At 40.7% G+C, this 72,089-nt stretch overlaps 1 protein-coding gene across 2 annotated transcripts; it reads left to right on the top strand.

The window, feature by feature from the left end:
* Positions 1–23,062: 23,062 nt before the first annotated feature.
* On the top strand, positions 23,063–52,371 carry LOC133648679 (E3 ubiquitin-protein ligase pellino homolog 2). Of its 2 annotated transcripts, XM_062045005.1 has the most exons (8): positions 23,063–23,221; positions 23,326–23,434; positions 36,437–36,566; positions 42,051–42,152; positions 42,248–42,445; positions 42,523–42,708; positions 45,154–45,359; positions 46,987–52,371. In XM_062045005.1, exons 2-8 carry the CDS (start codon positions 23,355–23,357, stop codon positions 47,369–47,371), a joined length of 1,287 nt encoding a protein of 428 aa, XP_061900989.1. In that variant the 5' UTR covers positions 23,063–23,221; positions 23,326–23,354; the 3' UTR covers positions 47,372–52,371. The 2 variants fall into 2 exon arrangements, with proteins under 2 accessions (XP_061900989.1, XP_061900988.1); XM_062045004.1 differs by having other exon boundaries at positions 23,063–23,434.
* Positions 52,372–72,089: the final 19,718 nt, after the last annotated feature.

The following is a 72,089-nucleotide window of genomic DNA, read 5'->3' as shown; positions in this document are numbered from 1 at the left end:
GTTGCTGTGGCAGGAATCCCAAGAAAATGCAGCAGTAAGCGACGACATGGACAAGGGTTATTTTGTGAGTGCTGCTGCGTGGACTAGTGGCCTGAGTGGTGTAAAAGTCAAGCTCCCTGCGGCAATTTGCGGAGACGACGAGAAGCCCTTTGCTACATAGGTTAAGCAGTTGGAAGCTGCCGTCCACGCACAAGCCAGATGCGGAAATTACGCCGCTAATTTGGCAGGTCTCCTACCGGCAAGACTGGATGGCGCAGCTTTTTTGCTATGGAACAGTTTGTCACCAGATTTCCAGGGTGATTATGAGCAAGTGAAGGAGAAGTTGAAGGATGATTTTGGACAATGCCAGTTTTTTCTGTATTTTCAAACGTGCATCTCGGCGCGGCCCCGCCGGCCCGGCGAAAGTTTGGATGTCTATGCGGCCGACGTCTCTAGGCCCATGGCAGAGGCTTTTCTGGAATATGACAAAACGGCTAGAGATAGTGGGACTTTGGGGCACTTTCTGGCTGGCCTCCACCCAGCTCTCCAGGCTAAGTGTCATAAGCAGGCCGTTGTGAATGTGCCAGGCAGTCTCTCAGGGCCAGCACACCCCTAGTGTCCTACTGCATCTCGTATCCTCAGGTGGTGGTGACCCTTAATTTGCCGTTGCAACGTGTTGTGGATTATAATGCAAATGTTACAGAAAAGCTTGTGTATGCCTTGGAACGCTACAGAAATGGCCGATTTACAGACAGAAGTGAAGGATCTCAAAGCAGGTGAAGCTGAGTGCAGCAGTCGTCGCTCCTATTTTCCTGGGGCGCATCAGCACAGCTCGGGGCAGCACAGGGAGCATTGTCCCTCCTGCAGCTGCGATTGTGGCAAGAACGGCTGCAGGTGCAATGCCAGGAACTTCGGTCTGGACATGAGCACGAGCGGCTGGTCTAGTAGGCGCCAAGATGAATATGACCGCAAGGATTGGTCTCCAAGGAGACCGGAGACCCGAGACACCACTGCTGGCATCTCACCGCGTCGGTCAGACTACAAGGGCCCGAGGGTGCCATCCTATAAGGAGGAACAGCAACCGAGATAGGGTGTGAGGTTTATTTCGCCCTCCAGACATTCACCATCCCCATCTTTGTAGGGACAGAGGCAGGGAAACAGCCAGTAGATGGTATCGAGATTAAGATGCCAGTGCTCTCGCCACAGGGTCTCAGCGAGGACACCAGATGCAGTGCCAGACCTCACAACAGACTCTTGTTCAGTTGGTGAGTCCAAGTCCAAACCCTATGTGAGAGAGCGTGTCGACAGTATTGACATGACTGTATTAATTGATGATTTTATGCAGCAGACTCATGCAATTATGGATGTGGGCCAGGGGCTCATTAACATTGGGATAACAGCATTCATTTGCTATATGCGACAGTCTTTATGTTGTGACATCTCAATGCATACGGACATTACTGTTCCACCATTCAGTGAGATGATTGTCCCTGTCCAGGTAGAGGCCCCGCGCTTGGCTGGACCAACTGTGAGACCTTTCCTGGGCTATTTAGAACCTAAGGGAAGTGACAAAATGGGTTAAGTGATTGCATGCTCAGTGGCACCTGTGAAGAACGAGTGCACTGCAGCACGGTTAATCAACCCCACCGACCAAGAATATAAATTGTACCCTGGCTCACCTCTAGGTGTGTTTTATTATACTGATGAGTGTGATGTATTTCCCCCTGCAGAATGTTTAGGTGGACGGGTGGATGCCCCACTGCTGGATGTCTCTGACTGTCAGTTGTCAGGGGATCAGAGGCAACCATTGTAGGCCCTTCTGGTGAAGCAACAAGAGGTGTTCAGCCCTGCATGGGGTAGTAGGAGCATCTCCAAACTGTTGGAACATCATATTTACCCCGGTAACCACCCTCCAATAAAGCAATGGGTGTACCGCACCTCACCCTATAAGCGGCGTGTTGAAGGGGTTGCCATGGCATGTCTGCATGGTGTATCTTGATGATATACTCATAATTAGTAAGTCATTCGATGACCACCTCAGTGCTCTAGGAGAGGTCTTCTCCCGGTTGGAGGTTTAAGGGGATGGCGTGGCACGGTTGGGAGAGTGGTTGGTTCAATCCCCAGCTTCTACCAACCAAGTCACGTCCATTGTGTCCTTGAGCAAGACACTTCACCCTTGCTCCTGATGGGTCGTGGTTAGCGTCTTGCATGGCAGCTCCCGCCATCAGTGTGTGAATGTGTGTGTGAAGGTGTGTGTGAATGGGTGAATGTGGAAATAGTGTCAAAGCGCTTTGAGTACCTTGAAGGTAGAAAAGCGCTATACAAGTATAACCCATTTACCATTTATCATTTAGCTGGGCCCAGGCTCAACGTCAGAAAGTGCTATCTTGCTCGGGGCCATGTGGTCTTCCTCTGGCATGTTGTCTCTGCTGAGGGCCTTTGCCCTGGTCCCAAGATCTCTGAGAAGGTGAAGTCCTTGCTTATGCCGTGTGCCGCTACTAATGCTTGTGCCTTTTTGGGGCTTTGTTGTTATTATTGGAGATTTATGAGAGGTTTTGCCCAACGTTCTGCCTCTCTCAGTCACCTGACAGGTAAGGCCGTCAAATTTCGGTGGACCCAAGATTGTCAAAAAGCATTTGTGTTCCAGCGGGACACTCTGTGCTGAACCAATTATGAGATATCCAGACTTTAACCATTGTTTCCTTCTTTATACAGACGCTTTACCGGTGGCTGTCAGTGCCATGTTGGCGCAAGATGCTGATGGTCTATAGCGAGTCGTGGTGTATTCTAGTTGTTCCCTCGCGGCAGTCAAACGTTGGTGGTCTACATACAACAGGGAGTTGTGGGCTGTTTGTAATTTCTGACACGACCTGGGTCTTCGTCCCTTTAATATTGTCACCAATCCTCGGCCATTGATGGGGCTTCGACGCCTTCCCATGGATAATAATAGGACGGGGCGTCTAGAACTTGACCCATATGACTGGGTAATTGTGCACAAAATTGGGGTTTGACATACTAATGTGGATGCTCTTTCACGCAGGCCCGTCCCCAATGCAGAGTTGGTGGATGGGGATGCCCATGATGCAAGCACCACTTTCATACACACGGGGGCTGTGACAGTCGTGGATGACGATGTGCGCATTGGAGACCCCCACCACGGTCCCTGCAGTAGACTCTTTTTCCAGCCTCTGACCCCCAAGCTGGTGTGGACAGGACTTTGATGGTTAACATGTCTCGCAAGGGTTCCGACGCCCAAGAGCTCCAACATAGCGATTCTGACATCCATCAGGCTTTGGCTTGGTTGGAGGAGGGCCGCCGACAACACCCAAAATGAAGGTTGAAGAATGCAATTCAGGGTTTGAAGAGACTGTGGCGTGAGTTCCAATTGCTTTCTGTTGTCGTTGGACCTGTTGTGTAGTGTTTTGTGGCTGTCTGAGGTAGGGCAAACGGCACAGGTCGTCATCTCTGCTGTAATGGTGCCCGAGATCCTGGCACACTTGCATGGTACTCCTTTGATGACTCACCTTGCCTACGACCAAATTTTGGCACATGCCTAAATGACTTGTTAATGACCCACTATGCATAGTGACATTAGAAACTGGTGTGACCAATGTTATGCCTGTAAGAGGAGGATTTCCCCAGTTCTTCAGCATCATGCTTGGATGCCATTAGTGTTAGTATACAAAATGTGGATTGTTACGTTCATGCCTTGATTGTCAAAGATGTTGTTGGTAATGTAACCTGTGACATTTCTACCCCAAAAAATGCTTTTGACAATCTTTTTTTCCCCCGAATAGATCATGCCACTTTTGTCATTTTCTGGAATTTGGCAGCCCTACAGATGCAAGTTTGATGTTAATGTTTTTCTTCAGCAAATATGCTAGTCTAGCATGATATTGCTGTTTAAATATAATGTTAGCAAGTATCTACCAAAGCTATACTGACAACATTTGCACCCTCCTGTCCCAATCCTTAACGAGACACACAAACACAGCTCCTTAGAATTAGAGCTACAGACAAACAAGTGTATACTAAAAGCGCGTTTACATTTTCTAAATTCCAGCATCAAAGCTAACACATTTTTAATACACTATCGTGCACCTCTGACCCATATTTGCAAGAGAATAAAACTAAGAGAGAGATAACGAGAGTTTTGTTTGCATAAGTAATTCGGGGCTAAGTGTAATGCCTGTTATAATTTTAGTACAAATGATAGCTGGAAGGTACTGTTCACCCTTTTTAAAAAAGAATAACATCAACCTGCACTTTTTTTCGTGCATATAATGAGCAGCTGTTGAGTCTTGCTATCGCTCAGTAAATGATATGTCTAGTTAAACTAAAGGTCACTGTAATTACTTAGGAAGGCATGTTGTGCCACAATAAACCACTTCTCTGGTTCATAAATGTATCATTGTGGTTACAGTTTGCAGAAATGGCAGCACTTTGTATGCCGAGATACTTAGGTCACCTAATTCAGCGATTAATACTTTTTGCTTTAATACTGTGAGATTGTGACAGTTTACTATAATGTTGCAATGATGAAATAATCAACAAGTGCCACTGTAGTGTCTTCAAGTGGTTGTAAATCAGGCCAAATGCTGCCACATTGCATGTACTTTGTGTTAATAATCAATAGCCTTGGATGTGTGTGGTGCACAGGGTGCCAATTAGAGTAAATGTTTCTCTGGTATCTCCCACAGCAGTTACCGCAACAGAATTAGTCAGTGTTACAACTTTCATCCCTGAATTAGACACAAAACGAGCCAAAAATAAACAGTCAGGTCACAATGAGCCATCTGTGGTGTGTGTTGAAGTTTGTACGTGTGTGTTTGCTGCGACAGGTGCAGCAGAAAGCACAGACATGAGCAAAAAGTGGACCACATGTTAAGGACATAACGGCGTTGCAGTCATTATCTCATTTCCTGCCCTCCTCCAGTGTTTCCTGTTACTCTGCATTCTCTTTAATGACAGTTTTTTTTACTTGGAAGTAGGGTTGTACGGTATACCAGTATTAGTATAGTACCGTCATACTAATGAATCATATTCGGTACTATACCGCCTCTAAAAAAGTACCCGTCCGGTTGCCCCCGAACGCCTCCCTGGGGAGGTGTTTGGGGCACGTACGACAGGTAGGAGGCCACGTGGAAGACCCAGGACACGTTGGGGGGACTATGTCTCCCAGCTGGCCTGGAAAACGCCTTGGGATCCCAGGAGGAGCTGGACAAAGTGGCTGGGGAGAGGAAAGTCTGGACTTCTCTGCTTGGACTGGAACTTCGGATAAGCAGAAGAAGATGGAAGGATGTCTGCATTGTTTCATAAATCTAATTAAAAAAAAGACAAACACAAAGTAAAGGCTCCTATTTTTATGATTTAGTTGTTGTTTGTTAGTGTTTTTGTTGTTTTTCATGTTTCTATAGTTGCTGTTAATTGAAATATGTTTAAAAAATAATTAGATAAATATTTCAAATAATAGTCACCATACAAATTCTAAAATAATGATATATAAAAATGAATTACACACATTTTTTACTTCTCTTCAGAGCTATTATTGTTGTTTTAGTCGTCTATTCATTATACTGTATCAAATTGTAATTATTGACACTGTATTTGCACTAATTTTAATTTCATTTTATTTCTGTTCATCACATTTGTTTACTGGGGTAATTTTAAATGTGCTATAATAAATACAATTTGAATTAAATTGTATATACAATTAATGATAACAATTATAGAAATACAATTTTATCATAGATTGATAGAAAATTACTACTCTTTAAATACAACAAGATCACTGTGAATTTAAACATGTATCATGTATTACATTTTCATGTATTGTTTTATATGGGCCTAGTAAATAAAACAATAAATGAATATATAGTATTAAAATACCAAAAAAATTAATAAAATATTTATTTGCAACACAAATAATAACAGCAGTACAATGACAACTGCTCATTATTATTGTAAGAATAGAACTGCATAGTAGCAAATGTTGTATACACTAGCTTAGAATAGACTGCTGTAAAAAATACATGATTATGAGGGTCATGTGACAAGAAGAGTTTGTCCTTATTTCTGGCCACCATTCAGCTGACAAATCATTTGCCTATCTTCTCCCACTCACATGATGTCATCATATTTCCTCCTGATGTGCTCCAGTGCCCCCCCCACCCCATCCCACACTCACATTTCCTTAAATAAGTGTGTGTGTCAGTGAGTACTATAACCCGTTTTTCTACTTAATTGAGTAATTCATGTAATAGAATATAATAGAATAGAAAGTACTTCATTGATCCCTGGGGGAAATTTCAATTAGTTTTTCCGAGTTAGAAGCCCATACTTACCAGAGAGGCCTGTTGTGTTGAGAAATTTGCTGAGCCATGTCAACAACTACTATTATTATTTATTATTGTTAACATTGTTGGCAAGTAAACACATTCCAAGGCCTCCCATGCATATTATAGATTTTTATATTGTGTGTGTGTGTGTGTGTGTGTGTGTGTGTGTGTGTGTGTGTGTGTGTGTGTGTGTGTGTGTGTGTGTGTGTGTGTGTGTGTGTGTGTGTGTATATGTGTGTGTGTGTGTGTGTGTGTGTGTGTGTATACATATTCAGCTTTTTCAGACTTCGGATGGAAGTGTGTCAACCAGGCCTTGTTAACAAAAGTACACATGGTTTAACTTCATTGCGTTAGCATATTCCTGCAATTACATATGGTTTCTGCATGCTTGGTGCAGACTGCAGATACATTTCAGTCTTTTCTTTGCCGGCAATTTTTGTTGTCATAAAACCTTTGCTAACCGTACAGAAGAGCGTTTTGAATCACATATTAACACATACTTGCCAACCTTGAGACCTCCAATATCGGGAGGTGGGGGTAGGGGGTGGGGGGGTGGGGGGTGGGGGGGGCTTGGTCGGGAGTTGGGGGGCGTGGTTGGGGGCGTGGTTATTTACAGCTAGAATTAACCAACTCGAGTATTTCATATTTCATATATATATATATATATATATATATATATATATATATATATATATATATATATATATATATATATATATATATATATATATATATATATATATATATATATATATATATAGCTAGAATTCACTGAAAGTCAAGTATTTCATACATATATATATATATATATATATATATATATATATATATATATATATATATATATATATATATATATATATATAGCTAGAATATATATATATATATATATATATATATATATATATATATATATATAGCTAGAATTCACTACTTGACTTTCAGTGAATTCTAACCATTAGATGGCAGTATTGTCCTGTTTAACTTCTCCGTTCATGAATGAGTATATAATTTCGGCCAGCCACCGTGTTCAATGGAGAAGTCTGTTCTACATATTTACAGGCAACATACACCTTCCCCTTCGAACTGTCCTGGATGAACTGAAATTCTTGTTTCCATTCGTTTGAATTCGTTAGGCAAGCTGTTTATATTGCGTGAGAACAGGCTGTCACCACTCAGTCTCAGGTCCGCATTGAGCTGGAGGGGGCATGGCCTCCAGCTCCGGCTGAATACCGGGAGTTTGTCGGGAGAAAATCTCTGCCGGGAGGTTGTCGGGAGAGGCGCTGAATACCGGGATTCTCCCGCTAAAAACGGGAGGGTTGGCAAGTATGTATTAACATTGCTCGCTGTAATGCAAGTGCAAAAAGAAGTTAACCGCCATTTAGGAAAGGTGACAACATTTCAAAATTAAGTATTCATTCTAAAAGTGCGTAGCATTTAAAGAAGTGGAAAGCATTGTAAACGCCACTTCATGTGTCTGCATGTCTAACTGTCATAAAAGTCTAAAACGAAATTAACCACATTCTGAGAAATCTAAATTTCTCATTTAAGTATGGTGGTATGCACCACTTTTGCACCCCACGCAGTTTTAGTAGACCACCCACACCACGGCCACTAATAGTATGGAATTGTATTGTTTGCACACATTATTTAGCACGTGTTATTTAGAACTTAATAAATCAGGCATACTTTGATCTTAGTAGGTCAGGTCTATTATTTCATTTCTGACAGTTCTGACGCACACAAAAGATTGTCTCTCTTTGTCGTCATTGCCACAGTGACAGCAACGGAGACGTTTGTGTGTAACTGTGCCAGTTTGCACGTACCTTCCAAACGTGCTAAATATGGAACAGTTTCAGGCTTGATTAATCACATTGCAAACAATAAATACTTATATTTGCATCTCTTCCCAGTGTAACATACGCAAAAAATTATTTTAAATAAGGTGGTCTGCTCCAGTTCTCAATTGCACACGCCGTGTTAGTAGATCACACACAACATGCCCACTAACAGTACACACAAATCTGTTGTTTGCACATGCTGTTTAGCATATGGTATTTGGATCATAGTAAAACAGGGTCTGAGTGTACAATTGATAACAGGAACAAAAGTGGTAATGAACATACCGCTTCATTTAAATTAGCTTTTTGCTTGGACTACCGGCTGTCACCATGGAGACACTCATTAACTGTACATCTATGAACGCCAACCTGTGGTGTTTTGCTGTTGCAGAATCAAATCAAATCAAATCAACTTTATTTATAAAGCACATTTAAAGGCCTACTGAAACCCACTACTACCGACCACGCAGTCTGATAGTTTATATATCAATGATGAAATCTTAACATTGCAACACATGCCAATACGGCCGGGTTAACTTATAAAGTGCAATTTTAAATGTCCCGGGGAACTTCCGGTTCAAAACGCCTCTGAGGATGACGTATGCGCGTGACGTAGCCAGTAGAACACAGGTATGGCTTCCACATTGAAGCCAATACGAAATAGCTGTTTTCATCTCATTCTGGATGTATTCTGGACATCTGTGTTGGTGAATCTGTTGCAATTTGTTCATTGCATTATGGAGAAAGAAGCTGAGCAAGCAAAGAAGAAAGTCGGTGCGAAGCGGAGTATTTTGCGAGGGAAGTCAGCAACACAACACAGTCGGTGTTTCATTGTTTACATTCCCGAAAGATGCAGTCAAGATCGAAGAACTCGGACAACAGAGACTCTTACCAGGAGGACTTTGACTTCGTTAACAGACGCAGACGCGATACCGTGAGTACGCTTCCAAACATTTGACCGCTTGCTATAACTAGCTCGAGCTAGTAGCTAGGAGCTAGGAGCTAGCATAACAAACACCTAGGTGTTTGTTAAGCGGGATTAATTTGTGGCATATTAAATATAAGCCTGGTTGTGTTGTGGCTAATAGAGTATATATATGTCTTGTGTTTATTTACTGTTGTAGTCATTACCAGCTGAATACAGCCCTTTGAGACACTTGTGATTTAGGGCTATATAAATAAACATTGACTGATTGATTGATTGATTGAATATCAGGTCCCACCCGCGCGCTTCCAAACATTTGATTGCTTGCCCGTACGTGCGTGTCATGTACGTAATTTTGGTTAAATATATAAGCTTTATGAACCTTAGGTTAGGTGAACGGTTCTTTGGGCTGAGTGAGTGTGTGTGTTGTGCAGGTGTTTGAATTGTATTGGCTCGTTATATATACGGGATCCCGTCCATATTACCCGCTCGAGCTATAACTAGCTCGAGCTAGTAGCTAGTAGCTAGGAGCTAGCATAACAAACACCTAGGTGTTTTTATGCGGGATTAATTTGTGGCATATTAAATATAAGCCCGGTTGTGTTGTGGCTAATAGAGTATATAAATGTATTGTGTTTATTTACTGTTTTAGTCATTTCCAGCTGAATATCAGGTCACCCCCGGCTCTCACAGCATCTTCCCTATCTGAATCGCTTCCACTCCCCACTAGTCCTTCACTTGCACTTTACTCATCCACAAATCTTTCTGCATCCTCGCTCAAATTAATGGGGAAATTGTCGCTTTCTCGGTCCGAATTTCTCTCACTTCATGCGGCCATCATTGTAAACAATAGGGAACTTTGCGTATATGTTCAATTGACTACGTCACGCTACTTCCGGTAGGGGCAAGCTTTTTTTTATCAGATACCAAAAGTTGCGATCTTTATCGTCGTTGTTCTCTACTAAATCCTTTCAGCAAAAATATGGCAATATCGCGAAATGATCAAGTATGACACAGAATAGATCTGCTATCCCCGTTTAAATAAAAAAAATTCATTTCAGTAGGCCTTTAAAGGCCTACTGAAACCCACTACTACCGACCACGCAGTCTGATAGTTTATATATCAATGATGAAATCTTAACATTGCAACACTTATAACTTATAAAGTGCAATTTTAAATTTCCCGCTAAACTTCCGGTTGAAAACGTCTATGTATGATGACGTATGCGCGTGACGTCAATAGTTAAACGGAAGTATTTGGACACCATTAAATCCAATACAAAAAAGCTCTGTTTTCATCTCAAAATTCCACAGTATTCTGGACATCTGTGTTGGTGAATCTTTTGTAATTTGTTTAATGAACAATGAAGACTGCAAAGAAGAAAGTAGTAGGTGGGATCGGTGTATTAGCGGCTGGCTGTAGCAACACAACCAGGAGGACTTTGACTTGGATAGCAGACGCGCTATCCGACGCTAGCCGCCGACCGCACGGATGATCGGGTGAAGTCCTTTGTCCTTCCGTCGATCGCTGGAACGCAGGTGAGCACGGGTGTTGATGAGCAGATGAGGGCTGGCTGGCGTAGGTGGAGCGCTAATGTTTTTATCATAGCTCTGTGAGGTCCCGTTGCAAAGTTAGCTTCAAAGGTGTCGTTAGCAACATCATTGTTAAGCTTCGCCAAGCTGGAAAGCATTAACCGTGTATTTACAGGTCCATGGTTTAATAGTATTGTTGATTTTCTGTCTATCCTTCCAGTCAGGGGTTTATTTCTTTTGTTTCTATCTGCAATTAAGCACGATGCTATCACGTTAGCTCCGTTGCTAAAGTGCTTCGCCGATGTATTGTCGTGGGGATAAAAGTCACTGTGAATGTCCATTTCGCGTTCTCGACTCTCATTTTCAAGAGGATATAGTATCCGAGGTGGTTTAAAATACAAATCCGTGATCCACAATAGAAAAATTAGAAAGTTTGGAATCCAATGAACCCTTGTAGATAAGTTACAGTCAGAACGAAAAAAGATATGTCCTGCACTGCACTCTAGTCCTTCACTCTTACGTTCCTCATCCACAAATCTTTCATCCTCGCTCAAATTAATGGGGTAATCGTCGCTTTCTTGTTCCGAATCACTCTCGCTGCGTTGTAAACAATGGGGAAATGTGAGAAGCCCTTCAGCCTGCGACGTCACGCTACTTCCGGTACAGGCAAGGCTTTTTTTATCAGCGATCAAAAGTTGCGAACTTTATCGTCAATGTTCTCTACTAAATCCTTTCAGCAAAAATATGGCAATATCGCGAAATGATCAAGTATGACACATAGAATGGATCTGCTATCCCCGTTTAAATTTAAAAAAATCATTTCAGTAGGCCTTTAAAATGTACCACAGGGGTATCCAAAGTGCTGTACAATGGGCAGGTTAAAAGATAATACGAGTACCGAGAAAACACAACACAACACAAACAGAACACGATAAAAGAACACAACTATAATATGCACAACCTTTTCTGAGCAGTATTGAAGCGCAATCCAAGCAACAGAAGCTATTTTTTAGCACACCAGAGGCGCACTCTTGCCATGGTTCATGCTCTGGAATGTTTAAGATGCAAGAAAATGCATGTTGTTAAAAGATTTTTTTTTTTTTCATAATTTGCAGCTGAGATAGGCTCCAGCACCCCCCCGCGACCCCAAAAGGGACAAGCGATACAAAAGGGATGGATGGATGGCATATAATATATTGCCTATGAAAAAACAAACACCATTAAAGAATAACCAGCAGACACCAAAACACACCAATTGAATACATTTTGGTGTCTGCTCGCTCCTTGCTGGGCAGACAATATGTCTAATATTTGATGAAGTATTCTTTCTCCATTGCCTCCATTGCAGCAGAGCACAAGGCACCAACGCCACCTGTTTCTGTGCCACAACAGCTTCAAAACACATACACCATATTTATTTTTAATTTTTTTTTATTTTTTTATTTAATTTTTTTAAAATAATTTGTATTATTTACTTACTTTATTTTATTTAATTATTTGTATTTGTTATTTTTAATTTAATTTAATTTGTATTTCATTTTATTATTGTTTTTTTTGTTTTTTAATTATTATTATTTTTGTTTAATCTTATTATTTATTTGTGTGTGGCGTCGCACGGGTCTCGCTTCCTGTTGGGTGGGGTCCGTGCCCGTGTGGCCCGACCTTGCGCTGTGGGGTCTCTGTTGGCGACTTGATGTGGTGGCGGCGCGGCGCCCGTGTCTGGTCTGGATACTGTGTCTCGGTTGTTTGGGCGGTGGTGTGTTTGTGCGGGTTTGGGTTGGGGTGGTGGGGTCTTTTGGTGGTGGGGGGGGGGGGTGTTGGTGTCTCTTGTTTGCGTGTTGGCGTTTGGGCTTGCTGGCGGGCTGGTCTCTGTGATCCTGTTGGCGTGTGGTTGCCGGTCGCGGTTTTTTTTTGATCGCTTTGATTTGATTGGGTGGTGCTGGCTGTCTGGGGGTGTTGTGGCTGCTGTTTCTGCTGCCGTTTGTTTGTGGTGTGGGCGCCCGTGGCTGCTGGGTCTGGTGCAGGGGGGTGGCTGATGTTGTGACTGGTGGCAGCGCGCGCGCGTGGTGGTTGTCGGGGCTGACAAACTGTGTATATGTATGTGTATGTGTGTGTGTGTATGTATGTTTGTATGTATGTATGTATGTATGTATGTATGTATATATATGTGTATGTGTATGCATGTGTATGTGTGTGTATGTGTACATGTGTATGTTTATGTGTATGTATATATATATGTATGTATATTTCTGGGGGTACGTTCTGGGCCTGCCTGTCGGGTGGGGGTCGGCGCCTCAGGCTACTGTATCCGGACTGCGTGTCTGGAGCTCCTGGGTCCCACCGTTCATCCCTTCCGGGTGCCCGTCTTGGTTGGGGCCTGCTGGGTCTGGTCCCTGCGTCTACTGTGGTAGCTTGGTGCTGCAGGGTATTCCGAGGTGCTGCGAGTCGGCCAGTTGTTGGGGTAGCGACCTTGTGTGTCAGCATGTCTGTGATCTTCTTTTAATTCTTTTTTTAAATTTTTTTTTTATAAATAGATTTAATTATTTATTTATTCTTATTTTTTAATATATTTTATTAATATTATTATTATTATGTATTTATTTATTCAATTTATTTATTCCCCTACCTCAGGGGGGGGACTCGGCGGGGCGGTTGCTGGTTGTTCCATCTCCATCGTTGGGGTCCCTGCGGGTGGGGTGGGTGGTTCCTGTGGCCCCGTGCTGGGTGGTCCTGTGGCGGCCGGCTTGGGTGGGGTGGCTGTGGGCTGGCCTCGCCGCGCTCTCCGGGGGTTGGGGGGGGGGCTCGTGGGGGCCCGATTGCCGGTGGGGCGGGGGCGGTCTTCCGGTCCGGTTGCGGGGGGTCTCCGGGCCCCTCGGGCGGGGCGTCCCGCCTTTCCGTCCGTGTGGGGTGTGGTCTCTCGCTGGCTTGGAGTCTGGCTTCCCCCTGCTTTTCTCGTGCCTTGTCCTCTGCCGGGTGCGTCTGTCTGCGGCCTGCTGCTGGCCCTTGTGGGCGGCGCGGTGGGCCAGGCTCTGGGGTTCCTGTCGCTGTCCGGCTTGGCTGCGTGGGGGCGGTGGCCCCTGGTTCCCTGGGCACCACACCTACTGTTTGTGGGATGGGCTCTCGGGGAGGCTGGGGCCGTACTCTGGCAGTACACTGTGAGTCAAATGTATTGTACATGCAAATTCACATATACTCACACACATACATACAGACATACATAGGTACCTACGCTCCCACATACATATACAAATAAATACAGTACATATTTACACACTCAAAGTTCGTACATCCACACGCACATTCATTATACAAACATACTGTATACACATACTGTACATATACATTCACTGTAAAAACATACATATACACATACTGTACATATACACTCACTGTACAGACACATACATACACATACTACACATATACATTCACTGTACAAACACACACATACATATACTGTACATATACATTAACTGTACAAACACACATATACACATACTGTACATATACATTCACTGTTCAAACACACGTACTGTATACACATACTGTACATATACATTCGCTGTACACACATATACACATACTGTACATATACATTCACTGTACAAGCACACATTTACACATACTGTACATGTACAGGTACATATGCACACATACATTCATGCACATAATCACGTTTCATCAAACATATATTAACGTTGTTGCCCTAGGGTAAACTGGGTATAACACATGGCACACTGACAAAGCTTAACCTATTGTTACTATAACAATCTACAAGGTTAATGTAGGTTGCTTCTCTTTCTTCCCCTCCATTTTTCTGCATTCTTTCGTATCTCAAGTTATCATTACGTATATGTATTGTTGCATTTGAACAATTGTATTGTTGATAATAAAGGTAAAGTATTGGTATTGTTTATTATCAATAGCACTATTTCTATTGGTATTCATATTGCTCCATTTTTAGTGTAATAATGCTCATTGTCATTTCTGTATTATTTTTTTATTTTCGCTAACTGCTTATTTGCTATTACTTTTACCATCATATTTGTACATGTCGTATTTGCTGATGTTTCTCTGTTGTTGTTGTTGTTGTTGTTGTGTTTGCTGTTGTTGTTTTTGTCTCTCTGTCTAATCCCCCTCTTGTCCCCACAATTCCCCCCTCTGTCTTCCTTTTTCTCTCTTTCTATCCCCTCCTGCTCCGGCCCGGCTGCACCAAATGATTATATAAATACATTTAATAAAGTCAAAATACAAGTAAGGCAACAAGAGAAGTATCCTACACTTCTCTTTTGTAAAGTAAATCTGAACAGCCGATATGGGCATCTACATCTGCTATATGATTTGCCCGAGAAGCTGGGCAGGACATTAAAAAAAAAAAAAAAAAAAAAAAAAAAAACACATACACCAAACAGGAATAGTGATAAAACAAGAGCACCAGGACAGGAAATAATTCTAAACACAGGAAAATGCCAAACATAATCCAAACTGTCATGTGTGACAATGAAACCAGAGTGTTTATGCCAGGACGTCATCCATGCAATTGGTTCTTGTGGGTTTGGGGTAACTTTAAAGACCGTTTTTTTGGTCAAATTGTCAGACTTATGTTGTGTTAAGATTGTAGCTGAGATAGGCTCCAGCAACCGCCGCAACCCCATACGGGACAAGCGGTAGAAAATGGATGGATGGATGTTGTGTTAAGATGTCCACATAGCATAGTGCGGTACAAGCAGTGAAAACATGTGTAAGGTGACACGTTTGCAGGGGCGACAAAGAGAACAAAGCATCTGTTGATGATTTGTGTCTTTGGTGTCGTTATTTGATTCGGGCAATTCTGCCTCTCCTTGGACCTCAGTGAGGATAAGACAAATTCCCCTTCAGTGACATAATTGTTAGTAACGTTGAGTCACTAGCTCTGCGACAGAGACTTTCAAAGTGCTCTTATTGTGTGCATCAATAATGTACTCTGGCTGATGCATTCGATGTCGTCTTTGCATTCAGGTTGTGAACAAGGCCAGCAGAAATGAATCCAAAGTACAGCATAGTTGTAGTAGTGAGGAGTAGGAAAAAAAAGTGAGGGAATGGGGTATGGCCTTAATCCGAGAGTGGGAAAAGACACATCTGGTTCATCCAGCTTCTACCAACACCATGATTTCACAATTAAAGCATGCAGAGTATAAAAACTCCAATGAAACTCAGCCGGGTGGATTATTGATACAGAATAGGGGGTGTGTCTGTTACAGTGTGTTAGTCATCAAGCAGTGTCACCCTATAAAGCCTCAGTTTAAGTCTCTTTAGGAGGCTTTTACTTGTCCAATTTTCATTCTGCATTCGTACATTTGCAAATTGAAGCTCCTCAAATGTTCTTGTGTAAATGCAAACATAGCTTGTATACATGTGGCAATACTATTTCGTTTTTGTGTGAAAAGACGAGGACACCCTGAAGCGCTGCAAGAAATATGTGTCAAAACATGTATACCTACTGTGTTGCTTGTGCAATTATTTACAGCAAATACACCACATGGTGGCGCTGTTATCAAACCTCATCAATTGGATTGGTCTGAAATTTGTCAAACATTTCCATGCTCTATACAAAACACCCACTGTAACTTTAGGGTATTTAGTTTGGTACATAGTGACACTTATACTGACAAGCACATGTGTGTGTAAACTTCGAGCAAGATTAGTGGAAAAACATCAAGCAAACTATCTGCAGGGACATGGGCGGAATTCAGCTAACCAAGTTGATTATTAGTTAACTCAGTTAACTAATTGTTCATAAGTCATTGAGAATTTGTCTAATTCTTTTTTATAAAACTTTGAATGTAGCAGTATTTCATGTTTCCTTGGACATATCCTAACTCATCCATGCGGACTGGACACTGGCCAAGAGATGGTGGGCAGCCGAGGGTGGTTGCTTTGTTGGGTCTGCTCCTGTCTCTGGCCATGCTTCCCCCACCCCAGCAGACGATGGCGTGGAACACTGCAGAGGCCACCACAGTGTATATGTTTTTTTTGTGTTTTTGTTGTTGTTTTACTTTTGTGGCTGTATGTAGAAGTGGCTGGTTGCATCAGCTCTGCTCTTTTTAATGTATTTAATGTCCTTTGTGTTCTTTGATGTTTCCCCCTTACCCACATGTTTATGTGTGCTATGGCTATGGGGTTTTTTCCCCTTGGCCTCAGTCTGGACCCCCTCTCCAGGGGCCCAGGCTTAGACTGAATTTTTTTTTTTTTTACCCCCCTTCCCAGCGTTTACCTGTTTCTCACCTTTTTTGTAAGGGGCGCCGAAAGTTGGCAACCCCGTCAGCGATCGTGTTCTGTCTCCCTGTAATGTTTGTCTGCTCTTGAATGGTATTGTGCTGAAAATCTAAATTTCCCCTCTGGAATTATTGAAGTATTTCTGATTCTGATTCTGATTCTGATGTTGACTCTAACCAGAGCGGGCATCATAAAGTACAGTCAGACATGTCGCACACTGAAAAATCAGAGGATGTCATTTTGATATTCATTTTTAAAACCAATACAATATATATCCATCCCTCCATCCATCCATTTTCTACTGCTTGTCCCTTTCGGCGCATCCTGTAGCCCAGTGGTTCTCAAATGGGGGTATGCATACCCCTGGGGGTACTTGAAGGTATGCCAAGGGGTACGTGAGATTTTTTTTTAAATGTCTGTCAAAAAGAACTGTGAAAAGAAATGCAACAATGCAATATTCAGTGTTGACAGCTAGATTTTTTGTGGACATGTTCCATAAATATTGATGTTGAAGATTTATTTTTTTGTAAAGAAATGTTTAGAATTAAGTTCATGAATCCAGATGGATCTATATTACAATCCCCAAAGAGGGCACTTCTATGTGTAGAAATATTTATTTATAATTGAATCACTTGTTTATTTTTCAACAAGTTTTTAGTTATTTTTTATATCTTTTTTTCCAAATAGTTCAAGAAAGGCCACAACAAATGAGCAATATTTTGCACTGTTATACAATTTAATAAATTGTATATTGTATTTTACTTTTTTATCTCTTTTTTTCAACCAAAAATGCTTTGCTCTGATTAGGGCAGGGGTGGGCAATTAATTTTTACCGGGGGCCGCATGAGCAACCCGAGCACTGCTGGAGGGCCACATCGACAATATTTCAATTAAATTTTGCTCAATATTATTTTTGATATATACCGTAAGAGAAATAACAATAATAATAATAATAATAATAATAATAATTAATAATAGTAATAATACTTTCATTTAACCTAACTTAACTTTATACCAAAAGCACTGCTTTGGAAATCATTTGTACCCCTTTCAGAGATCACATTTAGTTCCCCTTAAACATCCTCATGTTGCACAATGAAATGTAAGCATAGGATGAAGTGTGCATTCCTGTAACTTTCTCTAGTAACAGCATTCCATGATTAATATAAATAAATTAACATTAATAATAAATGACCGTAAAATAAGCACACGTATGACTGAGGAGTCATAGTGTAACTTTGTGTGGTGTTTGAGCTGTCCGACTTTTTGTGTGGCCATAAACGCACCAGTGGTTTAGTGGTATGCGTGTTGGTGACAGATGACAAGTTGGTTTTGGCCTGGTTTGTACGGCAGAAAATGACTAGTTTTTTTAAATAGAAGTGTTTTACTCATGTTTTTGGTGTGGTTATGGCCGAATATAAACAGATTTGCTCAATAAAGTGATCGATATAATTCCTGGCCTCGAAGCATCTCGATAGACGTTACAATAATTGAACAGCGTTCAATTGAACGGCGTTGACGAACACCGTTAGGGCCGCTTGTTGTCACTGTCACTCAAAGTTGCATTGCAAAATTACACAGAATACATGTGTTTATTTTGTTTAGAATTCAGATGGGATTTGATTTGGTGCGCGGCATATATTTGCTGTGCGCAGAGGACGCTTGAGCAGTGCGCAATTGCGCAGGCGCGCACCTTAGAGGGAACGTTGCTTGGCAGTCCATGTCTTGTTGAAAACATGGCATTCGTCATCAACTTTTCTCTTTTTAGCGTCTCGGGTGTAAACCGTGCATCACTTGTCGCTGTGCACCTTCACTCACAGGTTACACACGGACATACGCCCATAAATAACACTTTTCAAAATAAAAGCAGCACAGTTGTATTGCGCGCACAACATAAATGTTTTTTCAACTTTATTTTGTAATTTGTGATTGCAGCTGTTCATATTCACTCACAATCACGCACGCGCATACGTCCATACGGAAATAATACAAATAACGCATTTTCAAAACAAAAGCAGCACCGCTGTATTGCACGCTCGACAGAGATACTTTTTTAAATGTATTCTATAATTTATGATTGGCCTCACGCGGGCCGGACAGGGACGCACAAAGGGCCGGATGTGGCCCGCGGGCCGCAGAATGCCCAGGTCTGGATTAGGGGGTACTTGAATTAAAAAAATGTTCAGAGGGGGTACATCACTGAAAAAAGGTTGAGAACCACTGCTGTAGCCTGTAAAGTAAGGCCCTCAAAGTAAAAGCACACAAGTAAAAACCCAGTTGCACCACAGTGGGCAATCAAGGTGGGTTAAAAACTACACCTAAATCTTGTCTGAACACAAGAGATTGAAAGTATAGGAAACTGTGACTTTTGACTGGCACACAGTCTTATTGTGCTCTCATCAACGTTATCATCTTTAAAATAAAAATAAAAAGACATGTGTGTTCTTGTCTCTAATTATGATTGGTAACGATGGGCAAAATTTAAAAAAAAAAAGGGCAGTTTCTTTAACAATAGTAAGCTCTTTTGGGGAACGCTCTATGTCCTCTCAGACGCCTGCATGGGTGTCGTCTCATGGTTTTGTGTGGTGTGCAACACAATATATACAGAAGGGAGTCCATTATCATTATAATAAAATAATATGTTATAAAAATAGCAGCATGGGCTACAAGCGTGTGTGTGTGTGTGTGTGTGTGTGTGTGTGTGTGTGTGTGTGTGTGTGAGTGTGTGAGTGTGTGTGTGTGTCTGTGTAAGACTGCAGTTGTCTTCTCTACTGAGGTGTACTGCCCCCAAGTGGTGACACAAGTAACCACTCATGTGAGTAAGTTGCCCTTAAAGACCTACTGAAACCCATTACTACCGACCACGCAGTCTGATAGTTTATATATCAATGATGAAATCTTAACATTGCAACACATGCCAATACGGCCGGGTTAACTTATAAAGTGCAATTTTAAATTCCCCGCTAAACTTCCGGTTGAAAACTCCTTTGGAGGATGACGTATGCGCGTGACGTAGCCAGTAAAACAGAGGTATGGCTCCCCCATTGAAGCCAATACAAACTAGCTCTGTTTTCATCTCATTATTCCACAGTATTCTGAACATCTGTGTTGGTGAATCTGTTGCAATTTGTTCATTGCATTATGGAGAAAGAAGCTGAGCAAGCAAAGAAGAAAGTTGTCGATGCGAAGCGGAGTATTTTGCGAGGGAAGTCAGCAACACAACACAGCCGGCGTTTCATTGTTTACATTCCCGAAAGATGCAGTCAAGATCGAAGAACTCGGACAACAGAGACTCTTACCAGGAGGACTTTGACTTCGATACACAGACGCCTGTAGAGAACTGGGACCACACAGACTCTTACCAGGATTACTTTGATTTGGATACACAGACGCAGACGCGGTACCGTGAGTATGCAGCTGCGCTTCCAAACATTTGATCGCTTGCCCGTACGTGCGTGTCACGTACGTAACTTTTGTTAAATATATAAGCTTTATGAACCTTGGGTTAGGTGAACGGTCCTTTGGGCTGAGTGAGTGTGTGTGTTGTGCAGGTGTTTGAATTGTATTGGCGGGTTATATGGACGGGAGCTAGTAGCTAGGAGCTAGTATAACAAGCACCTAGGTGTTTTTATGCGGGATTAATTTGTGGCATATTAAATATAAGCCTGGTTGTGTTGTGGCTAATAGAGTATATATATGTCTTGTGTTTATTTACTGTTGTAGTCATTCCCAGCTGAATATCAGGTCACCCCCGGCTCTCACAGCATCTTCCCTATCTGAATCGCTTCCACTCCCCACTAGTCCTTCACTTGCACTTTCCTCATCCACAAATTTCATCCTCGCTCAAATTAATGGGGAAATCGTCGCTTTCTCTGTCCGAATCGCTCTCACTTCTGGCTGCCATCACTGTAAACAATAGGGAACTTTGCGGAAATGTTCAACTGACTACGTCACGCTACTTCCGGTAGGGGCAAGGCTTTTTTTTGTCAGATACCAAAAGTTGCGATCTTTATCGTCGTTGTTCTCTACTAAATCCTTTCAGCAAAAATATGGCAATATCGCGAAATTATCAAGTATGACACATAGTATAGATCGGCTATCCCCGTTTATATAAAAAAAATTCATTTAAGTAGGCCTTTAAGCAAACCCTTATTTTTTACAATTGAAATGAAAAATTATTTTCAAAACAAAAAAAATGAAAAGGAGAGAACTATGCAAGAGAGAGTGGGAGATGAATGAGCCCCAGGCAAGTTTTTGTCTACCAACTCCCACATGACTCCCGGACTGGAAGAAAGGGTGTCTTGTTTGAGGCGCTGTGATAACCCACATACTTGTCACCACAACACACACGCAGACACACACACCATAAAAAGGGTGGCACGACCATTACCTTATAGCTATTCTTCATGCAAAAGTAAACAACCCACCATTCAACTCATTGGGGTGACAATTTGATTCAATTCAGTATCGATTCTCGATTCGAACCAGTCCTCGCAATATAGTACTTGTTATACAACTTTTTTTAAACAGCTTACTGGTTACAAAATCTCCCCTTTGCTGACATAAACACACAGTGAGTACACACAAGTATTTAAAAAAGTATTTGAATCGATTCAGAATTATCACAGATAAGAATCTGATTGGCAACATTAAAATTGGCCCTAGTGTGTGATTGTGAGTATGAATTTTGTCTGTCTGTCTGTGTTGGCCCTGCGATGAGGTGGCGACTTGTCCAGGGTGTGCCCCGCCTTCCGCCCGCGTGCAGCTGAGATAGGCTCCAGCACCCCCAAAAGGGACAAGCGGTAGAAAATGGATGGATGGAAGAATCTCAATCTGGATTTCAATCGATTATTGAAAGCCCTAAAAAGTAGACTTGGATGCTGAGGTGCAACCATGTAATGGCGTGTTTTTATTTTGAAAACCTGACTTCAACAGAATGTGTTACACCAACGTTCAGGCGGGTGTTGCTGAGCAGACCGGTAGTACGACAGAGGATTTTTTTTGTCGTAGGCCTACGGGAAAAATACGGGAACAGCAGGACGCTGATAAAGAAGGGCAAAATATGTGACTTTCACAGGGAAACAAGAGGTTTGACAGCTATGTTTTAGGAGCAAAAAGCCAAAAGATTTGAATGAAAGCCAAAAGTAGTTTTTTTTCTTTTGCTGAATTATTTTGCACTATTGACTTATTGTGCTCAAAAATTTTAATTGGACTTCAAATATTCTTTGTCTTATTCTTTATTTTATTCTTCATCGTCACAGTGAACGCCGTGAGATCCGTCCTAAAACATCTGGTCTTACTCACTAGCATTAGCTTACAGCTAGAAAAGGACATGATATTGTTTTCCAAACATGGGAAAGTAGAAAGTGAGTGTGAAGGATAGTGCTGAGAAGAAGAATTGGATTATTTTAATTAAATTATAGAAATAAATCATAAAAAACATGACAACGCGAGTAGCTATAGCTAACTTGATGAAGCAGTTGGAGCAAAGCACTGCTAGTCTGCACCATTACATTATTTCATAAAATTACTGCAGTTGTTTGTACTGCCTTCTATTGTATTGTTTTATACACTATTTCTTATCACAAAGTTTGTTTTGCTTGTTAAAATGCATGTTGTATGTTAAAATGGTGTTGTTTTGGGGTTCCAAGTACCAATTTGATTTCAGTTCATTTCAATGGTAGACGCTGATTTGAGTGTTTTGAGTAGAGATCTCTGTTACAGATCCAATCAAGATTTTAAAGTGAGGTAAAAGTACATAAAATATACGGATTACAATCCCGATCAACTAATTAAAGTTTAAAAAAAATCCGAAAATCATTAAATGGTCTTGAACATGTTTAAGTATTGGTATCAGTATCGGTATTAGCCCCGTATTTACTTCATATTGGGCTGATACCAGAATATTTAGTATCGCACTCTACTAACGTAGACATGCCTCTTTTTTAATCAGTTTCTCATCCGTTGGAGGGGGGAGTCTTCGTCTAAACCATACGTCACATTTCTCTGCTGACATCAAATTGTCTTGTAAATATAAAATGTAGTATTTTTAAAAAATATTAATGTACATGAAAGCAAGGAATTGTTATTGTACGTGATTATAATTCATACTTTTAAGAGTGAGGTTTACGCCTCACCCCTGTCGCAAATGGTACGTTCCACCTCTCCCCCCACAAGCCCGTCTTGTCTCCGCCTCCTGCTATGGAACATATTTCCCTGCTACAAGCTAGCCGCACACTGGATATTTAAAAAAAACACGACCAAAAAATGCTCCTTCGCCGGATCAAAAGTGTCCAACAAATAACTACAGCAAGTCAGGGGGAACTTTGTCCAACTGTGTCCAAACTTCAGTAAGGCGAGGAGCCCCAAGCGGCACTTTCGAGGGTGTTAGCATTGTTTCATCGCCTCTTGCTGAGGACGACTCGTCTTTTTCCCCCCTCTTTTCTTTTTACAGTTAGTACCTAATTGCTGGAGTAATTGCTGATGAATTCCCCGAAAAAGGACGGAGATGATGATGTGCCCGTTAAAGACTCGATAAAATACGGCGAACTGGTCATTTTGGGGTAAGTGTGTGTGGAGAGGCTTTATTGTAGTAGAGGGGAAATGTGTGAGATGGAAAGCAGCTCCATCATCAAGAGGTAACGTTCACATTATTTAAATAAACAAAAGCGGATGCATGTAACGTTTTATCGTTTTACATCAGCCTGCGGATCATCCATCGGTGTGCAGCAGTGTTACAAACTAACTAACTTTAAAGCCTGCAGCGTTCTCTCCCAGCATTGTGCAGTGTGTGGTGTGTTTAGGTGTCATCCTGCAACATCCCCTTTCTCTCTTTTTCACATAGCTAGACACTTTTTCATCAATGGTTGTAGGTGTAGCGAGAGTGGGAGGGAGATGCTGGATTGCTGAGGCTGAATCCCAATGATGTCATCCTATGCTGGATCTTTAATGGCCTAAAGTAGGCACTGTCTGCAAAAAAATACATGCATTTTATGGTTGAAGCATAATTTGTTGTGGATTTACAAATGGAGTCACAGTACAACCGTGATGCTCAAGGGGCTGTAAAAAAAAGAAGTAGGCGGAGAGAAGCCCCTCCTCTTCACCAGCAGGATGTGCTGATGACAAGAGCGGGCGACTTCCACGGGTCTGCAGCTCCTCCACGCTATGCATGGTCTACAGGGAGCAGAGAGGGAATGCCACAGTTGTGCGGTCACATCCCGGCTGGATTACGCAGACATCCCTGTTGGCCCACACAGCTTCCTGTCTGTGCCAAAGATAACTGACCTAATAGCCTATGTCTTGGAGACAACATGGAGAGAGGAGGATGTGGCCGGCCTGCATCTGAATACTGATGAGTCGCCGTCCACACCATCACACCGATTGAGCACAGCGACTTTCTCAGATACCGAGGGAGGTGCTCGTTAATGCTGATTCAGTCTTCCACTCACAATAGTATACATAAACAATGAGGCTGCTGAATGAAGTAAAAAAATACAAGAAAATATAAAGTCGGTCCCCTCCACCGTTGCAGCTTTACAGATTCCACTTCCCTGAGAAGACTTTAAGTGTATTTGTGAGGTTCATAAGTCACTCACGTTGGACCTGAGGGAGGCCATATCCATTGTAGTTCATCCCAAAGGGTGTTTGATGGGCTTCTTCCGCACCAAACCCATCCTTTATGGGTCTTGTTTTGTGCATGGGGAGCAGAAAAGGACCTTCCACATACTGTCCCTTTTTCCTTGCACTGTAGAAACAGGTACTACAGTATAGGGCTGGAGAATTAATCAAATTTTAATTTACATTTTGATTATGGCTTCGCACGATCAGGAATATATAATAATTAGGGAAAAAACGATTAATAGGCCGCGCAGCGTACATGCAAATGCCGGAACTTGTCAGGATGAAATGGATGAGGAGAAAATGAGTGGGAAAAAAAGAGCACATCTACTAAAAGTTTGGAATGTCACCATGGTTGCTACTTTTATTTAACACAGCGCTAGTATGGCTAATCAATAATCTCTAAACTCAATAAAAAAAATAAAGCACATGATTTTCGCATTCATGTAACTGTGGACAAAGTCAAAAAACTGGCCAATAAAACGGAATCCACTGTTTAACGCAGCGTATTAGGGAAATTGACATACATGTGAGTGAAATGTTGTCATTGTGAGGAGTAGAAACATTTGTTTGGGAAAATAATGTGTCTGATACAGCTCGTGTACTTAATCGTGATTGCAATACCAATCAAAATAATCGTGATTATTATTTTTGCTTTAATTGTCCAGCCCTACTGCAGTACTAGCTACTAGCCAGGAACTATTTTAAGTACTGATCAGCTAGGGTTAGATTCCCCGATTAGAAATGACAATTACACATGCTAAGGTTACCTTACCACGTTGTTATGGCTTTGCCATTGTTTTTTGTCATAATAATAAATTACATTTTTAAAGCGCTTTTGTTGACACTCAAAGCGCCTCACAGAGAACTGAGAACCCATCATCTATTTACTCCACATTAACACATGATGGTTGTAAGCTATGTTTGTAGCCACAGCTGCTAGACGAACGGAAGCATGGCTGCCAATTTGCTGCCAATACCTACGGTCCTTCCGACCACCATCAAACATACACCTGTGTGTGAGGCACTGGGAGTAAGGCGGATGAAGTGTCTCACCCAAAGTCACAACTGCAGTGACTGGGGATGACGGAAGCTGGAATCGAACCAGAACCCTCACGTTGCTGGCACGGCCGTTCTACCATCTGAGCTACGCCGTCCTTTGTTTCTTTTCGAGTGATGCCTTTACTTCGCTTTTGTGACCTGCGGCAGTACAATTTCGCATTGGAAACAACCCCAAAGTAAGGCGAGGCGAGCCGGTGCAAAAAGACCAATACAAACAATCCACATTTTATTTGAAGAATATTCATATTTAATATTTAGTCTTTCTAGCATGTCAACATTGGCCAAAAAAATAAAACAAACTTTTATGTTGAAAAGTGTTTGACATTTTTGGTGAAATGGTGGAAAAGTGCGTGCAATGTTTCCCAAATGTAGATTGTTTCGTTGCAGTCCGCCATCAGTAATGTGGATTGCCACAAAAAGATTTTGCGCGGCATGTTTTCCCTCAAACACATTATAACGGGACTGTCGGGGAATGTAGCTTGTTGTTTCAACTCCATAAGGTAGATGGCATAGTAAGTCTGCTTTGTAAAACACCTCATATCCATCTGGTCTGCCAGAGAATAAGAAGATGTTACTTTCTCGCTATTTATAGCAAGTATTCAGTCCCCTCTAGATTCTGTTTTTCTTAAAAGCGACAGATCTGGCGACTTTTTCCGGTCTTTTTGGACACAAGCATCGTTTTCTACAGATTGCTGATATACTTGTGGCAGTGGGGGCCTGGCAGAATGTTCAATTTGATGTCATCAGTAATTTTGCATAATAGGCGATGATGCATTTATTTTCTCTTAAAAAGACCAAAATATTGTTATACATATAACACAAATTGTTTATTAGTAATTAGTATCCACATATATTTTCTCTTCTATTGTATTGGTTTGTTCTATTTTTAAATAGTTGCTGCTTATTGTACATACAGGCTGCACTTTGTTAAAAATTATTTTAGTGACTTTTTCTTATCAAAAATGATCAAATCTAGCATGATTTTTTCTGGTGTTATTGGAGACTGTACTCATGTTTGGAAACTCTTTTCGTCTGTCGCTCGATATTTGCGACGAACGGCGGTACCTGCAGCGAGCCTCTATTGTGACAAAACACTGACGTCACTTTTGCTTCACGCTGCTGCTCCAGCTGTACTTTCTCTCTTTAAAAGTGCCACTGTCCTCTTATTATTTGCACAATGCACATTTTGTAGATCGCTGTCCATGGGTTGTCTTAGATATATCAAAGTATGTCCACATCGCAGACATGCTGTGTCTGCTTCAGACTAGGGGTGCAATGATTTGTCAACAAATATCGACAACAAAATTGGTCGCTGATAAATTTGTTGACAATAGTCGGTGAGGTCATCACTCTTGTTTTTACAGACGGAAGCGGGTCAGCACCCTCGCAACAACATCACAGGTTGCAAATCAGACCGTGTTTTTTATGGCAAAACATTTAGAGCGTAGATATGATGTCTGATCTGGAGGATGCGACCTCAACATCGCAATCATGTTTACGTATGCAGTACCAATGGGGTACATGGCTATTGGATGATACCCTTATGGGTACCATCTGATGGCAACTGCACATGTGGTATGTGGACTTTGATAAAAACTGCTGCAGTTTATATACTTCTGCACTTTAAATGAAGCTGCTAAAATACTGTAACTTGACCGCCCACTGATACATACCCTCTATGTATTGTACTTGTATTTTAAATTGCTTATCATTATGTAATTTTAATATTGTTGTGTATTTTCAAACCTGTGTAATTTTAATTGTGGATGTTAAATGCGCCATAAAAGGTCTACAGATTGAAATTAGCATTGTGCTAAATCTGGTGCAGCCATCTTCTTAATGTAACTGCACATTGTCCTTCAAATAAACAAATACAAACAAACAAACTCAGTAAGATAGTTAGCTATCTTGCTGGTTAGCTAACAAGTGTGAGACAAGTTGTGTGCAAAAAATATTTAACTGTCATAATTATCAAAGTCTGCCAGCTAGAAATTGTCTGAAACAATTCAGGTACTTTTTTTTATTTGTCAAGAACTTCAGGTGTGACGCAGCGTCGGCAATCACAGACACAAACACACATACACACGGTGCATGCAAACCGTAGGCACCACGGTGCTGATATCATAAAAGAATAAATATACAAATCAAATTATAAAGCACATTTAAAATATACCACAGGGTTAGCCAAAGTGCTGTACAATGGGCAGGTTAAAAGATAACACAAGAGAAACGAGCAAGCACACCACAACACAAACAAAGCACGATAAAAAATAAATAAATACAATCTTTTAGATAGCTAAAATGTTAAAAAATTATCTGGTATGCTTAAAAAGCCAGGAGTTAATCAATAATATACTGTAACTGTGTGCAGTGTTTTGAAAACATCATCACAAAATCCTTTTATTTACAGTATAAATAAATATTTTTGAATTAATCAGTCAACTTTGTTAGTACATGCCAAAAATATTTTAAGTTGAATTTAAAAGCAGATGACTAAATTAGAGCCACTGAGTAGTTTTATGCTTTTTATGCCAAAAATATTTTAAGTTGAATTTAAAAGCAGATGACTAAATTAGAGCCACTGAGTAGTTTTATGCTTTTTATCGCCTCATAATCGGTGTAGTCAACTAATCGTTAAGCTAATCGTTGACTATCAAAATAATCGTTAATTGCAACTTTCAAGCAGCCCATTGCGTGCGTCTTGCTTACGTCATCACAACATCCTGTTTCGGCAGTGTTGTTGTAGTGATCAAAGTCTTTCTTTTTTTTCGGTTGCCAAATTTTCTGTGCAGCACTAGTCAATAGTGCGTAAATATGTGGCTTTATATATCCATTCTTACAATATATTTCTTACATTTTTTTTCACTTAAATACCCTTATTTTTGAGGTGTATGGGGCACTGGGGGCTTTTATTTTGCCGTGACTGTGCACCACAATCAATTACATGTAGGAGAAACCCTGACTAGCATGAAAGCATGTATTTTTTGTAAAAGAAGTAATAGAAGAAAGTGAATTTGTATTTCTGAACATAATCTGTTAGCTTTGTATTAAGGATGGGCTGATTGCCGTCACTGTTCATTTTTTATTTCTGAACATAATATGTTAGCTTTGTATTAGGGATGGGCTGATTGATCCGTCACTGTTCATTTTTTATTTCTGAACATGATATGTTAGCTTTGTATTAGGGATGGGCTGATTGATCCGACACTGTTCATTTTGTATTTCTGACCATAATATGTTAGCTTTGTATTATGGATGGGCTGATTGATCCGTCACTGTTAATTTTGTATTTCTGAACATTATATGTTAGGTTTGTGTTAGGGATAGGCTGATTGATCCGTCACTGTTCAGTGTCGTCGATTTTGTGAAAAAGTATGTGATTGCCATCGGCGATTACTTCATTTTATTGCAGATCACAAACACCAAACCCCTCTTGCTGACAGTGTATTTATATTTAGTCCCTCGGCTGACAAGCAGCAAGCAGCTAATTATGTGTCTCCATACAAAGTGTGGAGCCGCTCCTCTTAGCTAATAAACACCACCTCCCTTATGGCAAATAATCCGCATTTTTTTGTATTTTAAGTACAATTATCACTGGAGGACAAGGCTGACCATGTTACTAGCCGAGAACGAGAATCATTTTTTGTAAGTTTAAATATGGTGTTTATATTGTTAAACTGTCAATAGCACTTTTACATAAATACATTGAAACATATACAGGTAATGCATGTGATTGGTATTGGCTGATCTCACTCATTCATAATCGTAATCATCAGCATAAAACCTTGATTGGAACATCTCTCCTTTTTTTTCTTATTTGTTGCTCACCTTTTGTCTCTCACAGCCTCCTTACAAATGACGTCGTCTAATGCTTTTTCAACTTCCCTCTCCGTTCTTACAATGTACTTTCATTGACTTGTGAGTTGGATAGCATGAGGAAGTTGAGTGCACTACAATGTTGTGGCCTATGGCCATGCACTTGGAGTTAATTATGAGTCCTGTTATTCATGTTGAGTTGTTTCTACTCCCTGTTGTCACTTCTCTTATTTTGCTGGTCCATGTAGTGTGCCTGCATGGTTCGACCTTGCGTCTGTCAGCATTGATGATGTCACACACGTGGCCGTGTGGTCGATGCCCGCCTCCATGCAGGCCATGTGAGCCGCCTGCGCCTGCCACCGCTCATTACGTCAGCCAGCCACGAAACCATGCGCTGCCCTGTCCATCAGTCTTGCCTTTTGTCCTTTATGATGCGCTTGGCCTCTCCTATGCCTCCAATATCTTGTGAGAGAGCGTTGTCTTTATTGAAAACAAAGCTTGTGTCACAAGTGGGCTCCCACTAGGAGTGAATATTTAATGTCGTGCTTTATAATGTTTGTGCATGCAGGACACAAGTGGCTAGTGTGATCGTGCGTCATACATGCTTGAACTCTGCCACAGGCCTTTCTCTATCATCTCTGCTCCTTATCTTCCCTTGCATCTTTGATTTTCCCTTCCTGCCCTTTTCTTATTGCAGTTATGCGTCATCTAGTCTCTTTTTATTAACATGCTTTTCTGTCTCATTGTCGACTGCAAAGAATGCTGGCTATGATATATCAATATAAATATATCTAATTGAAACTAAAAATCTGATTTTTCATAGTTTGAAAGGGTTATCCAGCAGGGCCAACAAGGGAGTTGACGCTAAAATAAAGATAAACAAACAGACTGAAATGCATGTATATGTGTTGAAATGCGTGTTAAGTAACACATATAAAAACATTCAGTATACTTTAAACCTTTAAATTCCATATCATTCTAATGGTCATAAAAAATTTAATTGTTTAAGTCACAAATCTTCTAAAATTGAACCGCCATATCTCACGCATAGTAGGCCACTTTGCTTTGCTTTTTCTTTGCCTTTTTGTAGCTGTTTTAGCGTAATGTAGCCTTTTAAAAGGAGAACAGACTCAACAAGTGCTGTTTTGCGGTGGTCAGTTGCGGGGGTATACATCATCGACCTGGCATAATTGGCCATGGCGCATGTGCCTGTCATTTATTAAAAAGACTACAAAGAAGTAATACAAATATTTATATGTTGTTACTATTACCTCAGCCAGGATGTTATGTATTCGCTGGGGGTCTCTTTGTCAGTTAGTTAGTTAGCAACATAACTAAAAGTTATTGGTGAATTTTGATGAAACTTTCAGGAAATGTCCGAAATGTGTTAAGTAACATGAACATTTTTAGGGGGTGATCCGGGTCTCCGAGTGTTATTCTAGTTGGTTATTAGTATCAACATTTCAGCTTTTTCTCATCCCATTATGCCTTTTGCTGTTGTTGTTTTGTATTGAGGGTGATGCTGCCACAAACATTAATCAACCAGTGTGACTGACACTGGGAGCAAACTATGGAACAAACTGGACTTACAACACAAGCAATGCCAAACTATTAATCGATTTAAACTATTATACAAACATGGGGTCTGGTTCAAATATAGAGATGAGGGTCTTTAATTTGACCTGCTGCTATACTCTGTCTCAAAGTGTTAACATGTGCTCAATGTTTCCTTACCATTATTGCTATGTTGTCTATTACCATTATTGCTATGATGTCTATTACCATTGTTGGTATATTCATTATTCCTACATTGTTGATACAAATGATTGTTACAGTGTAATAATTATTGTTACCTGTGGTAATGCCACTATGATACAACATCTGTATTATAATCCTTGAACAAAGTGAGAGTGAAACTCATGTGAATAATCACTGAATGGAGAACTGGGGGTGGGATTAAATAAGTTATCTTCTTCCCACTCCCTTTCAGGCAAAACTGGACAATAATGCACTATATTAATTTATATTATTATGTTTTGTCAACTTGTACGTCTTTGTCATTGCCTGAAATAAATAAATAAATGAAAATGAAATGAAGGTGGGTGATGTGTCTTGCCCAAGGACACAACTGCAGTGACTACGAAGGCGGAAGCTGGATTCGTACCAGGAACCTTCAAGTTTCTGGACGATGATTATCCTTGTCATTATTTATCTCCAATAGGAGGTTATGTATTTGTCGCCAGGGTTTGTTAGTTAATCAGTTAGTTAGTTAGCAACTTAGCTCAAAAAGTAATTGGTGTATTTTAAATAAACTTTCAGGAAATGTCAGAAATGGGATGTGAAACGAGCAATTACATTTTGGGGGTCATTCGGTTTTCCGAGTGTTTTTCTAGTTGGTTATTACTATTAACATTTCAGCTTTTCTTGTCACATAATGCCTTTTGTTCTATTTTCCTGTTTCTGCAGTTTTTTTGAGTTTATTTTATTTCTAGACTGTTTCACAAGCCCATTAAAAACAACCCGAAGTCCACAATTACCCCCCAGTCCGCACTTGTCTGGTTTACGTACTTCATCCAGAAAGCAAAATGTTACCAAATGACAGAAGGGTGTTTCAAGGCTCTGTCTACTTAGCACTATTGCTAGTCATAACTTTCAAAGACATGCACGCGTCTGGGGGGTGTTCTGCACGTTTCCACACGCCGCCTTTCACGGCTAGCTTGTGGAGGTGCCCTGCATGTATGGATCTCCGCACCCGCTGCAAATACTTGGCCTTTCATGATCGCTTGTATTTGATTACACGTAAACGCATGACACAAAAAACACTTACTTTCTTTCACTTTTTATGTGTACGAGGTGGGAAATTAGAATACATTTGCCGTCACACGCCTAGTATCTGTCCTTATTATATGTCCTTTTTGGCAGACCAGATGTGTATGAGCTGTGTTAAAGTTAAATGTAAACTTCTTCTCACTCCTTTTCAAATATGTAAAAAAAAAAAAGAAAGTCCATTGCTCATTTTGTTTTTGTTTTTTTTCCGTTTTTTATTCTCCATTGTTTTCATTTTGTTATAATGGCTGTTAAGGCTATGGCACTGTATTGGATCAGGCTTGCTCTTGTTTCTTTGCATATTTGAAAAAATATATATATTAAATATCAAATTATCAATCAATCAATGTTTATTTATATAGCCCTAAATCACAAGTGTCTCAAAGGGCTGCACAAGCCACAACGACATCCTCGGTACAGAGCCCACATACGGGCAAGGAAAAACTCACCCCAGTGGGACGTCGGTGAATGACTATGAGAAACCTTGGAGAGGACCGCATATGTGGGTAACCCCCCCCCCCCTCTAGGGGAGACCGAAAGCAATGGATGTCGAGTGGGTCTGACATAACATTGTGAAAGTCCAGTTACACAGTGGATCCAACACATCAGCGAGAGTCCAGTCCACAGCAGGGCCAGCAGGAAACCATCCCGAGCGGAGACGGGTCAGCAGCGCAGAGATGTCCCCAACCGATGCACAGGCTAGTGGTCCACCCGGGGTCCCGACTCTGGACAGCCAGCACTTCATCCATGGCCACCGGACCTATGCAACTCCCCCTCGCAAGGGACAGGGGAGAAGAGGAGAGAAGAAAAGAAACTGCAGATCAACTGGTCTAAAAAAAAAAGGGGGGTCTATTTAAAGGCTAGATTATACAAATGAGTTTTAAGATGGGACTTAAATGCTTCTACTGAGGTAGCATCTCTAACTGTTACCGGGAGGGCATTCCAGAGTACTGGAGCCCGAATAGAAAACGCTCTACAGCCCGCAGACTTTTTTTTTGGCTCTGGGAATCACTAATAAGCCGGAGTTCTTTGAACGCAGATTTCTTGTCGGGACATATGGTACAATACAATCGGCGAGATAGGCTGGAGCTAAACCGTGTAGTATTTTATACGTAAGTAGTAAAACCTTAAAGTACCAGTAGAGTGTAAAAACAAGTTTCCTCTATATTTAAGCTATTATCATATATATCTGATTTATGACACCGGAAGACTTAACAAGTTTGCAAGTAAATAGATATGATCAAATAAGTTTTAATCTCACTGAGTTTCCCAAGCCATTTTGAGAGATAATGAGCTAGCCAGACACGTCATCGCGATGATTTGGCGGTAAGAATCACAGATCCCTTCCCCACCAAAAACAATGCAAATCATGCTGACTTTGTGAGAGCCAACAACGATTACTTTAGGAAAAATTATGATCTAGAAAATTATATTGTTGATCCTGAATGTAAGGAGAATGAGCTACACATTTTAAAGAAGCTCTGCTAAACAGATCCAGCTTTAGTGAAACACTATGCAACATGTAGCAGTATTGCTAAGTGCTAAACAAGAAATACAAACTACAAACTACAAACCAAATAAGACAATAGCTTACTGTACATTGTCTTCTCTTACTCCAATGACGACTGAAAGGATATCCATATCTTCCATTTTATATGAAGAATGAATCATAAGTCTCCATAAGACCCCGTCTTTGATTGTGTGTTTATCGCCATCTCCGGGTATTAATTGAATGTCACAGATGAACAACTCCTAGATTTTTGGCTAAATCCTCCCAAAATCCAGATGACAGGTATGATTTACAATTTAGAATAACTTTGACAAGCAGAGAGCAGTAGGACATCGCTGGCGGCTCACAGTAAAGCAGCAGAGGACTACTTAGCTGTGTGCTATCAATCCGCTGCTAAAAATAGTTTGTCTGCGTTCGCGCTTATAACAATATTGCTAATATTTGGTTAATATTCAGGTCATGATATGTATATAGAGTATTGTTGGCGGGATTTGGATGGTTATTAAAAGGATTTAGAAAGGAAATAGAAAGCCCCGATTGATTTCATTGTTAGCTAACTTTTTATGTATTTATTTTTTTATGACTTAGAATGAACAAAAAAGAAAAACTTGGTCATGTCTTATATAGGGATTGTGAATGATAGACAGCACATCGCTCTCTTAATTTTTTGCGTATTTCCAGTATGACTGCAGTGTTTCCCATAAACTGCCAAGATACCGGTGGGGGCGTGGTCACCATGACATCATCGAGTAATTTGCATAATTTACTACAATGATATGATTTTCTCTAAAAAGGCTAAAAAAATGTATACTTACTAATTAATAATAACAGTTTTGTTTTAAACGTCCATCCATCCATCCATTTTACAATATAATTACAACACTTTATGTACATATTTATATACAGATTTGAACAATAAGTTATTCACTGAAATATATTTATTAATTGTGGTTCTTACAAAAAATATATCTTATAAAAATATAAAAGCTAAAATGTCTCTTAAAACTCTGCCCCTTTAATTAGTGCATACTAAATAATTTAACTTTGGCCTACTACTACAACCATATTATTTACCAGCAACATAAAGTGAAGCAGAGGTGTCCTGTCACAATCATTGACAAATAAACAGAAAACAGTTGTGGTGGTAGATAGACACAGAGCTTCATCAAACATCTGATCCACTGAACAAAGAGCTCCAAAAATCTTGATCCTACACTTCTCTTTTGTAAAGTAAATCTGAACAGCCGATATGGGCATCTACATCAACTATATGATTTGCCTGAGAAGCTGGACAGGAGAAAAAAAAAAAAAAGCAGAAAAATCTATTTGTGCCGGCCTTAATTCTTTCGTGGCGGGCCGCCACAAATAAATGAATGTGTGGGAAACACTGGGCTGATCTGATAATATGGTCAGACGGCAGAAGTGTTACTAATCTACAGAAATTATCAAAGACATTCGGAGCGTAATATTCAAAATGGCTGACTGTATTTGTGATGTTTAGACGGTATTTTCACATAATTTGCGGATTGTGAATAAAGTTTGAAATGATTTAATAGATACAATAAAACACAATTAAGCATATAAAGTCAACTTGTTTTTCCACTACTGGTACTTTACGAAGCGGGGTTACAATGCATACTGCCAACAGATGGTGCTAAATGTACTCTAATTGTAAAGGTGCAAATTTAGGCTAACAGACATGAAAGTCACAAAATACCTAAAAATAAAATTAAAAAAAAGGACAATTTTTGCCTAAAGGTCCGAAAGTACCCCAAAATGGACTTACCCCCTAAAAGTCACAATGATGCAAAAGGTCCGAAATGTACCCGGAAAATCTGGAGTTGTGGCCAGGGTCTATTTCAGACCGTTTATTATTGGAACAACAAGAAACCTTCCTAGACCTACAGGGCCTGAATGGGTTCAATTCAGATCTTGTGAATATTTAGAAAACCATATTAGGGTTGGGGAAAAGATGAAATTGTGTACCTTTTTACCCTACTGTAAGTCAGGTGGAAATGATGTGTGTATTATCATACAGCAGCATCATGACACTTTTACAAAAGCGTTATGAAGTTTATGTTGAATTTTAGTTTGCCCACAAAAAAGTAAGACACAGGATGTTGAATCAGGTCTCCACATCGTCAACCGGATGGACCACATTAGTGGTAGAACTATATCTAATTTCCTGTAATTATTTCTTAAATGTCAGGCTTGGTTTATATTTTAAAACGTTAGCTTTATCTGTGTGTTGTGACCTTTTAGGTCACCGGACAGACTGTGACCTTTTACTGGAAAGGCCCGTCAATGACTTCTGGGAAGGTTTGCTTCCTGAGCGGCTCTTATCAGTCACATGCCGGCTTCCTGCCACGTCGGTGTCACAAGAACTGTCGCTGGAACAAAACAACGTCCATGTCCGTTTGTGTTGTCTTGTTCAACATGGATAACACACGTCAGTCTTTGCTGACATATTTATTTTGCTCCTGTTTGCTGTTCATGTTGGTTTGCTTTATGGAGATGTATCCTCATTGAGGTTCAGCCTGTTTGATCTCTAGTAGATCTTTTGATAGTGTTCAAAAGGGCTCGCCGCACAAAAGCAGCCAAGCTTTTTATAGCCACTGCAGTTTCTCTTCAGCTTTGCAGTAACGCCGTTATATAATGTGTTCACTGTTAAATGCAGAGGTCAAGTTGTGCGTATTCTTGTAGATGCTAATCATCCCTCGCTCTTCTCTGCCAGGTACAATGGCTCTCTTCCCACTGGCGACCGCGGCCGCCGAAAAAGCCGCTTTGCCCTGTACCGACGGGCCAAGGCCAACGGCGTCAGACCCAGCGCCGTGCACATCCTCAACACGCCGCAGGACAGCAAGGTATATTGTGTACACATCCTATAGAGTTCTGGTTCTCAAACAACCTTTTATTACTGTGATGCAGCGAGTTTGCCAAATTGCATATTGTGGTATCATTCAACAACACTTTTTTTCATTCACAAAATACAAAACCCAAAACCAGTTAAGTTGGCCTGTTGTGTATATCGTAAATAAAAACAGAATACAATGATTTGCAAATCCTTTCAAACCTATATTCAATTGAATACACTACAAAGACTACATACTTAATGTTCAAACTGGAAAACTTTTGTTATTTTTTGCAAATATTAGCTCATTTGGAATTTGATGCCTGCAACATGTTTCAAAAAGCTGGCACAAGTGGCTAAAAAGACTGAGAAAGTTGAGGAATGCTCATCAAACACTTATTTGGAACATCCCACAAGTAAACAGGCTAATTGGGAACAGGTGGGTGCCATGATTGGGTATAAAAGCAACTTCCACTAACATTCACAAACAAGGATGGGGAGAGGGTCACCATTTTGTGAAAAAATTAAAGATTAAAGTACCAATGATTGTCACACACACACCAGATGTGGTGAAATTTGTCCTCTGCATTTGACCCATCCCCTTGGGGAGCAGTGGGCAGCAGCGGCGCCGCGCCGGGGAATCATTTTGGTGATTTAACCCCCAACTCCAACCCTTTGTTGCTGAGTGCCAAGCAGGGAGGTTATGGGTCCCATTTTTATAGTCTTTTGCGTGAGCAAATTGTCGAATAGTTTAATAACAACATTTCTCAACAAGCTATTGCAAGGAATTTGGTAAATGGTAAATGGGTCGTACTTGTATAGCGCTTTTCTACCTTTTTAAGGAACTCAAAGCGCTTTGACACTATTTTCCACATTCACCCATTCACACACACACATTCACACACTGATTGCGGGAGCTGCCATGCACGGCGCTAACCAGGCCCATCAGGAGCAAGGGTGAAGTGTCTTGCTCAAGGACACAACGGACGTGACTAGGATGGTAGAAGGTGGGGATTGAACCATCTATGGTCTGTAATATTAAAAGGTTCAGAGAATCTGGAGAAATCACTGCACATAAGCAGCAAGGCGGAAAACCAACATTGAATGCCTGTGACCTTCGATCCCTCAGGCGGTACTGCATCAAAAAGCGACATCAGTGTGTAAAGGATATCACCACATGGGCTCAGGAACACTTCAGAAGACCACTGTCAGTAACTACCGTTCGCCGCTACATCTGTAAGTGCAAGTTAAAACTCTACTATGCAAAGCCAGAGCCATTTATCAGCAACACCTAGAAACGATGCCGGCTTTGCTGGGCCCGAGCTCATCTAAGATGGACTGGTGCAATGTGGAAAAGTGTTCTGTGGTCTGACGAGTCCCCATTTCAACTTGTTTTTGGAAACTGTGGATGTCGTGTCCTCCGGACCAAAGAGGAAAAGAACCATCCGGACTGTTATAGGCGCGAAGTTCAAAAGCCAGCATCTGTGATGGTATGGGGGTGTATTAGTGCCGAAGGCGTGGGTAACTTGCACATCTGTGAAGGCACCATTAATGCTGAAAGGTACATACAGGTTTTGAAACAACACATGTTGCCATCCAAGCAACGTTATCATGGACGCCCCTGCTTATTTCAGCAAGACAATGCCAAGCCACATTCTGCACGTTACAACAGCGTGGCTTTGTAGTAAAAGAGTGCGGGTACTAGACTGGCCTGCCTGTAGTCCAGACCTGTCTCCCATCGAAAATGTGTGGCGCAATATGAAGCGTAAAATACGACAACGTAGACCCCGGACTGTTGAACAACTTAAGCTGTTCATCAAGCAAGAATGGGAAAGAGTTCCACCTGAAAAGCTTCAAAAGTTGGTCTCCTCAGTTCCCAAAGGTTTACTTAGTGTTGTTAAAAGGAAAGGCGATGTAACACAGTGGTAAACATGCCAGTGTGCCATTTTTTTGCAATTTGTTGCTGCCATTAAATTCTAAGTTAATGATTATTTGCAACAACAAAAAAAACTTTCTCAGTTCGAACATTAAATATCTTGTCTTTGCAGTCTATACAGTTGAATATAAGTTGAAAAGGATTTTCAAATCATTGTATTTGGTTTTTATTTACAATTTACACAAAGTGCCAAATTCACTGGTTTTGGGTTTTGTAAAATATAAACAACCATTTCAAAATAACAACCATGCAATAAAATTAATACAGTAAACACTAATTTACTGAGGTTACATGGTTGTGGGCCTGACTATGGTAAGTGAATTTCCACAAAGTTATTACTTATAAACGGGTGCGCAATACACCGGTATTATACTTAATGCCAGTATATTTTAGAAAGCGGTATATATTTGAGATACCGCCATACCGGTAGATTTTGATGTGCCTTTGTTACGGCCGTTTGATGTTTTCTGTGCCTGAGAAGCAAAGCACAGGGCATCCTCTTTGGCTTACCCCTGCTCCTTGCATGTTTACGGAGGCTTCTCAGCTGACGCACTGAGATGCGCATGAAACTACCGTATTTTCCGCACTATAAGGCGCACTTAAAAACCACACATTTTCTCAAAAGCTGACAGTGCGCCTTATAATCCGGTGCACCTTATATATGGATTAATATTAATATTAATTTTTATAAAGTTTAGGTCTCGCAACTACGGTAAACAGCCGCCATCTTTTTTAAGCAGCTGCCCCCGTAGAAGAAGAAGAAGCGCGCGGTGCATGGCGGGATATGTGACGTTCCATTTCCATTTGTGTTTTATGTAAAGACCCCAAAATGGCTCCTATTAAGTGTGTTGTCTGTCTAATTATAAATAATGCAGACGAGGCGTGTTGGCTGAGTTCTCAACATTTACTCACAGCGTGCTCATAACCACATTCTAACTGCCGACATACAACAACGCTTCTCAGGACTACCGCGCATGCTCGTCACTACTGTTGCATGCTGGGTAGTGTAGTTGTTATATTCGCTAGCTCATAACATCACATTAAGAGACACGCTTACGCGCTTAAGTCAATACTCGCCGTCATTCCGGGTGGATTGATAAAAGAACTCCAGCCGCTAGATATTGGTGTCGAAGCTAGACTGCTAACTGCGTGGGAACAGTGGATGACAGAAGGCGAACACACGTTCACCAAGACGGAGACAGCGCCGGACGACATACGCCACTATCTGCCAGTGGATCGTAAATGCCTGGGCTGATTCAGTCTCAACTGTGGTCCGAGCTTTCAGGAAGGCAGGAATTGTCACTGAACTGCTAAACAGCAGCGGCACTGACTCCATTAATGACGACTTCGACGAGACGGAGCCGGCCATTTTGGATGCCGTATTCGCCAAACTGTTTAATTCGGACACTGAAGAAGAAGAATTCGAGGGATTCGTGAATGAGGAATAACTTCATAAAGTGAGCTTTACATGTTTATTTTGTGTTTTGTGTTGTGTCACATTAACGTTTGAGCAACGTTGAGTTATTTATATATTGTTATTGCTCTGCACTATTTCGAGTATTACTATATTGTGATAGCACTAACGTTTGATTTACGTAACACGAGTAAATCAGCTGTTTATTCATTTTGGGAGTGAACAGAGTTGTCAAAATGCTGGTTTGTAATCTATTAATAAAGTTTGACTGACCTATCTGACTGTTTTGTTGACATAGGTGCGCCTTATAATCCGGTGCGCCTTATATATGAACAAAGTTTTGAAATATGCCATTCATTGAAGGTGCGCCTTAAAATCCGGTGCGCCTTATAGTATAGTGCGGAAAATACGGTACTTTTTTAAAAAATATTCTCGACTCCTGAGTTATTCAATGCTTTGGACAACGACTGCATTTGGCGATTGGTGAGTGACTTCAGCTTTATTTATACATACACTTATTTGCTTTAGAACATATATCTCCCTTTGTAGCAACTTTATCTCTAATCTCATCTGTTTATGTTGTTAACTTCTGTTAGCGGCTTAGCGCAGAAGCTAACGATAGCGCCTCTCCACTGCTTGCTTGGTGTGTCAAATATTTAACTACAACTCGGTTTAAAAGTGCCTCTCCCCATAGCCTGTGCTGACTAAGGTACTGTAGTTTAGCGGCTGGGTGGTTGAAAAGTAGTTTTAAACATAACAGCCAGCGGCTTTCACCGCATTGCGCGAGTAGAAGCTCCATTTATCCAGTGCACAAGTATAGGGATACAAACTTAACATTCATAAACAAAATTAATGAAAATTGCTTTGACATAGTAACGGCTGACTTATTGCTTTTTAAAGAATAAACAACACATTACGTTACTACTTACAGAAAAAATGATCTGAGTACTCAACAGTGGTTATCTACCCGTGAAACACTGAGGCAACCTTAAGCAATTTGCATGTTTGTTTTTTTAAAGATACTGGTATATACCATATACGGACTAAAAATACCGTGATATCAGTTTTGGTCCATATCGCCCAGCCCTACTTATAAATTGAATATTTTTATAACCAGAGCAGAAAATAATAGTTTTTTTTTTAACATTATTAGAGCTCTCTAGAAATTGACTAACAGCCACACCCACAATGTACTAATATGATTCCGTTTAAGGGGCTGTTTAAGGTATAAGTGTTTGTAAAATACAAGAAATGAGAATTACAAAATACGTCATGAACCTTTTGAAAAAAATATATTATTCCTCTCATTAGGTGAATAATAACTGACTTAACTATGAAGAGAGCTGTTGTATCAACAATGAATTGATGTAAATTGTGTGGAAATTAATGGGGAGAGCTTACTGACCGTTATTAATTGCTATGAAGTGGAAAAGGGGTAGGATTAAACAAACCCTGCTTCTTTCTACAACATTTTATGAAGAAAAAAAAAGAAAATATGTAAAATATGTGATGTATCATATTGAAACTGTATACATGTTCGAAATAAACTTCAACCAAGCAACCAACCACATAGTCACCTTTAAACTATTTTAATCCTAATAGTAATGGTGCCTGAGGCTGAGCCAGTCAGTGGTCACAATATTGAGTAGAACGGTCTGCTTGGTTTGGTCTCATCTATTGGCAAATACTGCAGTAGTATTGATATTTTTAGTTCATTTAGACATTTATATCCCTGAAAAAGCTTTATTTAGGACAAAAACACATAGAATATGCTTTAAAAAATTGCAATGTGGTGAGTAAAACTGACAAGGGGAGAGAGAGGGAAACATACTACACCAGTGGTGCCCAGGTACCGGGCCGCACAATAAATAAAAATAAATGTTTTTTACTTTTTTATTAAATCAACCTCAAAAACACAAGATGCACTTACAATTAGTGCACCAACCCAAAAAACTCTCTCCCCCATTTACACTCATTCACACAAAAGGGTTGTTTCTTTCTGTTATTAATATTTCTGGTTCCTACATTATATATCAATATAGATCAATACAGTCTGCAGGGATACACTCTGTAAGCAAACATGATTGTATTTTTTTATGACAAAAAAAACAAAAACCCACCTCCTTAACTGCTTTGTGTCATTGCAGGCGGTGCACAGCAGGGGGCAACACAGCATCTCTTTCACACTGTCCCGCAACCAGACTGTGGTGGTGGAGTATTGCCATGACAACAACACTGACATGTTCCAGGTAATGCACTAAGGAATTTTTAAACCTCCTGAAATAGCCTACCGTCAATGGGATACATAACACAATATTGATTTATATCTACCCAAATTCTACAGATCGGACGCTCTACAGAAAGTCCCATCGACTTCGTAGTGACGGACACATCTGGTGGAGCCAAGGAGGGAGAGGACCCCTCCATCGCCCCCAGCACCATCTCACGTTTTGCCTGCAGGGTGGTGTGTGAGCGCCACCCGCCGTACACGGCGCGCATCTACGCTGCTGGCTTTGACTCCTCCAAAAACATCTTCTTGGGGGTTTGTGCACATTTTATTGACATAATCAGTTCATGGGTTCCATGACAGGAAATGGTAAAAACGACTTACCACCTCAGGAGAAGGCCACCAAGTGGAAGAATCCCGATGGACACATGGATGGCCTGACCACCAACGGGGTCCTGGTTATGCACCCGGAAGGCTTCCCTGAGGACCCCAAGCAGGGGCTGTGGCGGGAAATCTCGGTCTGCGGCGACGTCTACGCCTTACGGGAGACACGCTCTGGACCCAGCAGGGGCAAACTTGTGAGTTGCAAATAATGTGTTGTTAGTGTATTATTATTTAAGTAATACCTCGGTTTTCATACGCCCTATTGATTTGTTTTTTGATGAAAATTTTGTGAAAAATGTTGCTGCGGTTTTGAATGCCGTCTTGGTTATCTTACGGTCAAACATTGCGCACAACAAACTGGTCCTTTTGTCCGCTGACTTGTCGCTACGTTTTTTTTTAATTGATTACAACTGCAAAATAAATAGGGGCATAACGATTTGTTTTAACGATTCAAATCAGAATTTGTGGTTGCCGATATGATATGAAACAATATGATGATATGATCGGAAACAATTAAATGAGTTGAAATCGATTTGGTAACTTTTTAGCCAAAATATCAACCAGTGTGACTGTAAAATAAATACTAAACACTAGACACTACAGGTGAAGTTTCATATATTCATGTTATTTCTTGTCAGAGTATTAACATAGATTACAGTGGTTAAAATCACCCAAAACATTCACTCCAGTGTCCAAATATGTATTTTAATACCCATCATGATCATGTGATTTATTTTCTTCAGTGCAGCCTTCTCCTTAGATGAGGATGTACACGACACTCACAATAATACATTGCAGTTCTCTGGGAAGATAAAATGGCCTTAACTTTAAAGTCAGATATTCCACATTTTCAGACCATGAGTTTGAATTCATCTTACTGTCTGTGAACCATGCTTGTTTAACGAGGGCAGCCGTACGTCCTTTGCGAGTCTTGCCGCTGAAGTTGAAGGTCATCCATCATATTTTCTAGATCTTAAACATTTGCCAGAGCATAACCAGAAAAGTTGGCCTTCCTTTGGTAACCACGGTCAGCTCCTCCCTGTCAGCTGCACTTTGCTTTTGCCGCTTGTTGCCGCTTGTTGCCGTCTGTTGCCCCGTTTGCAGCAGTCTGAGCGTCTAGCATACCATGCTAGCTCAGAGAAGGACTCCAGCGTAGCTGGGTCAAACAGTTTGAAATTGCTGTGCTCTCTCAGCTTTAATAAGGTCGTCCAATCATAAAACACGTACCCTTCAAGCTCTGCACAAGACGGTAAGAAATAAATGTAAAAGTTGACTCGGACTCCTCCGCGACGTCGGCCCCTGGAGAGCGCTATCTTCGATCTTTTTGCTAATGTTTACAGTCTTTAATTATTTAAAAAGTGCTAAAAACATATTTGTATAAAGTCTACTGTTCTTAAAGCCATCATTTATTTTTCTAGTATCTATAAAATCAATTAATTACCTTTTAAATGAATGTTAGATATCTTCTGGAAAGCCAACTAACCGAGCACAGATTGATTTTCTTCAATCTTAGGAATATAAATCAATCTATTGATCAATCGTTCCACCCCTAAAAGTAATTTACCATGGTGCCATAGAAAGTTGTGTGTCAACACTTTGATAAAGAAGGCGAGAAACTCCATTGAATTCAAGAACGAATTCGTAGCAAAATATAAAGGTGTCTCTCCCCTTCCCTCTCTCTGCACTCATTACCATCTTTTCCACCAATAGTCCTAAATAAAAGGTTAAAGTGAGATTAAATCTTTCATTTATACATTAAAGACGTCTCTTACATGTATTTCACATTTATTTTGGCATGTAAAGCTGTAATTATTTTCCATTAATAATTAATTTATATTCTTTTGGGGTCCACGATAAATATATGAGGAATTAAGGCAGAACAATAAATCCTATAACATAAAAAAATAGCTCTGAGAACCGATTTAAAATTTAAAAAAATAAAAACCTCACTATAAACAAACGTGGCGCCATTAATGTGGTACTACTTCACTGTTTCAGAGAAAGGCTTTTCACGTACTATTTGCACCTAATGTTGTGCAAACATCCCACGAGCAGGGAAATAACATTACGCTTCAACACATCAAATCTTATCTGAAACACCACTAAAACAGTGTTTTGAAAGCCACAAAGACGCCTGCTTGCTGCTATAGAAGCTGCCCTTAAACCAGCCGTAAAGAAAGATGGGGTTTGTTTATTGCCGCAGCACTTTAAAAGTGTAAAAAGTTTGCGAGAGATGACCCAAGGACTAAAGCGATCTATGATTTGATCATGGAAATGATGGCAATGAACAACCAGCCCATTACCATCGTTGAAGATACTGGATTTTGTCAGGACATCCTGTATCTACAGGTACACTTTGTCAAATCCACCTTTTGTTTGACCCTTTCTTACATCTAGGTGTGCACAAACTACACTTTGATAGTCATTTTTAAAATGTATGTATATCCATCTATTCATTTGTATAATATGCAAATGTTATATTATATTAATATTTTTGGGTGTCTGGTATGGATTAATTGGGTTTATGTAATTTCTGATGGGAAAAATTGCTTTGGATTTTGTACAATCTACCTGAGGTACCCTTTATTATTATACAGTATTACTATTAATATTAAACACTTGTATGTCACTCTCTGCAGGCGGAAGGGGAGAGCAGTGTGCTACGGGACGGTTCGTTGGTGGATCTGTGCGGTGCCACACTGCTGTGGCGCACGGGCGAGGGCCTCATGCGCGCTCCCACCTTACGCCACTTGGAGGCGCTTCGCCAGGAGTTGAATGCGTCTCGGCCTCAGTGTCCTGTTGGCCTCAGCACACTGGCCTTCCCCAGCCTGCCCCGCAGCCACAGGTACACATCCTAAAGTGCATTTTTTATCAGAGTATATTTTCTCAAGTGACAATATTATGGAATATACTTTAGATTAGTCAGTGTGCAGCTTGTGTAGCACTGTAGATATACTGTCAACACACAGCTATTATTGTGTAAATGTCTGGCAACACAAGTGAGTCCACATCACATTGAAAATGTCCAAATAGTGTATTAGTGTGGATATTTACTGTGATCATTGTTATCTAACACTAATCCACTTAGACATGGAATGATTCTGATTCTGAATAGAACAGCTCAAAAGATGAATATACGTAGAATGAGATATTTGTTTCCTTGAAGGAAGCTTTTCTCTCAAACTACAAATATAGCCACAAGGGCGGGGTTAAAGGAGGGGTTCATTTGCATCTTAACAACTCTGGATTACAAAACAGCTTGTTTTCAGAGGCAGCCAAAAAGTGGCTTGAGGATGTCTTTACAGCTTAATCTATACAAAATATTAACCAAAGAACCATCATACTGTAAGTAGCATGTTATGTAGGCCAAAACATATTGTTTTAAAAATAGAAAAAAAATCCTAATAGGTCCCCTTTAAGAAAAGTCTTACAGTGTTCAGTACACAATACTTTGTTTACTGGAAAATGCAGTTTTTGCTGAAAAGCCAAATTAAGAGACATTTTTTATAGTAAAAAAAAGGTTGTTTTCCTTTAGATACACACAATTGGCCGGAGATTTACCGAAACCCTGGTCCAAAACCTTGGTTACCTATACCGTTGCACCTCTAGTTTTATGCTCGCTATAATGCTGTAAACCTGCCTGATGGCACAGTTTCTGTCTCACAATGTCTTTCAAATATCAGATTTAATTTTCTCCCTCAAGAATCAAAGCTCTTTAGTGCTGGCAGCACTTGTGCACTCCACCATCACCATGCTTGCCAGTAGGCTAGACTCAATGATCTTGCTACTCATTTGTGTTGCCATCTTATTTACACAATACTGTGTTGACAGTACATCTATACTGCTGTATAAGCTGTACACTACTTTAAAGTGTATTAAAATGTACTTTTTATAATTTTGCTAGAATATGGGTGTACTTTTTGAAGATACTCCTTGTATTTTCACACTGTGGGAAGATCTAGACTCTTCTCTCGCTATAGTATTTGAGGTTCTTCCTCAACTGTAACCCTAATCCGATTTTTTGAAGTATTTACAAGATCCAAATTGAACCAATTTATGCTGTGGAGGGGTCCAGTAAGGTCCCAAAAGAACCAAAGAGGTCCCAAGGATAAATCGGGTTGCACAAAATGTCTGAAATGCCCCCAAAATGCCCCAGGCCCTGCCCATGCCTGAGGACTCTTGGGGTACATTTTGGAATTTGAACCTTCTGGAGCACTGGAGTATAGTAGTCTGTTTAGGAACTTGGGACTGTATAGGTTTCCTTGGGACCTTAAGGGGTACCTTGGGACCTGTTAGTCCTTTCCTGAGTCCATGGACTTTTTCCAGTAAAGGTAGATAGGCCCCAATAACTTTAGGGCAACTTATGGTTAAAAAAAAAAAAAGTTTGCCCAAGTGCCCCAACCTCTCCCAGAAACTTCCTCCACCTCTTCATTCCAGTTGAATTAAAGAAATCAAAACCGGTTTCATTTTAGCCTCGAAGAACGTCAGCCCTGGGTCTACCTCACCTGCGGCCACGTCCACGGACGCCATGACTGGGGTCAAAGATCTGAGGGCGAGGAGGAGCCAGGCGAGGGCGACGGCTCCACCGTGCGCCGAGAGTGCCCGCTTTGCCGGAGTGTGGGCCCCTACGTGCCACTGTGGCTGGGCTGCGAGCCGGCTGTGTACGTAGACGCCGGCGCCCCCACTTATGCTTTTGTGCCGTGCGGCCACGTCTGCTCGGAGAGGACAACCAGGTACTGGGCGGACACCCCGCTGCCTCATGGGACGCACGCCTTCAGGCCCGTGTGTCCCTTTTGCTCCTCTGCCCTCAGCTCGCCAGGATGGACTCGGCTCATCTTCCAGGGCCCCATCGACTAACAAAACCAACACAAAGGAGATTTGCCGGATCCTTTCCTTGCGTATTGACAAACACAGATTTGTAGCGTATGCAACTCCTGCCTTTATTTCTCCTTTGGGCTTGTTGATGGATTGAGGATCTGAAGACGAGGTGACAAAATGAAACGTGACAGAGAAATCAATTAGACCATTGATTTCCCCTGAACTTCATGTTAGTCTGATGTCCATTCCATTAAATCAGCCTATTCACAAAGTACATGTCCATGGATCCCCGCATATTCGCGATTCAGCATTCACGCCCCAGCAAGTTCACTGATTTTTCTTCCCAAAAATGTAATAATTGTATCTCCAGAAATAGGTCGTTTTTTTTGGGCCAAAAAAACATCTCATTCACCCGAAATTTGTAACAGATTATACGCAATAGTAAAGCATAATAATACAACATGCATGTACAGTCATCCCTCGTTTTTCACGGCTAATTGGTTCCAGGCCTGACGATGGTAATCAAATTTCCACAAAGTAGGATTATCATTAATAAATCAAATATTTTCTTAGTTAGAGCATATAAAACTGTTTACGACTTCTTTAAAAAAAGTGTTTTAAACATAATTTGAGCCCTCAAAACATGAAAAGCCATTCATATAGTCACCTTAACTCTCGTTTTACCCAATATAGTAGCCTTGAGTGTGTTCTACTGTAGATTAAAGTACTCACTCACTGGATCCTCGAAGCGTCATTGCTGTAGCCGTCGCCTGACCACTACGACACGACCATGGCGTGGAAATATCAAATCCTTCATAATTCCTCTAAGTTAGAACTGGGTTTCCATGTGCTGAAACCAAGGGCGTAAATTGTTCTGTGAAAACTTGGTCAACTTGACAGTTGCAGCTACGACCATTAGCCCTATTGTTAGTATTTTGTGTTGTTAGCATTGCGTGTCCTGCGTTGTGTTGTCATTCCACATCGCTCACATCAAGGGCTTACCAATGTCATGTGGAACTGATGATATCATAGATGAAGTGCAACAACAAAGTTCATCTACACTTAGCATTGCCCGGACAGCTGCTGATGGCAGTCTTGTGAACATTAAGTGGCACGTCGATACTTGTATGTCTCGCGTCACGCTAAAGTCTCACCAATGTGAAACAGTGTGATTGATGAGGCAGGTGTTTAAGATAAAGTTCATCAAAATGTTGTTCTGCCAAAATTATCTCAACTTGATTGTCACAGTAAAGATGGCGCCAAGATTAGCTGCAATGTTAGCATTGTTCACCCTTAACCCGGAAACGTAAGTCCCTCTTGGTGAATATCTTTATCAATTGCCACAACATAATAACAGAAAATAACACAAACACTGTAATACATATTCAACTTAATTTAACACTTAATTTAGGCCAAAAATATGTAGAATATGCTATTGTTATAATTTTTTTTCAAATCTGCGATGTAGTGAAATTGCAATATTTGAAGTGCGGTGTGGCAAGGGACGACTGTACGATGAAACAATGTGACGTCAGTGCAAGATGCCGAAAACATCACCTTTGACCGTTAGTTTTGTTTTTCTTCCGTTCCAAAACTTGCATTGAGGTGAACTCAAGTTCTTATATGATCCTAAGTAGGCAGTGTGGATTATGTAGACGCAGCTGTGGAGAAAGGCCTTCTACAACAGCTAGCAGGGAAAACCAAGCGGCCTGCAGAACCAGCTGCTTTAGAGGGAAATGTACAGTCGGCGGTGGTTGTTGCGCGAGCCTGGCGCCAAGGCGAAAAGCTAGATTGTTACTCCGATTCCATCTGTTCTATCAAACATCTTTCATTATCATTAATAATTACCTATCCATTTTATCATTTAAATTTGTTTAGGCATATTTAGGGTTCAAACTTGGATTGCTTGAATTTAGCTTGTTAACTTCTTTTAAGGCAAGAAAACAACAGCAGTTAAATGAAAACGAGAAGGCTTATTGAAGCTGGATATGTTCTAATAATTACAACACTCGCTTTTATTGCAAATATTGATCTGAATTAGAGGGTCAATGTCAAGCTTGCGGGAAGGTTTGGAGGGGGAAGTGTAAGCAAGGAATAACGTAGGGTGGCTCACAGAGTATCATACATAATTATTCGGGTCAAAATATGAGTTTTTTGTGGGCATCTCAATTCCTTGCGTTAATTTGCTAATTGCGAATGTTCTCGGAACATAACCACACAAATTGCAGTGACTATTGTACAGTAGGACCTCACCTGTGCAGAAAGTAGATCCCAGATCCCAACCCCATCATCAAGCCAAAGGAGTGTAAATAAGGGTTTGGGAAACTAGGTAAGATCTATTTCTCACAACTCCCCGAAATAACAGCAATAACAGCACTCACTGGTTTGTATAAGCTAAGAACTTACGCTCGCTTTTATGGCCAGCGGAGATCGCCTCAAACACAGTTCTGGCGTTTTGGGGGTCAACCAGAGGTGTGTTCTGTTGTGGACAACCTTTTGATGGAACCAAAATGTTAAAAGCCTATTTACCGGTATTAGACGTAACACTAGACGGCCAATAAAACTGATAACACTAAATATTTCAAAATGGTTCTCAATGTTTTTTAAAACGGTTATATGTGAAACCGGAGGACTTATGAATTAAGTGTTTAGTGTGGGCACGTGTGAAATTAACCAATTAAAAAATACTATTTTATTATTAATTTTAGATGGCGGAAAACTTGATAGAATTAAAGAAAATAATCAAGTTATCTTTTGTGTAGGCGTAGCAAACAGCATTGCTAGCATATTCTTCTTCACTCAACAAACTGGTTGAAAGGGAATCAACAGTGCCTCTGCTGGTAGCACCCGAGCAGTACACCCCAGTTTGACCCTGTTGCCTCCAGAGGTAATTAATCAGCAATAAATTATTTGAAATTGACAGAATTATTGTATTAAATAATTAATCAATTATTAGTCAATACATATTCTCGTGTAAACATCATTAGTAGGCAGCATTAACTCGTTAACACACTTCTGGTTGCTCCTTTAATAGGTTTCTTAAGGTGTGTCAGTGTTTTGGTGGCGTGTCCAAAGGTTAGATCTTGCGTAACCTCAAAAAATAACCTCATTTTTTTCCCCCTTCTTGTTTGAACGTGTACGTACGTGTCGAAGAAAAACATATTTTGTTAAGAAATGTGGAGTGAGGGTGTTCAGTATTTAAAAGATTTTTGACTATTTTTCTAACTGATTTAGTTGTTTAACTCAGTGAAAGTTGTCCAGTATGTTCTGGGGATGTCAGAAGAGCCCGCAAGTGTATAACAGAATTGTTGCCAACACTATGTTCGCCACACACAAACACACTCACACACCAAAACACAACACATTGAGTATGTGTACACAGTGCTACCGTAGAACAATGAATGTAGCCAACCACGCGGGCTGTGTGTCCTAGCCTCTCCCTGGTGCTCATATTGAATGGTCTTTATATTGTGATACTATTTTTGTAACTGAATATTGCAATGTAGCCCCGGTGACGACCTAGCTTGAATATAATAACGTTGTATGGAAGATGTAGAGTGGATATGCTACACGCTCACTCGCTTGCATGTACACACACACACACACACATACACTCTCAAATGCGTTCCAACCTTCGTAATTCAGAGTGTTTGATGATGTCTTCCGAGTCTTTGGCTGTTCAACATGCAACATTTTATGGAAAAAAGAGAAAAATCCTCATACTTGACAGACCCACGTTGTACTGTAATGCTAATATTTGCCACCAAATGCTGCAGATAAGACAAAAAAATCCTGCCAAAATTCTCATTCTTTCAGGTCATTGTATTTTCAAGGACACTTCCGGTTGTCTTAGAAGTGGTTTGGCCTCTGATCCGAGCAGACTTCATCAGTCAAAGACTAGAACAGACAGCATTTGTCTGAGGGGATGGCGTAGGACCCAAATATTGATTCTCTAAGGTGGTTGCATGCCCCAACAAGGATGGTTTCATTATTTTGTCATGCAAAACGACAGTAAGAGAGAATAGAGTGGCTTCTACCAGCCAACCACTGGTGGACTCGAAAGCTAAACGTGGGCTAAGATATTCAGTCTTTCTTCTAACAACTGTTGTTTTGCATTCCACAATAGCGAAACCGTCCTATTTGGAATGTGCCACTACTTAAGAGGATCAATGCTCGGTCTTAACAACATCCCCTCAGATTGGTTATGTTCTGTTGTCTTTGAGCATGGACTGAATTGAAGCCTACTCTGATGAAAGACAATACGTCTTCTAAAACAACTTAAACAGTTGTGTTGGCGATCGATTCAATGCCCTGAGAATAGGAGAAAATCAGCCTACGTCAGCTTTTTTTTTTTTTAATTTTTTGTATGCATTCCTCATTTGTGATATTTAGTTGCAGTTCCATTACCACTTTTTCCATTGCTTTTTACGACAATTTAATGTCTACAAACTCCCTTGTGGTTTTGGTGGTTCTTGTAGCTAAGGATGGATTCATTTCTACAAAACATCAAGAGCATTTATCTTGTGGTTATAGAAGGTAAGCAGGGGAAAGTGTCGTCTTGTACGGGAATAACGGATGAAACTTTACGCAACCTGCCAAAAACATGACTATTACATGTTGGCATGTGGATGGAAGAACTGTTGGAGCACCTCTTTTTAGTTTTGTTTTTGCCTTATCTTATTTCATAGTTGACCATATACATTTTCAACTCTATGGTTTTTTAACGATTTTTAGCCTCTATTAGATCCATATCCAGTATTATTTCCTTTTAAATTTGTGGTTTGCTATGACTTTTTAACAATTATTTTCCAATCTTAAACCTCAACTTCTTATATACAGTATGAGCTCTGTAGGTGAGTGAGTAGCCGACACGTATTATACACCACCTCGCACGGTCAATTATGCATTTGATAACAAAGCGTTATTTGTACAGCTGTTTTATATTATTTTACCATGATAATCCTCTGTAACCTGAACGGTGCACAGACAATCGCTATACACATGTCAATAAAGCTGTGATAAAGTGCCCATCGGCTCTATTTTGTTTGTGATTTTTGTGTTGAGATTTTGGTCTTTTTCAAGCTAAAGTAAATGTATTCCTCTGAAATGAGATGATGCTGTATTTGCAGCCTACCAAGAGAGGGCAAGCTTTCACCAGAGGCTGGGAGGTTGCTGCAAGTTACATCACCTCTTTGTAAACATTTTCTAAAATAGAAAAGAGTCATGTTGGCAGTCTGTAAATGCCTCAACACACAAATGCGATAAGAAGCCATACAATATTAAACGTTTGGCTTAAAAATAGCAAATAGACTCAAGTCAGAAAGACTCGTAGAGGGTGGTTGATATTCACAAGTTTATGGCCAAAAACAACCAGCAAGAATGCTGTTTTCTTCTAAAGCTTTTTAAAGCACATTCCTGGAGTAACCACGACATGTAATGCAGTCTTTTTTTAAGCATACTGTAAATACTATTTTGATAACTTGTTTAGTACAACCCATAGTTGTTTGTTTGGAATTGATGTACATTATAGTTTATAAAACTCATAATTTTGATTTAATAGTAAAAACTTGTATTGTTCCCTAATTAAAATAGGCTGATTTAAAAACAATTGTGTAGTTATACATGGTTCTTATTCCTAAATAATATATACACGTTTAAAAAATTCATCCTTTTTTAACATTTAAAGGTAACTTTAATATTTAAAAACTTTTGAACAGCAGATCAGAAATGTATGTACACCAATCACTTCATTATGATTGGGAGTACAATATTGCGTATGGTCATGAGCAGTGATTCAGAGTTTAGGCTATTGAGAGAAGTGCCATTGACCTGCTTGTTATAGCCAGCCCAAGAGAGAAGAGTTGCATACGCAAACTATTTATTTATTAGTAACATTGTTTTTTTTTAATGGGGCTATTTGTGTATACGTGTCCGAAATACTTTTTTATTCGTTTCAAATTAAAAATAAGTTTCGGTGGAGGTGGGTTGCAATCACATGACCTAGAGAGACACATCCGGGCACTTCCAGCTTTCAGGCGATGGTCGATAGTCTAGACTCTAGACCAGACCTGGGCAATTTAAGGCCCGGGGGCCACATGCGGCCCGTTAGGCTTTTCAATCTGGCCCGCCGGACATTCCCAAATAATTGTTTTAGATCTTTTAAGATGGAAACTGTAGCTGCTAGGGATGTGGGAAAAAATCGATTCGAATTTGAATCGCGATTCAGAATCGATGGTCATTTTTAAAAAATCGATTTTTTAAAATGTATTTTAAAAACTTTTTTTTTTTTTTAATTAATCAATCCAACAAAACAATACACAGCAATACCATAACAATGCAATCCAATTCCAAAACCAAACCCGACCCAGCAACACTCAGAACTGCAATAAACAGAGCAATTGAGAGGAGACACAAACACGACACAGAACAAACCAAAAGTAGTGAAACAAAAATGAATATTATCAACAACAGTATCAATATTAGTTACAATTTCAACATAGCAGTGATTAAAAATCCCTCATTGACATTTTTATTAGACATTTATAAAAAAAAAAGAAGAAAAGAACAATAGTGTCACAGTGGCTTACACTTGCATCGCATCTCATAAGCTTGACAACACACTGTGTCCAATATTTTCACAAAGATAAAGTAAGTCATATTTTTGGTTCATTTAATAGTTAAAACAAATTTACATTATTGCAATCAGTTGATAAAACATTGTCCTTTACAATTATAAAAGCTTTTTACAAAAATCTACTACTCTGCTTGCATGTCAGCAGACTGGGGTAGATCCTGCTGCTTATGTATTGAATGAATAGAGAATCCTTTTGAATCGGGAAAAAAATCGTTTTTGAATCGAGAATCGTGTTGAATTGAAAAAAAAAAATCGATTTTGAATCGAATTGTGACCCCAATAATCAATATTGAATCGAATCGTGGGACACCCAAAGATTCACAGCCCTAGTAGCTGCCATTATGATGTGCAGTGATGTTTTCTAATGACCGTAAGTCTTGAACTATACAAAGTATTTCAATGGTTGGAATCTGCTGTTTTGCATGATATACTAGTTACTATGGTAATCTAAGTCACAGCAGCTCAGACGAGGTACCAAGCAGTGTGGGTGTGGAGCGTTTCTACAGTTTTTCCAGAGCGTCCAGTGTGAAATGCGTTTTTTTTTTTTTTTTTTTTTTGCGTTTATATTTAGCTGTGTTTGTTGCATTTTTGTTGCGTTTAGCTTGATTGTAAAATATGTCGATCGAGACGGGGTGTGGCGTTCATACGTTGTCAATATTCAGTGTTTTATTGTTCATAGTTAATATTGTAAATCCCACATTCTTTATTGTCATGTACATTGTGGGTGTCTCATTCAGTAAAAAAGCTTGAAATTCCATTCCGTTTTTTAAGGCGGTCCATCATAACGTTTTTAGCATTCAATCAGACATTATTGTGAGGTTTTGTATTAGTGTTCCTAAAAATCTGATATACCGGCCCCCGGGCATATTTTTTTCTCTAAATTTGGCCCCCAAGTCAAAATAATTACCCAGGCCTGCTCATTATACAGGGTTTCTCCTAAATGTGTACAGTATGTGGCACACCGCCACAGAATTGTTATTATCATCACACCTTGAAAATAAGTTGGTTTTTTTTACTTGAAAACAAATAAAGTGATATAGTATATTGTAGCCTCCAGACGAAATCCCACAAAGTCTGACACTATTTTTAATTTTCATTACCAATCTTTTGATAAGAAACGGCACAATTCCAACAGGTTTTACTTCCCATACAAACACTTTGGTCTTGTGAGTCCGCGCTTCTCTTAACAAACAACACTTCTTCATTCTCCGCCAATCACCTTCCAAGCACGGATGGTGTGTTTGCAAAAATGGGAAAAATTGACATAAAATCCAAACCACACAAACATAAAACATTAAATATAACATTGTAATTATTTTGCTTTGGTTTGGCCCAGTTCAGCATTGATGAAACTAGCCTTCCTGTCCAGAGTCCTCTGTGAATTTTGTAAATTTTCCCAGATCTTGTTAAAAATAAACAAGTCGCCGTGGTCGTATGTTTGAAAGCGAAGTTTAGGAACGCCCCCGACTGTGTTCAACCAATCAGCGTTTGACAGCACAGCCCGCCCCCGAAAAGGTTCCAGGTCACTTGGAAAAGTCCCAACTGGCTAGGAGGAACTCAGAAAGGTTCCGAAAGAACTATATCTACCCGGGTAGTTTTTGGTGGAAACACAGGGGGAACACTAGATAAGTGGGGAAGTTCCTGTGGTGGAAAAGGGCCTTTTGTCTGGAGCGTTGTCAGCATGTCTGCGATGTGGACGTGATTTTTTTATATTTTGCAGATATACCCACGTTCAGCCATGTACAAAATGTGCAAATATTAAGAGGACAGTTGCGGCTTTTAAAGGCCTACTGAAACCCACTACTACCGACCACGCAGTCTGATAGTTTATATATCAATGATGAAATCTTAACATTGCAACACATGCCAATACGGCCGGGTTAACTTATAAAGTGCAATTTTAAATTTCCCGCCACACTTCCGCTTGAAAACGTCTCGGTATGATGACGTATGCGCGTGACGTAGCCAGTTTAACAGAGGTATAGCTTCCCCATTGAAGCCAATACGAAATAGCTCTGTTTTCATCTCATTATTCCACAGTATTCTGGACATCTGTGTTGGTGAATCTGTTGCAATTTGTTCATTGCATTATGGAGAAAGAAGCTGAGCAAGCAAGGAAGAAAGTTGTCGGTGCGAAGCGGATATTTTGCGAGGGAAGTCAGCAACACAACACAGCCGGTGTTTGTTTACATTCCCGAAAGACGCAGTCAAGATCGAAGAACTCGGACAACAGAGACTCTAACCAGGAGGACTTTGATTTGGATACACAGACGCGATACCGTGAGTACGTAGCTGTGCTTCCAAACATTTGATCGCTTGCTATAACTAGCTCGAGCTAGGAGCTAGGAGCTAGCATAACAAACACCTAGGTGTTTGTTAGGCGGGATTAATTTGTGGCATATTAAATATAAGCCTGGTTGTGTTGTGGCTAATAGAGTATATATATGTCTTGTGTTTATTTACTGTTGTAGTCATTCCCAGCTGAATATCAGGTCCCACCCGCACGCTTCCAAACATTTGATCGCTTGCCCGTACGTGCGTGTCACGTACGTAACTTTGGTTAAATATATAAGCTTTATGAACCTTGGGTTAGGTGAACGGTCCTTTGGGCTGAGTGAGTGTGTGTGTTGTGCAGGTGTTTGAATTGTATTGGCGGGTTATAGGGACGGCGTGGCGAAGTTGGTAGAGAGGCCGTGCCAGCAATCGGAGGGTTGCTGGTTACTGGGGTTCGATCCCCACCTTCTACCATCCTAGTCACGTCCGTTGTGTCCTTGGGCAAGACACTTCACCCTTGCACCTGATGGGTGCTGGTAGCACCTTGCATGGCAGCTCCCTCTATCAGTGTGTGAATGGGTGTGTGAATGGGTGAATGTGGAAATACTGTCAAAGCGCTTTGAGTACCTTGAAGGTAGAAAAGCGCTATACAAGTATAACCCATTTATCATTTATTTATATACAGAATCCCGTCCATATTACCCGCTCGAGCTATAACTAGCTCGAGCTAGTAGCTAGTAGCTAGGAGCTAGCATAACAAACACCTAGGTGTTTGTTATGCGGGATTCATTTGTGGCATATTAAATATGAGCCTGGTTGTGTTGTGGCTAATAGAGTATATATATGTCTTGTGTTTATTTACTGTTGTAGTCATTCCCAGCTGAATATCAGGTCACCCCGGCTCTCACAGCATCTTCCCTATCTGAATCGCTTCCACTCCCCACTAGTCCTTCACTTGCATTTTCCTCATCCACAAATCTTTCATCCTCGCTCAAATTAATGGGGAAATCGTCGCTTTCTTGGTCCGAATCTCTCTCACTTCTGGCGGCCATCATTGTAAACTATAGGGAACTTTGTGGATATGTTCAATTGACTACGTCACGCTACTTCCGGTAGGGGCAAGCCTTTTTTTAATCAGATACCAAAAGTTGCGATCTTTATCGTCGTTGTTTTATACTAAATGCTTTCAGCAAAAATATGGCAATATCGCGAAATGATCAAGTATGACACATAGAATGGATCTGCTATCCCCGTTTAAATTAAAAAAAATTCATTTCAGTAGGCCTTTAAGAAGAGAAAGTCCAATTAGAGCGACAGAAGTAGACAGGGACATCGAGGGACAGAAGTAGAGTCTCTAAACACGAGTACATTTTATCACACCAGAAGAAAATGCTAGATTTGTTGCTAGTTCTTTTTAATAAAAAAAGTCATTAAAAGTCTGTAAACACTTGAAAAAAATCTCATCAAAGTACAGTGTACAAAAACAATTGAAAATATGGCAAAACGATCCCAAAAATATGTTAATACTAATTCATAATAACAGATGTGTTTTAAATGTATGTACACATTTTTTGAGCCTTTTAAAAGAAACTCATCATCATATTAATTTAGCATATTGTTCTTATTTTGCATGTTTTCCATCACGGGTAATTCTTCCCACTTGTCAACTTTTAAATTTTTTTGTTAGCATGACCAATGACAGGCCTGGGGAGCCATCGCTATTAATCCCTGTAAATGACAGCTAATGAAGTTGCTATTTCCTCTCGGAAACCGTTTGAGGAGGTTGGGGGACGGAGGTGGGGGGTCGCTCTGGGCTGATGCAAGCGTTTCTCGCCATTCATCCCCGCTTTGAAAAACTCCTAGTTTTCCAAACTATTTTTTATCCTTGTCAGAATGAGGAGTGGGGGAGTTCATTCTTCTCTTTGGCCGTCGTTTGGGAAACATTTCTCATTACACCTTATCGCCGGGCAAGAGAGAGAGAAAGAGTGTATTCAGGGGTGGGGGGTGGGCTCTGCAAAGCAAATTAAAGCAGGAATATGAGGCGGCAAGCCAACCAAGCAGGGAGACATCAAAGCGCTCCCTTTAAATGGAACGATCTTGTGCAAAAGATCCCACTACATAAAGATTAACCTCGCCCTCCCATTAAACACCCATCCAGCCACCCGCAGCAATATCACACACTGACAGACCTCTGGGTTTGGATTTCATTGGTTAATAGCTATGAGAAGGAAATAGTATAACACTGTCATATTTATGTGGCTTCATCCAACGGCATTGCGTTGAACTTCATTTTCTGCAATCAGCAATGTACGCTCTGACAAAAACAAGGCAGTTGATGACAAAGAGTAACCTTAGTGGTGATAAAACCTTGCTAACTTATACAACATAGTGTTACCCATAGCACTGCAATCAATGTGTGGCATTGGGTTGGAGTCGGTGGTGCTGGGAGGCGAAGGGGTAATGTCGTCATTGTCTGATTCAAATAATATAATTAGTGTAGCATGTTTTTTAATGTCTCAAGCATTATGGACACACCTGTGAGAACTGGGCAGGGGGCGTTTATGTGAGAATATGTGTTTTCATGTTGGTCTCCAAATTTGTCCAAAATGACCATAAAACCAGTCGCTATTGCTTTTAAAAAAAACTTAATGAAGAAGGGTCTGTATGCGCAACAAAAGGTATACTTATTTTCTGGCAGTCCAGGGACCTCATGTTTTAGGAGTTGCATGGATTTCCTATTAAAAATTGGCGTACATTTAAATCCAGAAAACGGTGTACACCGGAAATAAATTCAGATGTATTTAAAGTGTGCGCACGCACTAATCCAAGCACTTGTAATATCCCAATCAACATGGAATTGGCCGCAGATGTTTGCATGGTCTGGCCGTGCCACGCCCACTCCTAAATACGCAAATCATATTGATATTAGCCATGTGCCTGAGATCTGCACACTCTGCCCAATCATGTCATGATCTACCTCTTCGGGTTGATTGTCACATGTCTGCAGTTTGCAGAGGTTTGTACATTTCAGTCCATCCTCATGCACTGACATTCCGGGAGTTTGCATCTACGGTTGTAGCTGCAGGACAGCAATTGCAGCACTGCCTCAAAGGCTGGAGTTTCCATTTTACAGCTGACCATTGTCATTTCTGGACCAGCCATGCTCAAGTGGGCTTGGGATTTGGGGATGTTGCTGAAGACTGGCTCTCCAGATGCCTGGTAGTTGAGATGCGTAGCATGCACGAAGAGGCAGTCCTCACATAGTGGAAGTTGGCTAGACTTTTAAGCTCTCTGTGGTGCGCGCAGAAAAATTGGTGGAGGGCTGTGTTGATGTCGTCTGTATTATGAGCTGTGTACAGTTTACATGTGAATGCTAGCAGCTCTATGCATAGGTCCACGGATAGTTCCCAGGAATGTCCCAAATCATGAAACATTTTTTGAACAATCCCTGATCTCATGATAAGCTTCGAGGCTCTGAGCTTTCCACACCCTGCGATGGCACTCACAGTGTCACATCCAGTGTATGTTTGCATGCCAATCAGAGCATTAAAGTCACCGTCTGCTAGCCCTTGGCGTAGTTCTGTGAGGATCAAGTACCTAACTCGGTTCTTCATTTCACATTTCTGGAATATTGCACTGGGGATATCGACAGAGAATGCCAGGCAGAGCACTAGCACACCGGTGTCGTCATCTGCTGCTACAACAGCACTGTAGCCTTCTTCTGCGGCATGAGCTGCACATAAAATGTTTCTTGTGTCTGCCTCTTCTTGATTTTACCGCAGACACGCAATCTCTGCCCACTGATCCTTGGTGATGTGCAAGCAGTTTTACTCACTGGTGACATAAAGCTGCTTGTCGTTCAGCTTTTACCTCAGTTTAGGTGTTTTCATCTCAGCCACCAGGAATATTATAAGGCTGGCCTTGTTGGCCGAGTAACGTTCTCCATTGCTGGATTTGGGATCTGGTGCAATGCTTCGGAACTGTATTCTGTGGTGCACCCCCTGTTTGCTCTCTGCATTCTTGATTGAGTCCTCCCAATACATGTTGAAGACCACATTTATTTTCTGGCTTCTGGCTCCTTCATGTAGGATTTGAGTCAGGGCTGAGTCTGCAAGTAGAGAGAAAGCCTGGTCATTACCCTTCATCTTCTGAACCAGGCTCATCCTATCAGTGATGGTAGCAGATGGCTCGGGGATGGTCTCTGCTGGTAAGACCTGTTTCTCCAGCTCCCTGGTCAGAGCAGCTTTGGTTCTTACTGGTCTTTTGACCTTTGATGTACTTGCTGGCTTGCTCACAGAACTCTAGAGCTCAGTTCTGTACGCCTAGCTTTTTCACCAGTAGCACCGGTGCTACTAAATGAAAAAAATTAGTAGCACATAATTTTAATATGAAATGTCCTAAATATCACAATTCAGTTAGTAACACTTAAACAAGGTACACATGTGCACTCATATATATATAAACATAAGGCCTACTGTAACACTCAATTAAACACAGAACATTACTAAACTGTGCAAGCACTGTCAGTAACACAAGTGTAGGGCTGGGCAATATGGACCAAACCTCATATCCCGATATAGTTTGGCCAATAAAGTAACCCATAAATGGGAAATATCCGTTGACGTAACTAAATATCTCAACCATGCTTGATTTAAAATTTTCGGGACTGATGTGGATCCCAAATACACACAAACAGGAACCAACACATAAGAAAAGTAGGTTTTGTATAATAGAATCCTAACTTAAAAGATGTTCTGACATAAGAAAATAGAAAAAGCCTTGGAAATAATATAAGGAAAGTGAAATATAATCGCTAATCTTCTTTAAAAAAAAACCATTTAGCTATTGTCATGTCTTTTGATCATGTTTTGTTTGGCCATGTGCTGTTTAGTTTTTGGACTCTTTTTTTGGTTCCTGCTTTTTCACTCCCTTGTTTTGTCACCATAGCTACCATTAGTTTCACCTGTTCCACGTTTGGACTCACACACCTGACACTAATCATGACACAGTATTTAAAGGCCTACTGAAATGATTTTTTATTTATTTAAACGGGAATAGCAGATCCATTCTATGTGTCATACTTGATCATTTCGCGATATTGCCATATTTTTGCTGAAAGGATTTAGTAGAGAAAATCGACGATAAAGTTCGCAACTTTTGCTCGCTGATAAAAAAAAAGCCTTGCCTGTACCGGAAGTAGCGTGACGTCACAGGAGCTAGTATTCCTCACAATTCCCCATTGTTTACAATGGAGCGAGAGAGATTCGGACCGAGAAAGTGATGATTACCCCATTAATTTGAGCAAGGATGAAAGATTCGTAGATGAGGAACGTTACAGTGAACGACTTGAGAGGCAGTGATGGACGTATCTTTTTTCGCTCTGACCGTAACTTAGGTACAAGCTGGCTCATTGGATTCCACACTCTCCTTTTTCTATTGTGGATCACGGATTTGTATTTTAAACCACCTCGGATACTATATCCTCTTGAAAATGAGAGTCGAGAACGCGAAATGGACATTCAGTGCCTTTTATCTCCACGACAATACATCGGCGAAATGCTTTAGCTACGAGCTAACGTGATAGCATCGTGCTTTAACTGCATATAGAAACAAAAAAAATAAACCCCTGACTGGAAGGATAGATAGAAAATCAACAATACTATTAAACCGTGGACATGTAAATACACGGTTAATGCTTTCCAGGCTGGCGAAGGTTAACAATGCTGTGCTAACGACGCCATTGAAGCTAACTTAGCAACTTAGCAACCAGACCTCACAGAACTATGTACTCTCTCCTTTTTCTATTGTGAATCACGGATTTGTATTTTAAACCACCTCGGATACTATATCCTCTTGAAAATGAGAGTCGAGCACGCGAAATGGACATTTAAAGTGACTTATCTCCAAGACAATACATTGGTGACACACTTAGCTACTGAGCTAGCGCGATAGCATCGTTCTCAAATTAAGATAGAAACAAAATAAATAAACCCCTGACTGGAAGGATAGATAGAAAATCAACAATACTATTAAACCGTGGACATGTAAATACACGGTTAATGATTTCCAGGCTGGGGAAGGTTAACAATGCTGTGCTAGCGACGCCATTGAAGCTAACTTAGCAACCAGACCTCACAGAACTATGTACTCTCTCCTTTTTCTATTGTGAATCACGGATTTGTATTTTAAACCACCTCGGATACTATATCCTCTTGAAAATGAGAGTCGAGCACGCGAAATGGACATTTAAAGTGACTTATCTCCAAGACAATACATCGGTGACACACTTAGCTACTGAGCTAGCGCGTAGCATCGTTCTCAAATGAAGATAGAAACCCATCAACAGCCATGCTCACCTGCATTCCAGCGATCAACGGCACGACGAAGGACTTCATCCGTGGGTTTGGCGGCAAGCATCGGCTAGGCGTAGTAAGTAGTCCTTGTTGTGTTGCTGTAAGTATTGTAATGCCCCGCAGTGGAGAAGGAGTCACACAGACGAGGAAGCGCTGCTCAATCGCTTTATTAAAAAGCGGTAACTGGTTGTAGTTCAAAAAGTAACGCACACACATACACGAGCTGCTGTTAGCCAAAACTCACGCTCACACACACAAGTTCTCCGCCAACTCACTCGCGCATGCGCGTTCCCCAAACCCTTAAAGACAGTACACTAATGCAAATATCACAGATATTACAGTATTGTACTTAGCCGCTAAGACACCGATCGATCCCACCTACAACGTTCTTCTTTGCAGTCTCCATTGTTCATTAAACAAATTGCAAAAGATTCACCAACACAGATGTCCAGAATAATGTGTAATTTTGTCGAAGAAAACAAGAGGCTTTTCTATCGGGTCCGATGGGTTCCAACCACTTCCGTTGCTTTTGTGACGTCACGCGCATAAATCATATCCAAAGGAGTTTTTCAACCGGAAGTGTGGCGGGAATTTTAAAATTGCACTTTATAAGTTAACCCGGCCGTATTGGCATGTGTTGCAATGTTAAGATTTCATCATTGATATATAAACTATCAGACTGCGTGGTTGGTAGTAGTGGGTTTCAGTAGGCCTTTAAGCTTGTAGTTGCCAGGCAATTGGCCTGGCGACATTACCTCTGTCATTATCATGCCGTTTATTCCCTAGTTTATGCTTCATGCCATGCTACGTAAGTGTTTGTTGTTTCACGTCACAGTAAGTGTAGTTTTTCATGTCCATAGTGTCTGTCTAAGTGTTAGTTTTTGTTTCATAGTCAAGTTTTATCTCCGCCTTGTGCGCGCCTTTTGTTTACACCTTTTTGTTTGTGTTAAAATTAAATAATGTATTTACCTCCAAGCCATGTCCGCTCCAATTTCTTTGCATCTCAGGAAAACAAACCCCGCCATAGTCCACGTCCTGACAGCTATACTCAATTCTTCAGGAGAGAGGAATGCACACACACTGCTGTAAGCACGCACGGGGTAATCAGTGACACCTCCGCGTCTATCAATTGTCCATTTTATTTCAAACATGTTTTACAGATGGGCAAAAATTTTACTCTAGTTTTTTGGATGGATTTATTTCAGGAGCAATATGCTAATTAAAGGGTAAAATCTGTATTCGCACGTGTGCTACTTTTTTTTTTTCAATACTTGCACGACCTATTTTTAGTCGCAAATGCAACTGAATTGCTCACACTCTGCAGCCCTGGGCTGGTTAGTGTAGCTTGTGCTGCTCTATCTGAAGTCCCATTAGCCTGCATCTTCGGGACTTGTGAATCCAACAGTTTCTTCATGGTGAAGACACTCCTGCATTTTCTGTGATACAACACCTGAGGCCACTCCCCTTCAAGTATTCTTCTGGCTCGGTCCATGAGGCTCACATGATTTCTGATCTCTGCCGCGTTGACCAATGGCTTCCAGGACTCCAGATCACTGGGTGTTGTTAGTACAGTGGACACAGCACATTCCTTATAATTTTTGGTCAACTTCTCGCTGGTTTGTGCAGCCATGTCGCAGTGATTTCAGTGAGTACAGCTAATTATCTGCAAAATTATCAGGCAAATCATATAAAGAAATGGGATAATGACATTTTTTGTCCCCTGAGTTGCTTTGAAACAATAACAAATGCTGATTTTTTTAGTTTTGTTGTCATTACAGCAATAGTTATAATGGTTATGTTATGTTGTTAAGTCGGCAGCAGTGCTCTGTTAATGTCAACTGTACTCACTACATCTTAGCCTTTTAACCTTGGATTTGTTTATAAACCGTTTAAAATGTTACCTACTGTGATTCACAAAAGACACCTGCTCGTCTTGCAAACGCGCATTGCATGACGTGCTCATAAATCATCGTGCTCCAACAATGACTGGATGTTTGCAACAAATCGGGCATTTGCTAGCAGCCAACTTCAAACAAGTCTTCCCTCAACCACGAGTCCATGACCACCATCGCTCACTTGCGACGGGAAGCAAGAGACTCTGTAAACATTGCGTCCACGTACGGATTTTGTGTTAATTTATTGTTAATACAAAACTAAACATTGACATGTGTAAAGGCAGTAATATATGATGAAACAAGGTGGCAGCTAAAGAAGGACTTCCCTATTTATCCTCTCTTTAAACACATAGGAAAAACCCGCCAGGTGAACAGCTGATTTTACTAATTCCGGTGCTGACGTAAACACCTTGTGACTTGCAACCCATATGTGACCAGAACAAATATACTACCATACTAAGACTTTAGTGGCCATAAACAGTTAGCTTCTACAGCAGGGATGCCCAAATTGCGGCACAGGGGCCATCTTTTTGAAGGTTCCCAGAACCTTATCGGAGGCGAGCTGTGCTGATTGGTTGAACACAGTTGGAGGCATTCCCGAAACATATTTTTCAAACACCCGACCTTCATTATTAAGTATGCCAAGACGACTTGTCTATTTCTTATTTATTGTGTATTTCTATTACAACAATCTTGACAACGAAGAGATAGAAGAACGAAAGGAACTTTCGACCTGCAGGAACTTTTGTGGGGCATCTTTTGTGCCGAAGAATGTTGTTAGTGGAACTATCTTGCACTGTTTTTACTCAGCCATAGTCTTTGAACTACACCGTTTATTGTTGTTTATTATTTTTTACAAACTTCATTTTGATACGAGAAGTGGACGGACTCTTTTGAACGTATTGACAGAGGATTATGAAGCCGGACTCGAAGTAACGACCTCAGCCGCTTATTACTCAGACTTTGTTGGAGAGATGTGAAATAAAGAAGGCAGTACACAAGTGGAATGAAGGTAAACAACATCAAATATGAACTATTTACTTTATTACATGTTGTAATAGTAGTCAGTGACACTGTGTTTGTGTAGTTATTAGCCTCAGAACAGAATGCTAATGGTAACAAGCTAAAGCCAATGTGTTTGTTTTGTGGCTACGAGATAAACACTGATATTTATTTTTTACGTATCGTTAGTTACAGCTGAAATGGATCAAAAGGAATCCCCTGACCACATGAATTCGTCGTTTACTGAGAGGATGACTTTTTGACTGTTGGATATTGGCATTTAATTTTATTTACTTACTTTTTAGTAAAATAACTCTGACCTAATATTTTCTGTTTATTTACATAGTATCGGTGTAGAAATATACTAAACCACTGCTCCATACGTCATCAGCCTGATTTGTATAAAACTACCCTGAACCGTGAAATGCAGTGGAAACACAAACCGCTCACTTCTACAGAAAACTCTAGTTCCAGGAACTTGAGGGCCTAATGTGACAGTAATAGGTGACAGCAAAATGTTCGGCAAGATAAATTAATAGACGACGATGAACATGAAACATTAAAAGCATCAGCAAAAAAGTGCATTTTGTGTCCTTGCCTTGATCGTTTTACATTGTTGAAATCAAAGGTTAGCTAAGCCCGAACGACCACCTCTGTGTGTATCCACAGCCTGTAGAAAATTGTGTACGCCAGCCATGAAGTTGGTGGGAGGCACCGCATATTTCCACGATCATTTTACTCTTGATGCATCGCAACTTTGCTGTTAAAAAGTGTGTACGCAAGCTTAATACATGAGGATGACGATGCCATCTACTGTGCTGTGTTGTAACGACAAGCTCCATTCACACAATGTATCATGTTATGGCAAAAAGTTGCACCAAATTTATTTGTAGAGGTTCAAATTACCCATGGCAGGCCAACACAAATAAATGAACAAAATGAAATGAAACAGTGCACAATCAAATCCTGTCATTAAAACAAGATCAGTGAGCATATCAATGCAATCATGACGTTAGACGATGTGACCATTTCTTTAATACGAGGCAGGGAGAATGTTTCCATAGAGACTCATAAGTGACCCAAAAAAATTGTTTCGAGACAAATGTTTGTTTGTCATAAGGGTTCTTCCTGGATCATGAAAAATTACTTAATATTTACATCAGCAGTAGCAGATGCTACACTACCATTTGGATCCTGGGGCGGGGACTGATGGTTACTTCTTGGTTGGTGGTGCGATAGGGTTCCATGTTGGCCTGGGAGGTACTGTCGATTAATGTTATAAACATTTTGATATTTTTTTGCAGACGTTTAAAAATAAAAGATACATTCATTATTTTTCCTATTGCTCAGCACGTCGTTATTTTCCCCCTGAAGCTTCTGTAGCTTCCTCCCCGTTATTTCCTTAGGGAGATTCACACGCACAGCAACAACATGGCTACTCATGCTAACGTGACTGAGTGCAAGATGTTTGTTCAGAAAAAAGGATAGTGTTGTCAGTGGTTTGGATTGTCAACACCTGGAGCCTCATTTATGTATTAACATTTACATGGATTCTCTACAAAAAATAGATGTACGTTCAAATCCAGAAAATATTGTACGCAATGGAAAATTCAGAGCACATTTCTTTTTTACATCGCAATCACCTTGGAAATGACCGCAGGAGTTTGCTTGGCTTGGCACGTCCGGACCACGCCAAGGCCACAGCTCCTTATAAATACGCAAATCAAATTGAAAGTTGCCATGTGACTGAGCTCTGCACATTCTGCCCAGTCATAATTTAGTAGGAGGTCCTTCTTTCTCCTGATTCCAGTGAACTACAGTGCAATTGTGAGCTTGTCATTGCCATCTCTCCGAAAAACTGAACACAAGCCGAATTAAAAATAAAATGGTTGTGTCAGAAAGAAGATGAAGTAGAAGATAGATGTGCGTGGCCAAAACAGACTCAGGGGAATTAGTGCTGCAGGCCGTTTGAAAAGATAAGTCGCTGCAAATATACGTGAAACTTCTGAAGAGGCGGTTGACTCTGATTACCCCCAATATAAAATATATTATTTGTGTAATTTACACCATAATATGATCATAAAGTAGCCTGGTCACATGAGCCAGACTAGAGTTTATTGTGAAAATTATGTAATATTTGGTTGAATGCAATCTTTTACATTCAAACCTACCAGCGCTATCAAAAAGGATATCAAAGGCTTCGAGTCTCGTTTGATTACTTAATTTATTATTACAACATAGTATCCATAGTCTGCAGAAATGTGCGTACGCCAGCCATTATGTTAGAGTGAGGCACCGCATATTTCCACAATCATTTCACTCTTGATACATCTCAACTTTGCCGTGAAACAGTGCGTACACAAGGTTTTTGTGCGTGAGCAAGCTTAATACATGAGGTCCCAGGTCGTGGAACAAGTGTGTTTAAAACTGCAGCAGCCCAATGTACTTGATCCAGCTCCTTAAAGGGAAACATTCAGTCGAGTGGGAGGAATGCAACTATTTCCAAGACAAACAACAACGTACCAACAAACAAAGAAACTCTCGCTAAAAAGCCGCTTGTAGTGGAATCGTTCGCTCATGCTACATTGTATTGTAAGTCTCCTTTAAAGTTACTCGTTTTTGATCAAATAAAAGTGACAATTGTTTTGAAATATTTCTGTCATTAGTATTTATTGGTTTCTTTAAACCAAACTTCAGGAAAAAATAGGAAATAAATTGTTTATTGAATTTTTTGAGATTTTATTTTCAGGCCATATTGCCCAGGCCTAGTGTCATGGGAAATACTACTATTTGTATTCTGGTGATGTAGCGGAAATGGTTTCACTTAGACTGAAACGTAAAAAAGCACCCTATTTTTGATTGGAAATTAGCAAGCTATTTACTGGTTTGTAAGAAATGACATAATGGACATACAGGATTTTTGCATTTGCATTCTGTTGGGGGTTGGGAGCAGGGTGTCGATTCCAGTGGGACTTAAACTACAAATACCGGTAGTAAAAAAAACACACAAAAAAAACCTCTGCATCTATCTGCAATTATATCCAAATTCGCTACCAATCCATATGTTTCCCATGGCAAATGTTTGTGTTGTTGTCCTTGTTGTTGGGTGATCCTGCTTAGAAACAACAAAACAACATCATGTCGTCTGGCATCTCCTATTTGTGTCCTGCCTTTAAAAAAATGCTAGCTTGTTGTCTCTCATGCAACTTCTCTTTTAAGTGTGTATGGTCTGTGTATAAGTGTGTGTGCGTGTGTGTTGTGTTCAATCCCGGGCCGGCTGTATTAGTGACGTCGACGTCAGAGCTCACCCTTGCCGCTCTTCCTGATAAGAGCGCACGCCTGCCACTGCCACTGCCACCCGCCTTCCGCTCCCTGACGCTCACCGCGCTCAATTTCAGATAGTGCTAATGGAATCTGTCCCGCACGATTGTAATGCAAGCGAGACTCATTAACCACGGAGCTTGGAGCTGTCAGCTTGGCAGGGCCGCACACGCATAGGTCTGTTTTGGAGTGGGGAGTGGGGGGTCATAAAAGGAGACGATGATGAAGAGGGTGTGTGTGTGTGTGTTATGATAGGCTGTCAGGATGCTGTTGTGTAACTACTGTAAGTGAGCCATGATGGGGTGACATGCCTACCTTGTATGCAGAGTTGTGTGAACTAACCTGATTTAGAGCCAGTATTATACCTGTACCTGCACACATCTCATGAGATCCAGTACAAGAGCTACATTAAAAATTCTACTTTTACAAAGATACTACTTACTTTTGATGGACGCTGGGATACAGTAACAGTTCACTGTTGAGAGTTTTGTTTCAACAATACTTTTGGCTATACATATTTACATATGTATGTATTTATGTCTTAATTAGATTATCCAAAAAATAGTGCTCGATACCGTGGTAGAGCGTAATATGTATGTGTGGGAAAAAAATCACAAGACTATTTCATCTCTACAGGCCTGTTTCATGAGGGGTTTTCCTCAATCCTCAGGAGATTTTAATGGAAGCATTCACATACCATGGTTTATATAGGGCACAGAGCGGGTGGGTACAGGCAGGCGTGGGGGCGTGGTGATTGACTCATGTGTTACCTAGGAGGTGTTTCCTTCTGTGACGGCATGCTGATACAATTTCGCTGCGCTTGTTGAGGGATGACAAGTCTGGACGGTATATGATAAACAGTTTCTCTTTTAAGCATAGGTTGCATCTTTTGTTACCACTGTTGTAAGGTGTGCTGGATGCAAGAATCTGCCATGTTATAGAGTATTCAACATTATTGTCTTTGAGATTCCACATGTGTTTACTGAGTTCTGTAGTGTTCCGGAGTCTTTTGCATCTGAAAGAAGCCTTGTGATTGTTCCATCTGGTTTTGAATTCTCCCTCAGTTAATCCTACGTATGTGTCGGATGTGTTAATGTCCTTGCGTATTACCTTTGCTTGGTAAACAACTGATGATTGTAAGCACCCCCCGTTGAGAGGGCAATCAGGTTTCTTGCGGCAGTTACAGTCTTTGTCGGTTTTGGAGTCGTTCTGCCTGGTGGTGGGCGGCTCCTTTTCAATTGCTTTATTGTGGTTTGAAATGATTTGTCGCATGTTGTTCATGCAGCTGTAGCTCAATTTAATGTTGTTCTTGTTGAATACTTTTCTTAGGGTGTTGCCTTTGGGAAAGTGTTTGTCGATCAGGGTGAGGAATTTGTGGCCAATATTTGTTGACACGTTTTTGCTGTATGGGGGGTTGTACCAGATAATGTTGTTTCGTTTTCTGCTCCTTTTTGGTTGGTTTCCTGGCGTGGGTTTGTAGGTGAGGGTGAAGTTGTATCCGCATTCATCAAGTGCTTTTTGGTACGGGGGGGTTGCTTTGTCGAATTCAGCTTTGCTAGATGACAGCATCGATAGTCTTTTATTAATTCCGATAGGTATTCTTTTCGTGGTGGTGGGTGGGTGGTTGCTGTCATGGTGCACGTATTGGAGTGTTGTGTTGGGTTTCGTGAATGGTTGGTAGCTGTTATTCCTCAGGTTGAAAGTGACGTCGAGGAAGTTGACGGTTTGCTTGTTGGCTTCAATCGTGATCCGTAGACCGTTCTCTTTGAAGATTTGGCATATACGCTTCTTGGTATTCTCGTTGCTCCTTGGCGAGGCGCGACACACTGCCAGTCCGTCATCACGGTAAATACCAAGGTTCAGGTTGAGGCTAGCGAGCTAGGAGAGGAGGAAACTCCCAACAAGTTCGCACGTTTCTGCTCCGTCAAAACTCCCCATAGTGACGTCGAATGTTGAATTGTTCTTTTTTTGCCATGGTGTACCGTTGCGGATGAGTATGGAGTTATTTGCGTGGATGATGATGTTTCTTTCGTTGCCTGTGATTGAGTCGTAGTCCGAGGCAAAGTCTAGTGCTTTGGTCAGTAGGTCTTGCGTGATGGAAGGGTACAATTCTTCGACATCGAAGGAGATGAAGTTGTGCTGTTGTTTGTCTTGGATGTTGCTAAACCATTTGATTACTGCTGCTGTATTTCTCCATTGGTTGAGTGGTGTTTTGTCTGTAATTTTTGTGTTGATTCTGTCAAGGATTGTTTTGCTGATTTTTCCTATTTCGGATTAAGTTGGGTTTATTAGTCGGCATGATGGGTTATTTGCGAAGTTGGGTTTGTGGTCCTTCAATGTGATGAAGGCTTCCTTGTTGGCTGTAGCGTCCACCCTGTCCTCGATGTCCAGTTCAGCCGCGATCCGTTTGTTTTCCAGGTGGATGCTCTATAAAGTGTTGGGTTGTGCTTTTTTGTATGATTTGGTGATGCTTCTGTCCAGTAAAATGTTATGTTCTTGTATGTTCATTTTGTAGAAATTTGTGGTTTTATCGGCAGCTATGATGAGGTTGCTTACTTTCTTGATGCGCTCCGTGTCATTTTTCAGCTTGGTGAGGAGTGGTTTGCGGACTGGCTTGAATTTGACTGATTGCATCATTTTGAGCATGTCGTTCTCAAAATCCACCAAGAACCCACCCACAGTTGAGGAACTAAAGGATTTTGAGAACGACATGCTCAAAATGATACAATCAGTCAAATTCAAGCCAGTTAAGTACATAACTCTGCATGTGTTCATTCATAGTTTTGATGCCTTCGGTGACAATCTACAAGGTAAATAGTCATGACAATAAAGAAAACCCCTTGAATGAGAAGGTGTGTCCAAACTTTTGCCCTGTACTAATTAATTAATCACAAACTATCGCATTAATCATGTAGTTTAAGCTCGCAATTTATTTTGACTGTACATAAAGTTAAAGTACCAATGATTGTCACATACACATTAGGTGTGGTGAAATGTGTCCTCTGCATTTGACCCATCCCCTTGTTCACCCCCTGGGAGGTGAGGGGAGCAGTGGGCAGCAGCGGTGCCGCGCCCGGGAATAATTTTTGATGATTTAACCCCCAAATCCAACCCTTGATGCTGAGTGCCAAGCAGGGATGTAATGGGTCCCATTTTTATAATCTTTGGTATGACTCGGCCGGGGTTTGAACTCACAACCTACCGATCTCAGGGCGGACACTCCAACCACTAGGCCACTGAGTAGGTACATGCTCCTTTACCTGAACCAAGTGCGTCTC

The sequence above is a fragment of the Entelurus aequoreus genome, linkage group LG04 (assembly GCF_033978785.1).
Source record: "Entelurus aequoreus isolate RoL-2023_Sb linkage group LG04, RoL_Eaeq_v1.1, whole genome shotgun sequence".
Taxonomy (NCBI): Eukaryota; Metazoa; Chordata; class Actinopteri; order Syngnathiformes; family Syngnathidae; genus Entelurus; species Entelurus aequoreus.
Note: the sequence above shows the minus strand (reverse complement) of the source record. Positions and strands in the feature narration are given on the sequence as shown.

What these genes read in the sequence shown, in the direction of transcription:
- LOC133648679 (XM_062045005.1), top strand. Translation starts at nt 23,355, where the DNA reads ATGAATTCCCCGAAAAAGGACGGAGATGATGATGTGCCCGTTAAAGAC. An exon ending in ACACGCCGCAGGACAGCAAG is followed by an intron (nt 36,567 to 42,050) that starts GTATATTGTGTA and finishes GTGTCATTGCAG; the next exon opens with GCGGTGCACAGCAGGGGGCA. An exon ending in AGCCTGCCCCGCAGCCACAG is followed by an intron (nt 45,360 to 46,986) that starts GTACACATCCTA and finishes GTTTCATTTTAG; the next exon opens with CCTCGAAGAACGTCAGCCCT.